The 72,089-nt window shown below is 47.3% G+C and overlaps 1 pseudogene; it reads right to left on the bottom strand.

Annotated features, from left to right (window-relative positions):
• Positions 1-19,266: 19,266 nt before the first annotated feature.
• LOC141026082 (uncharacterized) lies at positions 19,267-68,445 on the bottom strand (annotated as a pseudogene).
• Positions 68,446-72,089: the final 3,644 nt, after the last annotated feature.

The following is a 72,089-nucleotide window of genomic DNA, read 5'->3' as shown; positions in this document are numbered from 1 at the left end:
GTGGAGTAATAGTAGTAGATGCACGCAGGAGTCGGTCTACTTGTCTCGGACGTGATGCCTATATACATGATCATACCTAGATATTCTCATAACTATGCTCAATTTTGTTAATTGCTCAACGGTAATTTGTTCACCCACCGTAATACTTATGCTCTTGAGAGAAGCCACTAGTGAAACCTATGGCCCCCGAGTCTATTTTCAATCATATTTAATCTCCCGACAACAAGCTATTTCTGGCGCCGTTTTTATTTTTGCTTTCTTTACTTTGCATCTTTATCATAAAAATACCAAAAATATTATCTTATCATATCTATCAGATCTCACTCTCGTAAGTGACCGTGAAGGGATTGACAACCCCTTTATTGCGTTGGTTGCGAGGATTTATTTGTTTGTGTAGGTGAGAGGGACTCGTGCGTGGCCTCCTACTGGATTGACACCTTGGTTCTCAAAAACTGAGGGAAATACTTACGCTACTTTGCTGCATCACCCATTCCTCTTCAAGGGAAAACCAACGCAGTGCTCAAGAGGTAGCAGTGTCTCATGTACGCACATTATCTTTAGGCCTGTCTCTCACGCATTGTCTCACACCTCTCTTCCTAATCGATGAGTATGATTCTAGCAGAGCATTCTGTAGGATGCCCCTTAAAGTTAGGTTGGATGAATAGTAATATCAGAGATAAAGGGGTTACCTTAGTCCGAGAATCTAGGGTTACAAATCCTAGCCGGCTTTGTCAGTGGACACAGAGTCCTTCACAATTATGCTATCTTTGTCTTGTACGACTAGTCATCCATGGGTCTCCCTAAGTGCGTCACGGGCCGGCCAATGTGGCGCAGGACGGAACCGAACGAAGGGCCTCACCTCGACCCACCAGACCTCACGCGGTGACACACCCTCTGCCCCCACGTCTCGTTATCTTCTCACACCCACACATACCAACACAGACACCACACACATAAAAAATATTCTCCTGGTGCCTCTATCCACTCCCCCCTTGCATATACACACTCAAGGGAATCTCTCGCCGTGACATCATATTCGTCTCTCTCTCTCTCTAGACCACTCTCATTTCTCGTGCTATCTCTCCCACGCCCCCCTGTCGGCCCCTCTATCCATGCCTCTCTCGAATACGTAATACACACACATACCTCTCTAGGCCCTGCCAAATGAATCAACTACACATTCACACATGTTACATCACGTACCCCATTGATCTAAAAAGCCCTCTCTTCACGTTTATTTCGCATACAACATTCCTTTTGAATAAAGTGTGGCCAAAAAATATTTTAGAATTTCTACATATATACAACATGACAAAGTTATATGGAGGAGTATGAACGCTTGCATTGCATGGTGCCCACAATGATATTTATTCCGCACTGTGACTTTGTATATTTTTATACTATATATAAAGTTAGTCATAATAAAGAGAAACGAAGAGCATCTCTCTCTCCATCGCATACCCCCTCTACGCCCCTTTCACGTACGCACACAAACTATCTCCAGGTCCTCTAAAAGTAAGCCCCCAGCACATTCACGCATGTTTCAACTTTCTCTCGTGATATATACAGTGACGATCATTGTATTTGAAGCGAAAGCACGATACATACATTGGACTTCAGAATCCACTCATTACGGTCACCATTTATGTTTTTTGGTTATTATACAGTCACGGGCTCACGGTACAACTCTGTATTTTCTCAAGACATGACTAGTTGACCAGTTAAACGCTCCACGTGGCACCTCTAGTGTTGCATCACATTATCTCACTACCATCGGGCCCACCTGTCGGCTTGTATCTACTCTACATCTACACTCTTATAAAATACTAGCAAGATGCCCATGCGTTGCACGGAACATCAAGATGCATTTGTATGAGTAGTTTATTTTGTGGGAGAAAAGGATGGACAAGGGAAGGCCTTATTTGCAAGTGTGGAGAGGGGTGTGGGTATTTTTTTGCAAAATTGCCATAGTTTCCTTCCTATCCGTCAGATATAGATCAGACGGCCTATATTGCAGGATGGCAGGCACACGATCATCACCGACTATGCTTTTTATAAGAGTAGGGATAAAATACACTCTTATAAAAAATAGAGTTGGTGATGATGGTGTGCCTGCCATCCTGCAATATAGGCCGCCCGATTTATATCTGACGGATAGGAAAGAAACTATGACAATTTTGCAAAAAGGTACCCACACACCTCTCCACATTTGCAAATAAGGCCTTCCCTCATTCATCCTTTTCTCTCACAAGATAAACTAGTCATACAAATGCATCTTGATGTTACGTGCAACGCACGGGCATCTTGCTAGTAAGAATGAAAACAAACGACAAAAAAATATTGGGCGGTGGTTCGAAGTCATGACCGCGGGCACAGCGGACAAGGTGGCCTTGTATTGGTATGCTGAGCCATCTGTTTTAACACACAGGAGCTGGTGTGGTGATTATACACACACACACGCATGCACATGAACTGCATGCACGCAACACTCACACGAACACATGCACCCATGCACGCACGCAACACTCACACGTACACACGCAGCCACGCACACACGCAACACTCACACGCACACACACATGCATGCACACACCAGTACACCACACGACCAACACACACTCTCACGCTCAAGTGCTCAACCTACACGTGCATGCGCACACATCAGGCCCTGACAGACACATACACAACCAGGTGATTCCCGCGCACGGGGTGGAGTCTTGTCGCGCCTGCGTAAATTTGTGTTTATCTGACCTTTTCCCTATGCGAACTGACAGGTGGGACCCACAAGGAACGTGGTCAATTTAACTAGTCAACATGGTGCCACGCAGACTATTTGGCCGGTCAACAGAGTGCAATCCGATGCTGAACCATGAGCAAGTGACCGTATAATCACCGCAAATCATATATAGTGACCGTAATCAGCTTATTCTGAAGTTCGGTGAACATATTATGCTTTTCTCTCTGTAGGTCCTCCAAAACTACATCTCTACACGTTCTCGCATGTTACATTTAACAACTATGCAATACAACACTACTACTACACTCTAACACAATAAATCATATGTGTTTTTAGTTTTACTAGATATCATATTGTTACTTAATTATTCAGTTTACATACATTAAAATTGCCTTTGAAATGTATGGCCAGTATCATATACCGCGCGGGAAAAATCCCGCCCTTTCCTGTTTAATCGGGTTTGTATCGATGGATCGTGCGAAACAGCAAAACTATAGTACTATATATAGTACAGGTGACAGTTCACTGGGCCGTCGTGTCGTGTACTCCTCCGTGTAAGAGTGGAGCGCTCGCTTTCATAAATCTTCTAGTCCCTTTCGCCGACATGTGGGGCATCAAGCTATCGGGTCCACGTGCCATACCGGAATACAGTGCAGAGCAACCGGGGTGAAGCACCCAGTCATGGCGCCGGCGTAGTAATGAGCAATGAGGCGTCAATTCACAAAGCTGCACATTTCCCGCAGTTAAGTTGGAGGGACGAAGTAATTGTGCTAAAAAAGAAGTTGGAGGGACGTAGCAACCATCATTTCACTCGTTGCTGAATCCGCTTCTCCCTCATCTTCTTCAAGTTAACCACGTGTTGCTTCTGCCGTTGTTCTGCCTCATGTGGGGAGTGGATCAGCTTGGTAAAGCACTGACACGTGGGACCACATGTTAGCAAACCGCCAGGACAACGTCCTCTAAAAATAAGAAACCTCCCCCGCCATCCGCGCGGCAAAATCACCTCGTTTTTACTAATCTTGATTCTATAATTTTTTAGATCAATATAATTGAGATTTGTATAGATAGCACACAGGAGCAAAACCAAGTGGTACGGTTAAGGGCATCCATAATGTGTAGCCAAATGTGAAAATAGCTTTTGGCATCGTGGGAACCATTGTGGACGGTGTTGCCAAAGCCAAAAGGATGGAACCGAAGCTCCCTGATTGATTGATTGAAGGAATAGAAAAATGCAACGTCTCTCCTCTTTCTCCCGTGCTTGGACGCATGTACAGTATAGAGGACAGAGTCTACTCCCCTGTCCCTTTTATCACAAACCACAAAGCAGTGAGGTGTCAAATCACAAAGCACGGACGAAGCAACCATCATTTCTCTCTTCGCTGACTCCGCTTCTCCATCGTCTTCTTCGAGAAACCATCTCACCGCACTAAGCTGGACGGACGACGCTATTGTGTACGAGTAGTACTAGTACATTTACGCGTCCTTTGGTTCAACGGACTTCCTGGATGCAAATAAGGCGGTTGTCTCGGCTTGCAGGCGGCACTTGCGAACGACTTACCGTGGTCTACCTCAATGGTGTTCTCCGTCGAACGCACTTCGCCAAACCACAACGTTCGAGATATCGTCGACGTCACCACAATGGGGAAGGAAGTCAAATATAGTTACTACCTCCATTTTTTTGTGCACAAGGCTAGTATATCAAAATTACAATTTGCAAAAGGCCACTAACACTAATCGAGGCAAAATTGATGGGGGTTGCCTCGTACTAGCAACCAAGGACATTAATATCCCCTGCATGCATGCGGAAGTGAGAAGGTTGGTTTGCATGGCGCTGCATTAATCAAGCGATGAGGAGTGAGATGGTTAGCTCTTTGGGCTTTGGAGAAAAAATACGCATTAATTGACATGTGAAACGAGGATTTGTATCGATTAATCCCGTGAAGGAAAACCCCGCCTTTCTTTTTTAACACTAGTACTCCTAGTACGTAGTACTACGTACTCCTAGTACTCCTGTTTTGGTCTACGTACTTATACAGAGCAGTTACAGAGTTGGGACAATTCTTCAGGGAACTCTGCAGTAGAAATATCAGGATATATGCTTTGGAGCCTCTTAGATACAAGATACCAACTATCCTATGCGACCTTGAGAAGATATATCCTCCAGCCTTCTTTGATGTGATGGTGCATTTGGCTGTTCATCTACCTGATGAGGCACTACTTAGAGGTCCAGTACAGTATGGCTGGATGTACCCTATTGAAAGGCGGCTAGGCACTTTCAAGGGCTATGTTAGGAATAGAGCTAGACCCGAGAGTTCCATTGCAGAGGCCTACATTGCTACAGAAGTGTTGACATTTTGCTCAAAATACATTGAAACAGCTGATCAGCTTAGCAAAGACGTGGATAAAAACAATCCCGGGCTCAATGTTTTCGATTATTCTGTTCGAGTTACAGGGAAGAGTCGACAAGAGGACAAACCTAAAGATTTGGACAAAATGGTTTGGTATGTGTTGAATAACTGACCTGAGATACTACCTTATATCAAGTAAGTGCTAAGTACTACAGCTTATACATCGTAATCTACTAAACTTGCAGCACATTCTTATATATTTAGATGTTTGACGCGATCACTATGTTGTGCAGCATCTACAAAAAGGAGTTACTGCCGCAAAATCCAAGAAACATTGACAAACTGGTTATGGCAGGATTTGCGAAATGGTTCAAGAGCCATGTAAGCTTTTGAATTGCACTGTCAGTTTTTTTAATATATTGAGTACATAAGATGACCAGCTTGTCTATTTTCTAACCATAGGTTAAGAAGATGCGGGAGGATGGGCAGGCAGTTGATGATGCCCTTTACTCACTAGCAATGGGTCCTGATACTCGGGTAAGACATTATGAATCTTGCGTTGTTGGAGATGTGCGCTACAACACCCTTGCATGAGACGAAGGCAGGAAGACACAAAACAGCGCCATCATGAGCACGGATACGTATGACAAAGAGACAACTGAAATGTATGCTAACATAACAGACATTGTTCAGTTGCAGTATATCTCCAGTTTTGAGGATCATCGGTGTGTGGTTCTGTTGTGCTGTCGTTGGTATAACCTGTTTTCCAGGATCGCAAAACCCAGAGCTCGTGACTATTTCAAATCCATCAATGTCAAGGCGGCGTACCAGACCAACGAGCCTTTTATTTTGGCAAATCAAGCAACACATATATTTTTCTTGGAAGACACATTTACACGTAGCGATGACTGGAGAGTAGTGCAAAGGTTTGAGCAGAGGAATTCGTTTAATGAAGTTGCACAACAAGATGATGCTTACACTGCTCTTGATGTACAAGATACAAATGTTCCTAATATCTTTGAGAACCATCACGTCAATGACGCCGGCAAAAAGATTGCCTGTCGTGTTGTGGACATACAAGAGTTGATCAAGAAGAAGCCAACGTTCGAGGATGTTGAGGACGAAGAAGAAGATGACACCGTGGGGAATTACGATTCAGACTGATACACATGGCGAAGATGTTGACGCTGCTGCTGTGGATGATGATTACATTGCTTTTGTCGTATTTACTTGTCAGAAGACGTTTTTTTATCTACTATGTGAAATTGTGTTTGCTATGACAACTGAAACCTGATGAACATGTTGTTTAGTATTTGCCTGTGAGAACATCACTTGTTATGTATGCTGATTTGTGTTTGGTGATTGTGTGACGACTAAAACATGATACATTGTTGTTTAGTTGTACTCATATTTGGCTTTGAAACTTGAATTTGATGACATAGTTTGTTGTTGGACTGCAATTTGCTCGACGTCTTCGAATGAGAACAAAGCTGACCTGACAGGTCCTCTGCTAAGTTATTTATTTATTTATTACCAAAATGGCCTCTGCTATTTATTTATTTATGAGCAAAAGGGGATACCCCCTGATTTTCGTTAATAGAAATCATTAGATGTTGACAACACTGCGCCCAGCCTGCTACACAGGTTTCATTCATTACTAGTTTCAGCAAAGTGCTCATGTCATAGCCACTGAATACATCACGAGTGCTACATACACTGCAAATAAAGAGACAATCATCCTACAGAGCACATCAATTTTGCCCATTATCTTCACAAGCTCTTTCATCTCCTCATTGCCGTCAAGGCCGTTCAGCAGCTGTTGCTTGGCCATGATCAGAGGAACTACATCTATAACCTTCTGCTCCGCATCTTCCTCTTCTGTCGTTCCTTCAGTTACATGTCCAACACCCCAACCTGCTGGTATTGGGATTCCTCGGCTAACCAAATAATCAGCGTAGTTGCACTCCCCCACATCAGCAACTTCCTAGAAATGCAAATCACATGAATCTTCCCTTTTCTGCACGAATCAAATTGGAAGATCATCAACCAAACTATTAAAAATCAGCAACTGAAAGCAGCAGAACAACACTTAAACATATTATTACCCCATGATTCGGGCATTTGTGAAGACTCAGCCAGGGTTGAGGATTGTGGTTGAGACGCGACGGATGACTCTACGTGATTTGCAGCAGTGGCACCACACCAACGGCAGCGGGTTGCGATGAGCAACCGGCTGCGGTGCGCATGCCGGTGGGGGTGTGATGAGACCCACAGGCGATGGTACGGGTGGCAACTTGGCGCATATTTGGTTGTTGCCTGCTGAAGAGCAGGTGGACGAGCAGCCAGCGAACATGGTTTCTGCGGCCAGAGCTTCTGATGCTAGGCAGAGTAAGTAGAGAAGAGGAGAAGCGAATGTTGGATATGTCAGTTTCATTACTTGCAGAGTCGCATAGCACCATATATAGTCATAGTCTAGGTTTGGATTCGAACCAGCTACAGGAGCACGTCTCTCTTTTTACTAAAACTCAGCAACGTCTCTTTACTGGTACACTAGCTTGTTCTGTACGCCTTCTCAAGTCTTTGATTCCTCCACCTGACATCTGGGACCCACTGGAAGGGCCTCTGTATTTCGCGAAAAAAACGACAGCCTCACACCGCAGCCGAACCAATGAACCCTCGTACTCCTCTCCGCGTGGGCATCCACTGCCACGTCTTCCCCGGCTCCGCGTCGTCCCGTTCCTAGGCCTCGCCGTCGTCCACCGCCCTGGTGCTCTCGGCGCGGCCTGGTCAACGTGGTCAACGACCGACATGCATCTGAAGTGGACTGTACGTGGAGAGGCTGACAGCTGGGTCCACGGCCGCACGCAAGGAAATGCCTCCTTATTACACGCAAAATAATGATTCCTCCACCTGACATCTCGGACCCACTGAAAGGGCCTCTGTATTTCACAAAAAAAAACATTACCACCGCTGACAGCTTGGACCCACCAGCTATCTTCGCACACAAGGAAGTGCCTCCTTATTACGCACAGAAAAATGAATACTCCCCCTGCCAGCTGGAACCCAGCATCGTGGGAGGCTGACTTGTGGGCCTACTAAGTTAACGGGGATGGAGGGCTTTGTCAACTTAGTCAATATGCACGATTCTAGCTCTAGTGACCGTACGATGTCCATCCAACGGCCGCAGTGCTTCTTCAACCTCTGGTCTTCTTGCTCCAGCCGCCCAAACCAGTGCCGGTCTCGTGCTCTTGCCTCCCGTGGCCGGCTGCGATGCGGCGGAGGCCTCACCGCCCCCTACTACTCCCACTGCTGACCAGGCCATCCCTCTACTCACCCACACCCCCTGTTATTCTGCGGCGACGGCAGCCTCACACCGCGGCGAACCAGTGAACCCTCATACTCCTCTACGCGTGGGCATCCACTGCCGCGTCTTCCCCGGCTCCACGTCGTCCCCTTCCTAGGCCTCGCCGTCGTCCACCGCCCTGGTGCTCTCGGCGCGGTGTGGTCAACGTGGTCAAGGAACGACTTCCATCGGAAGAGTACTGTACGTGGAGAGGCTGACAGCTGGGTCCACGGCAGCCGCAAGGAAGTGCCTCCTTATTACGCGGAAAATAATTATTCCTCCATGTGACAGCAGGGACCCACCGGACGGGCCACCGTATTTGGCGAAAAAACGTTTCCCCCCTGACTGCTGGGACCCATCGGACGAGCCACCGTATTTTGTGAAAAAAACGTTCCCCCCACTATCAGCTCGGACCCACCGGAAGTGCCTCCTTATTACGCACAAAAAATGAATACTCCCCCTGCTAGTTGGGACCCACCTTGGTGGCTGGCTGACTTGTGGGCCTACTAAGTTGATGGGGACAGAGTGCTTTGTCAACTTAGTCAATATGAACGATTCTAGCTCCAGTGACCGTACGATGTCCATCCAACGGCCGTAGTGCTTCTTCAACCTCTGGTTTTCTTGCTCCAGCCGCCCAAAGCAGCGCCGGTCGTGCCGCATGCTCCTGCCTCCCGTGGCCAGCTGTGCTGACGCGGAGGCCTCACCGCCCCCTACTATTCACACTGCTGGCTAGGCCCTGCGGCGACGGCAGCCTCACACCGCAGCTGAACCATTGAACCCTCGTACTCCTCTCCGCACGGTCTTCCACTGCCGCGTCTTCCCTGGCTCCGTGTCGTCCCCTTCCTAGGCCTCGCCGTCGTCCACCGCCCTGGTGCTCTCATCGCGGCGTGGTCAACATGGTCAAGGAACGACTTCCATCGGAAGAGTACTGTACGTGGAGAGGCTGACAGCTGGGTCCACGGCCGCAGCAAGGAAGTGCCTCCTTATTACGCGCAAAATAATTATTCCTCCACCTGACAGCGGGGACCCACCGGATGGGCAACCATATTTTGCGATAAAAACGTTTCCCCCTGACTGCTGGGACCCACCAGCTACATCTTCGCACGCAAGGAAGTGCGTCCGGGCGAAAAAATGATTCGCCCCCCTGACTGCTGGGACCCACCAGCTACATCTTCGCACACAAGGAAGTGCCTGACAGTTGGGACCCACCTGGTCGAAGCGTACGTAGCGTTGTCATTCTGGTCGCGAACGTGTACGTACATACTGGTCGATGTAGAGGCGCGCACGTGTCATAGCAGAGGCGCGCACGTAGCATGTACACGTACGTACATCGGTCAGGGTGCAAGAAAGTAAATACGACCACGTACGTACATACGGGCGGGGTCTCGAACGCCTACTCGCGCGTACATACGGCCAGGGCTCGTGTACATGGCTGGGTCGGAACTGAGAAACAACGTCGTCGTCGTGTTCATGGGGAGCCAACCGGCTGGGTCGGAACGGAATGCGTCGTCGTGTTCATCGGGAGGGCTTGGACGGAACAGCCGATGGAAACGAGGCATGGCGTACCGCAGAACGGAGGAAATGGCCTTGTGTTCGACCGGCCACGTTCGAAACGGGATCCTGTTCATCGGGAGGGGTCTGGCATACCGCAAAATGGAGGAAACGGACCTCCTACGGTCGAAACGGGGGTCTTGTTGATCGGGAGGGGTGTGGCGTACTGCAAAACGGAGGAAACGGACTTGTGTTGGAGCGCTACGGTCGAAACGGGGGTCCTGTTCATCGGGAGGGGTGTGGCGTACCGCAAAACGGGACTCCACGGGATACTGTTCATCTCCACCGTCGACTCCCTCCAGCCTCCATGGGCTACTGTTCATCCACCGTCGACCTCCTCCAGCTTCCACCTACGACTGTTCATCCACGGGCTCCTGTTCATCCAGCCTCCACCGCGCGCTACTCCACCAGCTACTGTTCAACCAGCCCTCTCCATGGGCTCCTGTTCAACCACCCCTCCACGGGCTACTGTTCATCCAGCCGTCCTCCGCCTACTGTTCATCCTGCCCTCCACGGGGTGGTCCTGTTCATCCAGCCCTCCACGGGGTCCTGTTCATCCAGCCCCAACCGGCTCGATCGATCGGGGTGCTGTTCATCCAGAGGCAACACCACGGGGTCCTGTTCATCCACCCCCACCAGGAACTGTTCATCCAAACCCCCCAGCAACGCTCACTGTTCATCCAGAGGCAACATCGATCGGCTTCAGTTAGCACCAGTAGCGAAGGAATCGCTCGATCGCGTTCAGTTAACAGCCATCGATCGATCGCTCGGGTTCAGTAACGCGTAGCCTGCAGTGCAATCGCTCGGGTTCAGTTAGATCCCAACGCCTCGCTCGGGTTCAGTTAGAGCCCAACGCCTCGCACTCACACGCGTGCGTGTACGAGAGAAACGCGCATCGCTCGGCCTCAACCACCCGCCGTAACCGGGAACACCCCGATATTTTCCTCGCCGTCGCTTCTACCACGGTTTTTTCCATCATGGACATCCCAAAGAATGTCATGGATCTGCGTCTCCGGCCCGCCCAGGACGGAAAGCCCATTTTCTGTCATGATTTTTTGTCATAGAAGTAGGACCCCACCACATCTATGATGATACCGGGTTTTGTCACAATTATCGTCATAGAAGTGTCATAAGTATGACAGAAAAAATTTCGTTCGGCCCAAAATGTCACGGATGTGTCTTTTTTTTGTAGTGCTACCATGACTTAGTGGAAGCACTAGGAGGCTTCCCCATAAGAAAGGCTACCAAGAATAAGCAACTAGGTGTCGGATCCCACACATACCAAGCATTTCAATAACATACACACAATATGCTCGATATGTGTGAATACAACATGGCATCACAACAAAACTCTACGACTCAAAGTATTTATTTAAGAGGCTCCGAAGAACCATACATAAAATGATATTACAAACAGGGGTCACATGACCCATCATACAAAGCATACAAGCAACAGAAGCATAACATGTCTGAGTACAGACAACTACAAATGAAAAAGGCTAGGAAGCCTTACTATCTACAAGACCCTCCAAAGGGTACAAGATTGTAGCTGGGATACAAGCTACTCGTCAAGTCCACATGGAACTACTAGTGAGACCGGAGTCTCCTATGCAAAAACACAATTAAGCGAACATGTGTATAAATGTACTCAGCAAGACTTGCATCAGAAATAGCTACATATGCATCAGTATCAACAAGGGGATGCTGGCGTTTAACTGCAGCAAGTCAGCTTTGACATTGTGGCTATTCTGTACTACGACTACGAGTAATCCTTCGAGGTGAGAAAGCACACACGAGTCCACTAATCACCACAACAATACACCACTATGGATCCACTCCCTTCTCCCTACGAGAAGGCCATCCATAGCACTCACACTTATCTTGTGCATTTTAGAGTATCCACTTCAAGTTATCTATGACCATATAGGTCACCAAGTACTCCATATCCAAGGACGCGACTATTCGAATAGATCATTTATAACCCTGCAGGGGTGTACTTCTTCACACACGCTCTTACCACTTACCACCCTATACACATCATGTATCTAGGCAACCTTCAAGCAGAACCCTGACGAGGGTGTCGGCCACAACCTGACTAACCACACAAGACCCTAGTCCAGGTTTATCGCCTATTTGAGAACTAACCCGCAATGGAAGTCCGGTCGAGGTTTCAATTACGGCCTCAAACGATGTGTATAGGGTACCCAACTCCACCTCAACGGATGGTACTATGCTTGGTACAGCCGGCCATGATGCCTGCCGCATCAAAGCCTACCCCTCCAGTCAGTGCTAAGCACGCCCCCCATCATAACCTATAAACACCAGAAACTAGTTGCAGCTCCTGGACAGAGATCAAGGCGATTAATAGGTCGAGAGGGTCCATGGGTTTCGGGCCCAATGTGTGGTAGTAGTTGTTCTTGGATTGATGGAAATATGCCCTAGAGGCAATAATAAAATGGTTATTATTATATTTTATAAACATGATAAAGGTTTATTATTCATGCTAGAATTGTATTGACAGAAAACTTAAATACATGTATCGATACATAAAGAAATACCATGTCCCTAGTGAGCCTCTACTGGACTAGCTCGTTGATCAAAGATGGTTAAGATTTCCTAACCATAGACACGAGTTGTCATTTGATAACGGGATCACATCATTAGGAGAATGATGTGATGGACAAGACCCATCCGTTAGCTTAGCATATTGATCATTCAGTTTATTGATATTGCTTTCTTCATGTCAAATGCATATTCCTTCGACTATGAGATTATAAAACTCCCGGATACCAGAGGAATACCTTGTGTGCTATCAAACTTCACAACATAACTGGGTGATCATAAATATGCTCTACATGTATCTCCGAAGGTGTTTGTTGAGTTGGCATAGATCGAGATTAGGATTTGTCACTCCGAGTATCAGAGAGGTATCTTTGGGCCCTCTCGGTAATACACATCATAAGCTTGGAAGCCAATAACCAAGGAGTTAGTTATGAGATGATGTATTACAGAACGAGTAAAGAGACTTGCAGGTAACGAGATTGAACTAGGTATGAAGATACCGATGATCGAATCTCGGGCAAGTAACATACCGATGGACAAAGGGAATTACGTATGTCGTCATAAGGTTGGACCGATAAAGATCTTCATAGAATATGTAGGATCCAATATGGGCATCAAGGTTCCGATATTGGTTATTGGCCGGAGAGATGTCTCGGTCATGTCTACATAGTTCTCCAACCCGTAGGGTCCGCACGCTTAACGTTCGTTGACGATATAGTGTTATATGAGTTATATGATTTGGTGACCGAATGTTGTTTGGAGTACCGGATGAGATCAGGACATGACGAGGAGTCTCGAAATGGTCGAGAGGTAAAGATTGATATATATATATATATATGTGTGTGTGTGTGTGTGTGTGTGTGTGTGTGTGTGTGTGTGACGATGGTATTCGGACACCAGAAGAGTTTCGGAGTGCACCGGGTAGTCATTGGGTCACCGGAAGGGGTTCCAGACATCCCCGGTAAGTGTATGGGCCAAAGGGGGGGACAGACCAGCCCCTGGTGCGCCCCCTCCTTGGACAGCCGGCCCTAGGGGAAGGAAAGGGGAGGGGTAGCCCCTCCTTCCTTTCCCTCCTCAAGTGAGAAAGGAAAGGGGGGCGCCACCCTCCCCTGCCTTCCTCCCACACTTATACATGGCAGGGGGGCGCAGCTTGGGGCAGGACCCCAAGTGGGATTCAGCCCCACTTGGGGCGCCTCCATGCTGCCTCCTCCCTCCCCCCACCTATATATATATATGTGGAAGGGGGGCGCCTAGCACAAGAGAACATGATCTTAGCCGTGTGTGGCGCCCCCTCCACCGTTTACACCCTGGTCATATTTTTGTAGTGCTTAGGTGAAGCCCTGCGGAGATAGCTTCACCATCACCGTCACCATGCCGTCGTGCTGCCCGAACTCATCTACTACCTCGCCGTCTTACTGGATCAAGAGGGCGGAGGACGTCACCGAGCTGAACGTGTGCAGAACAAGGAGGTGTCGTACGTTCAGTACTTGATCGGTTGGAGTGCAAAGAAGTTCGACTACATCAACCGCGTTGTTAAACGATTCCGCTTACGGTCTACGAGGGTACATAGACACACTCTCCCCACCTCGTTGCTATGCATCTCGTTGATAGATCTTGCGTGTGCGTAGAATTTTTTGTTTTCCATGCAACGTTTCCCAACAGTGGCATCCGAGCCAGGTCTATGCGTAGATGATATGCACAAGAAGAACACAAAGAGTTGTGGGCAGTGATAGTCATACTGCTTACCACCAACGTATTATTTTGATTCGGTGGTATTGTGGGATGAAGCGGCCCGGACCAACCTTACATGTCCACGCACATGACCAGCTCCACTGACAGACATGCAACTAGTTTTGCATAAAGGTGCCTGGCGGGTGTCTGTTTCTCCTAATTTAGTTGAATCAAATTTGACTATGGCCGGTCCTTGAAGAAGGTCAAAACAACAAACTTGATGAATCACCGTTGTGGTTTTATGCGCAGGTAAGAACGATTCTTGCTAGAAGCCCGTAGCAGCCACGTAAAACTTGCAACAACAAAGTAGAGGACGTCTAACTTGTTTTTGCAGGGCATGTTGTGATGTGATATGGTCAAGATATGATGTGATATATGTTGATGTATGAGATGATCATGTTTTGTAATATCGACAACCAGTAGGAGCCATAGGGTTGTCTCTTTATTGTATGAAGTGCAAGCGCCATGTAATTGCTTTACTTTATCACTATGCGTTAGCGATATTTGTAGAAGCAATAGTTCGCGTGATGACCTCGACGCAACAACGCTACGATGGAGATCAAGGTGTCGAGCCGGTGACGATGGAGATCATGATGATGCTTTGGATATTAAGATCAAAAGCACAAGATGATGATGGCCATATCATGTCACATATTTTGATTGCATGTGATGTTTATCCTTTATGCATCTTATTTTGCTTAGAACGGCGGTAGCATTATAAGATGATCCCTTCACTTAATTTCAAGATAATAGTGTTCTCCCTGAGTATGCAGCATTGCTACAGTTTGTCGTTTCGAGACACCACATGATGATTGGGTGTGATAGACTCTACCTTCACATACAACGGTGTCGCGGGAAACCACGGCCACCTATGGGACAAGGAGGTCCCTTGCTGGTTCAGCAGGGGGGCGACGCGTTGCACAAAGAGCAGACCAGCATGGGGCAGTGCGGCAGAGATCACACACGCAATTTACCCAGGTTCGGGCCGCCGCGAGGCGTAAAACCCTACTCCAACTTTGGTGGATTGATGGTGGAAAAGATGGTGGCGAGCGTAGTACACTTGCCCGGCAGGGGTTGCCTTGGGGCAGCAGCGACTACGCGCGTATGGGTGTGTGAGTTATCCAACCTTCTAACCCTCTCCGGGGTTGCCATGGGCCTCCTTTTATAGATCAAGGGGTAACCGCAGTGGCAAAGTAGTCATTATGCACTGATAAGATAGCAAATTGTGCTATCATATCTAACTCTGTGGGCTGATAGGGCAAATTAAATGCACCGCTTAATGTCACATCACTGGTTGCCCGGCAAGGCTTGCTGGGGCTATCTTGCCAGCTCCGCGCCTGTTCTCTTGACACGTCGTAGGACGGGTGTCATCTGTGGGTTTCTCCTATAGGAAATGGCTGCCATGTGGCGAACGACTGCCACTTAATCACCTTACGGCTTGACACCGCACTAACCGACGATGTGGGTTGTGCTTGAGTGGATAGTGAGGTGGTTCTGCCTCCGTAAACCCCGGCAGGCCCAGTCGGGGTCCTTTGGTTGCTTTCTTCTGGTGGTGGCCTCACCCCTTGCCCGCCTCGCCTGCCCGGCAAGGGAGGCCCTTCTCTTGTCGATATTCTACTTCTTTGGCTGGATCCTTGTCCCTCTGATCTGTATCCTGGTCCTTTGAATCTCTTGGTCCTTGTACTCTGACTTGGGCTGGTGCTTCAATCTTGTTTCCATGCCTGTGCATAGTCTTGGCGACTGACCCAGGGTCTGTTGCATCGACAGAAGCCCCCGGGCCTGCCCCGAACGTGTTGCTGAGTGTCGTCGGGGTATTGCCTAATAAGTGCACAGGCAAGGGTTGCTGAAGAGGATGGTCACTTGAGGTATTTTCTTGAATCTTCATTAGTCTTTATTCCGGGCCGGTTTCCAGTTTTCCGGCGCGTCGTGCGCAACATCGCGGAGGAACTCTTGATCGTGGCCTGCGGATTCTTCTCGCCCCACGATCACGAGGCGGAAACTGCCATCCCATTTGCCTCCTGTTTTGCATGTACCTGCCACGTGTTCCACATGCATTGGGCGTGGTAGGTGGTGGATGCGGAGGGCACGGGGAGGAGTGCCATGGCTGAAAACCGAGCGTCGATGGTTGGAGCAGAGGGTCGGCCTCGACTCTCAGAGCCACAGAGGGCGTATAGTAGCCGTATTGAGGGAGCGGGGCGTCCGTTTCCCGTATGAGAGGCCAGCCCCCTGCCCCGTTCCCCTGTAAAAAGTGGTAGGAGTGGCTTCCCTGCACACACTCCTTCTTCTTCTTCTCCGCAACCCTTCCCTTCTAGTCATGGTGAGAGGGCGAGGGTGCGGTGGTGTCTCAGCGTCGGCGACGTCGGCAAAGGCAAATAATATGAGAAAGAGACCCGGGGGCCGTAGGTTTCACTAGTGGCTTCTCTCGAGAAAAATAGCAAATGGTGGGTGAACAAATTACTGTTGAGCAATTGACAGAATTGAGCATAGTTATGAGAATATCTAGGTATGATCATGTATATAGGCATCACGTCCGAGACAAGTAGACCGACTCCTGCCTGCATCTACTATTATTACTCCACACATCGACCGCTATCCAGCATGCATCTAGTGTATTAAGTTCATGGAAAAACGGAGTAATGCAATGAGAACGATGACATGATGTAGACAAGATCTATCTATGTAGAGATAGACCCCATCGTTCCCTTTCTATCACTGGGATCAAGCACCGTAAGATCGAACCCACTGCAAAGCACCTCTTCCCATTGGAAGATAAATAGATCAAGTTGGCCAAACAAAACCCAAATATCAGAGAAGAAATACGAGGCTATAAGAGATCATGCATAAAAGAGATCAAAGAAACTCAAGTACTTTCATGGATATAAAAAGATAGATCTGATCATAAACTCAAAGTTCATCGATCCCAACAAACACACCGCAAAAAAGTTACATCATATGGACCTCCAAGAGAGCATTGTATTGAGAATTCAGCGTGAGAGAGATAGCCATCTAGCTACTAACTACGGACCCGAAGGTCTACAAAGAACTACTCACGCATCATCGGAGTGGCACCAATAGAGGTAGTGAACCCCATCCGAGATGGTGTCTAGATTGAATCTGGTGGTTCTGGACTCTGCGGCAGCTGGATGAATATTTCGTCGACGTCTCTAGGGTTCTAGAAATATTGGGGTATTTATAGAGCAAAGAGGCGGTCCGGGGGGCACCCGAGCTGGGCACAACCCACCAGGACGCGCCTGGGCCTCCTGGCGCGCCCTGGTGCGTTGTGCCTCCCTCATGGCACCCCCAGGCGCAGCCAAGGCCCGTTGTGTTCCTTCTGGCCCATAAAAATTCTTCGTAAAGTTTCGGGGCATTTGGACTCCGTCTGACATTGATTTTCTGCGATGTAAAAAACATGGAAAAAACAACAACTGGCACTTGGCACTATGTCAATAGGTTAGTACCAAAAAAATGATATAAAATGACTATAAAATGATTATAAAACTTCCTAGATTGATAATATAACAGCATGGAACAATAAAAAATTATAGATACATTGGAGACGTATCACCCTCCTCCTCCGGATGCTGAGGTGGCGGAACCGGCCGCGGGGGGAGGAGGAAGGCGACGAGGTCGCGGTCGCCGCGGCGCTCCGGGAGGAAGAGGGCGGGGCGGCTTCTTGGTGGCGCCTCCGACGGTGGTTCCTCCCCTGATGGAAGGCCACGTCGGTGACCAACCCTGGGAGTTCATCATCAGGCTGTACAAGCCCTTGTGTGGTCATCTTTGCCTCCCAACTCCCTTTGCGTGGGAGATGGAACTCGAGCAACCACGTCCTCTACGGATGCACTTGAGGGGCTGTGGGAATGGAGGTATGAGGGTCGATGTCGACTTCCCTGCTCCTCATGTGATGTAGCTTCGCTGTGGCTGGAAGACCTTTGCCCGTGACCATGGGTTCTCGGAGGGGCATGTTCTCTAGTTCAAATTATTGGAGAACGACCTGCTCTCCGTCAAGATCTTCGGGCGCTCAGGAGGTCGCTTAGGGTGCTGCGCGGAGAGCTCGACCAACGACGAAACCTCCTCCTCAAGCGAAAGCGATGAGGAGGACAGTGACGGTGATGACAACGACAGCAGGTGGGGGAGCGACGACTCTGACACCGACTGATCGTTGCCCGCACCATTTTCATCAGGCGGCAGCACCATCATCTACATCTGCGTCTCCTACCCGGCAATGTGATTTGCCGGGGAGTTGGATGCAGAGGTGCGGATGGTGCTGCTGGGCTCCTCCAGCATTCTTCCAGCTGGACCTCGGCAGGCTTCCTCTCGGGCTGCAGCTCCGTTAGCCTGCCGAGTCCTATTGGCCCTGGTGACGGTGGTTGACGGGGCCGCCTTCCGCTGTGCTCTCCATCGAGGCGTTACCTCGCGCTCCCGTTCCCGCAGGGCTACCTCTCCTAGAGCCCGATGGGAGAAGGCTGGGGTCCCGCCCAGGCGCTTCTTTTGCCCCCCTCGCCTTTGACGACTGTGCCTAGGAGGAAAGGGACAAGAAAGGGCATTACTGAGCACTTATCTTTTTTCAATCTTAAACCTGTAGGCAATTGCCAAATTTTAATTCAAATAATGTAATCTCTCGAGTCCATGTTTGTGTTCTGCAATGCTTGTACTTGTATTAGCATATGAATGAAAAAGATGAACCTTGCCGGGAACTCGTGCATGTGTATGTTCATGCAGAGGTGAGATGCCTCTTTAGTGTAAGTAAACGAGTATTCCCCGACAGGCTATCCTGCCGGCCCCCCTTTTTGTCTGCCGGAGAGCTGCGTCTGCCGAGGAACAGACAGAGGGGCCAGCCCCCCTCCAACATCTTTTTTTATCAAAGGCCAGTGTGACCAATCTGACCGAAGCAACGTTCGAGTCATGGATGGGAGCACCTAAGTCTCATAAGAGAGGCAAGGTTTTCTCATGCAAAGTTATAGCTTTATAGAACACTAATGGACAGGAGGTAAAACTTATCTGTTTGGCTTGCCGGGGATCGCTGTGTCGGGCAATCTTCTCAACTCCTTGACGAAGCCAAGTTCACGGTAGGAACCTGCAACATCATGCAGATGAGAATGAATGCATGATGCGATCCTATCTATATGCATATGCAAATGCTCATGAAATGCTTATGCAGTGATCTTTGGAATGCTCATGCATGCATGCAATCTTAGTTGGGCCCCCTACAGCCCTTCTTTATTTTCTCTTGCTCGGGGTCATCGCCCCGGCTTTATACAAGGGGTTACATGCAACTGAGGCAAGGCCTGTACAAAAGGGTGGCTGCCGGGCAGGGCCCGACAGCCACGCCTTACGGGTAGAACTTGCGGAGATGCTCAATATTCCATGAGTTTTGCAACTGAGTGCCATCTCCGGTCTCCAGACGGACTGTGCCAGGTCCGGTGACTCGTACTACCCGGTAAGGGCCTTCCCACTTCGGTGACAACTTGTGTGTACCCTTGGCGGACTGAACGCGCCTAAGGACAAGGTCACCTTCCTCAAAACACCGGGCATGAACCCTGCGGCTATGATAGCGATGCAGGGCTTGCAGATAGCGTGCAGCACGCGTAGCAGCCTGGAGACGGTTCTCCTCGAGTAGCACAACGTCGTCACGCCGGTGCTGATCTTGCGCTACTTCATCGTAGGCAAGCACTCGAGGCGACCCGTAAATGAGTTCCGTGGGGATAACTGCTTCTGCCCCGTAGACTAGGGAGAAGGGAGTCCGCCCGGTAGCTCGGTTTGGTGTCATTCCGAGGGACTAGAGAACTACCAGCAGCTCCTCGATCCACCGCCTGCCGTGGTTCTGCAACGTATCGAAAGTTCTTGTCTTGAGTCCACGTAGCACTTCAGCGTTCGCCCTCTCAGCTTGTCCATTGCTCCGGGGGTGTGCCATAGAGGCGAATGTGATCTTGCATCCAAGGGCATGAACATATTGCATGAAGGCGTGGCTCGTGAACTGGGTGCCATTGTCGGTGATGGTCCTTGCCGGAACTCCAAAACGACACACCAATTCTTTCAAGTACTTGATAGCTGACTGAGGAGTCACCTTTCTCACGGCAGTCGCTTCTGGCCACTTTGTAAACTTGTCGATGGCAACGAACAAGAATTCAAAGCCCCCGATTGCTCGGGGAAAGGGGCCGAGGATATCGAGCCCCCAGACCGAAAATGGCATGATAGAGGGATTGTTTGAAGAGCTTGGGCAGGCAGGTGTGTTTTCTTGGAATGGAACTGGCAGGCTTCAGATGTCGTGACGAGCTCGACCGCATCTTGGAGGGATGTGGACCAATAGAATCCTTGCTGGAATGCTTTCCCAACTAATGCCCTTGATCCAATGTGGGAGCCGCACATTCCTTTGTGAATCTCAGCCAGCAGTTCCTTTCCTTCTTCCCAGTAGACACACTTCAATTTCACACCGTTGGGCCTCTTTCTGTACAGAGTGTCATCGACAAACTGGTACATACTGGCCCTCCGCGCTACTTTCTCAGCTTCATCTTGGTCGCCGGGAAGCTCTCCGGTTTGGAGCAAGCGGACAATGTCCCTTGCCCAAGTTGGAGCATGGGGCTCGGCAATGAGGACTAGCGGCACCTCCTCGGCTGCGGGAGCACTGGCCTTGTTCGCGGGGTTCATGGACCCGGCTAGAGGGGGTGGTCCGGCAGGCTGTGAGGAGTTGTTTCCGGCAGGGTCTCTGCCGGTAGCGGACGACTCTACCGGGAGAGGCTTACCGTAGTCCAACTTTCTCCTCTTCCGGGCCATTGTTGCTGGGGATACGGAGGGCTGAGTGAGATGGAGAACAAAAGTCCCTGGTTCCATAGGAAGCTTCTGCGCAACACACTTTGACACATGATCAGCCATGCTATTTTCCGCATGGGGTACGTGCTCTGTTTGCAATCCGTCAAAGTGCTCCTCTAATCTCCTCACTTCCTCGACGTATGCCTCCATAAATGGACTTTGATAATCCTTGTTGACTTGTCTCACCACAAGCTGTGAATCTCCTCGAATAATCAGCTTCTTAATTCCCAATTCTGCTACAATCTTGAGCCCGGCAAGAAGCCCTTCATACTCAGCTGTAGTGTTGGTTGCTTCTTCCTAGGCAAAATGCATTTGCACGATGTACTTCAAGTGTTCCCCGGAGGGAGCGACAAGAAGCACGCCAGCTCTTGCACCTTGTAGGGAAAAAGCACCATCGAAATACATAATCCATCCTTGGGGCGATTCCTTGTCGGGCTCAGGATTGGAGTCCATTCTGCGATAAACTCTGCCAACGCCTTGCTCTGAATGGTGGATGTACTCCAAAAGTGGATAACTCCAAAGCCCATTCCACTATTCTGCCGGCAGCCTCAGGGTTTCGGAGTATCCTTTGCAATGGAAAACAAGTAACAACCGTGATCTCATGGTTTGGAAGTAGTGGCGAAGTTTCCTTGAGGCCATGATGAGACCAAAGATCAACTTCTGCACGCCAGAGTACCTCGATCTAGCCCCTTGTAACAAGGAGCCGACGAAGTACACCGGACGTTGCACGACTTTCTTCCTTGCGGCGTCCTTGGGGTTGCTCTCGTTGCCGTGCTCATTGCTGTCCTGATCCTTCTCTGCCCATTTTCTGACTCATCCACTTCTTTCTGTGCTACCAAGGCCACACTGACCACTTGGTTGGTTGCCGCCAAGTATAGCAACAACGGCTCCTAGGGTCTTGGAGCAACCAACGTAGGCACAGAGGACAAGTAGGCCTTCAATTCTTGCAAAGCTGCATATGCTTCTGGCGTCCACTTCATAGGACATGCCTTCTTCAAAATTTTGAAGAACGGCAGGGCGCGCTCGGCAGACTTGGAGATGAATCTGCTTAGCGCGGGAACACATCTCGTCAGGCGCCTCACATCCTTAACTGTCCTTGGCGCTTGGATCTGCTCGATGGCTTTGATCGTGTCAGGGTTGGTTTCGATCCCGCGATGGGATACAAAGAACCCAAGCAGCTTGCCGGAGGGAACACCAAATATGCACTTCTCCGGGTTGAGCTTCAAGTTGATGCGCAGATTACCAAATGTCTCTTCCAAATCCTAAATAAGGGTGGCCTTATCCTTGGTCTTGACCACAATATCATCCATATAGGCTTCTATGTTTCTGTGCAGCCGTGGCTCAAAACCAATCTGGATTGCCCTTGCAAAAGTGGACCTGGCACTCTTTAATCCGAAAGGCATGCGGACAAAGCAGTAAGTAACCACACGGAGTAATGAATGATGTCTTCTCTTCATCTTCCTTAGACATGAAGATTTGGTGATACCTAGAGTATGAGTCCAGAAATGAGAGCAAATCACAACTTGAAGTGGAATCCACAATCTGGTCGATGCGCAGAAAGGGAAATGGGTCTTTCGGGCAAGCCTTATTGAGATCTGTGAAATCTATGCAAAGCCTCCACTTCCCGTTAGCCTTCCGGACTACCACTGGATTTGCCAACCACGTGGGGTGCAATACTCCTCTGACCAAACCAGCTGCCCTAAGTTTCTTGATTTCTTCTGCAATGAACTGCTGCCTCTCCAAGGCCTGCTTCCGTACTTTCTGCTTGACATGTCGGGCATGTGGGCAGACAGCAAGGTGGTGCTCGATTACCTCCCTGGGAACGCCAGGGATATCAGATGGTTGCCAGGCAAACACATCGATATTCCCCCACAGGAAGGCAATAAGCGCGCTTTCCTATTTGTCATCAAGGGTGGCGCTGATAGTAAAGGTACCATCAATGCCAACCAGCCCTACCGGGACCTTCTTCACTTGGGGTGTAGCAACCTTGGATCTCTTGCTGTTGGAACACTCCTACATGTCGTCAACGGGTGCCGTGCACTCGGTGGGGGCACGCTTCCCGGACTCTTTGCCAGAGTCCCTACAGTCTCTCTTCTTTCCTTTATTTCCTTTGGCGGGAGCTATCACTGCCGTGGCCTCTGCCGCGACTGCATCCCAGTACATCTTGTCCACACAAATGATTGCATCCTTATCATCTGATGAGATAGTGATGACTCCCAATGGCCCATGTGTTTTCAATGTGTGGTAGGCATAGTGTGATGCCGCCATCAACTTAGCCAGAGCTGGGCGTCCTAGAATCCCATTGTACGACAGGGGGAGATCAACCACATCAAACACAATCCTCTCAGTCCAGTAGTTCAGCTCTCCCCCAAACATTACCGGCAGCGTGATCTTTCCCCTAGGACAGCTCCTGCCGGCATTAACTCCTTGAAACATGCCAGTAACCTCTAGCTCTTCTTCTCCTATTTGAAGTTTGCTGATGACTACCGGGGAAATTAGATTCAACCCGGCCCCGCCATCCAGTAGCATCTTTGTGACCTTGAGGTTGCGGATTGTCAGAGAGACCAACAACGGCAAACATCCTACCGCGGTGGTGCGGCCAGGATGGTCCTCTTCGTCGAAGATGATGGGCCTGCGGGACCATTTGAGCGGCTTCCGGGCCTCAGGCACTGGTTCTACGACATTGACTTCTCGTGCCCACCGCTTGAGCTGGCAGTGAGAAGTGTGCAGAGACGTGCCACCGTCGACGCACAGGGCGTCTGTGGCCTTCTGAAACTCCTGCTCACCGGTTTCCTCTTCATCCCCTCCATCACTCTCATCTTCACAGGCTTCCTTCTCTCGACCTGTGGCAGGCTTTCCATGGTTCCGAAGGGGCTTGCCGAGGCGGTTTGCTTCACCACCTCAGCCCTTACCGCCAGCAATATTCTGACCTTTTCCCTTATTACGCTTCCCATACTTTGCTTTCTGTCTCTTGACAAGCTGCTCAACCTGATAACACTGTTGAAGATCGTGGCCCTTGGTCTGATGAATCTTCCAATACGGCCCATTACCTTTCCTGGCTTTTTCAGCAGCAGCGGCCTCCCGACAGTCAGTGCACGCGACAGCTTCCTTGCCGGGGGTCTCAGGTTTGGCCTTCTTTCTGGTACTAGGCGTACCAGATCCTTCAACAGTCAACACTGCCTTATGTCTCCACTTCTTACTGCGCTTCTTGCTCTTCTTCTGACTAGTTGATTCCTCCTCATCTTCAGAATCAACATTTGTGCAATCTTCCTCTCCGGGCAACCTCCTCCATCCGAGCACACTTATCCACTAACATATAAAGCTCATTCACAGTCTTGGGCAACCGCATGTTCATCTTGGAACAGATGCGACGGTTGCGCGCATTGGACTGGAAGGCAGCTATCGCGGCAGCTGGATGGATATTTGGGATATTTCTATGAACTCTGCTGAATCTCTGTAAATACTTATGGAGGGGTTCTCCTTCCTTCTTCCAGAGAAGCTACAAATCGCTGGGCCTGCCGGGTTCCTGATGGCCGCCAGTGAAGGCGCCAATGAACTCGTGGCAGAGGTCGGCCCACGATGAGATGGAGTTCTCTGGTAGGTGCATCAGCCAAGACCTCACATTGGACTTGACTGCCAAAGGGAAGTAGTTGGCAAACACCTTCTCATCTCTTCCCCCAGCAGTCTGAACAGCGATGGTGTAGATGCTCAGGAACTCTGCCGGGTTCAGCCTCTCGTCGTACTTCTCGGGTATCTCTGGCTTGAACTTGCAAACGGACGGCCAACGGACTTGCCCCAGTTCTCGTGTAAAGGCAGGGCAGCCAACCTCAAAAAGTAGGCACCCGCCAACACCGAGCGCCTGCTCGTCGATGTTAAGGCCGTCGTACCCGTCGATCCGGCGAAGGTCGTTGCGGCGTTGCTCGACGACGCGCGCGTCTCCTCTCCGCCTATCCTCTAGGGCTCGACATTGGCCTAGACGTGCTCGAGGGTCAGAAGAAGCCATCGAGACGTTGTCAGGGTCTTGATTCGGTTGTGCTCGCGCTGGCTGCCGTGGCAGGGACTGCACCGTGGGGATGGCCCCTTCCGTGCGATCAACAGCACGAGCTGTTGCTATCACTTGGGGTGGCCTCGGCGGGTCGGCTCGCCGTGAGCCCCCAGCTTCGGCGAAACCGAGCAGGCTTTGGATGGTGGCACGCCATTCGTCCATCTGCTCGGCCGCTGGCGGAAACCTCAACAGCAATTGAGCCCGCGCCATGGCCTCCGAAGCCGTACTTGGCAGGGATGATGATGATGTCGATCGTACCGTCGCTCGGCTCCTGATAGTGCCAGCGGCGGTAGTACTGCTCCCCCGCTGCTGCTGCGGGGCGACCACCTGGGCGTGGTGTGGCGAAGGCGCTTGAGGGCCAGCGGCTCCGTCGGGCGCAGCGGCTTGGTCGGCCTGTCCTGGGGGAGGCGCACGCGCGACGACCGCACCCGTCGCGGGAGCGGTCGGAGGGCGGCAGTCGCCCCGGTCCGAACGTTGTTGCTGTGACTGTGCCCATCGGTGGGGGAGAAGGGCACAGATGGAGTGGCTCCCTCACCCGCACCTTGGAGAGCGTGGCCGTCGGGGTGTTGTCGATGTTGCTCTCCTCTGGTGTCTCCTGCTCCTGCACCGGCCGCGGGAGAAGTGGTTATGGCGCCCCCTGCCCCGACCACTTCCCCAGCAGCGTCTGCGTCCTCGTGCGCCTCCGCACCCCCCGCAGTGTTGGAGGCCGCGGGCGGCGGAGCCTTCGAGGTGGATGGGTGATTCGAAGGACCGGGCTTCTTCTTGGGCACCATGGTTAATGGCGTCGTCGAAGATGAAGGTGGTGATGAAGCTGATGTGCTGTGTACGCTTTCAGGTTCGCGCAAGCGAGCCCCCTACCTGGCGCGCCAAAGATGTCGCGGGAAACCATGGCCACCTATGGGACCAGGAGGTCCCTTGCTAGTTCGGCAGGGGGGCGACGCGTTGCACTAAGAGCAGACCAGCGTGGGGCAGCGCGGCCGAGATCACACATGCAATTTACCCAGGTTCGGGCCGCGGCGAGGCGTAAAACCCTACTCCTGCTTTGGTGGATTGATGGTGGAAAAGATGGTGGCGAGCGCAGTACACTTGCCCGACAGGGGTTGCCTTGGGGCAGTAGCGACTACGCGCGTATGGGGGTGTGAGCTATCCAACCTTCTAACCCTTTCTAGGGTTGCCATGGGCCTCCTTTTATAGATCAAGAGGTAACCACAGTGGCAAAGTAGTCATTATGCACTGATAAGATAGCAAACAGTGCTATCATACCTAACTCTGCGGGTTGAGAGGGCGCATTAAATGCACCACTTATTGTCACATCACTGGTTACCCGGCAAGGCTTACCAGGGCTATCTTGCCATCTCCGCGCCTGTTCTCTTGACACGTCGCAGGACGGGTGTCATCTGTGGGTTTCTCCTGTAGGAAATGGCTGCCATGTGGCGAACGGCTGCCACTTAATCACCTTACGGCTTGACATCGCACTGATCGATGATGTGGGTTGTGCTTGAGTGGATGGTGAGGTGGTTCTGCCTCCATGAGCCCCGGCAGGCCCTACCGGGGTGCTTTGGTTGCTTTCTTCTGGTGGTGGCATCGCCCCTTGCCGGGCTCGCCTGCCCGGCAAGGGAGGCCCTTCTCTTGTCGATATTCTGCTTCTATGGCTTGATCTTGGTCCCTGTGATTTGTATGCTGGTTCTTTGAATCTCTTGATCCTTGTACTCTGACTTGGGCTGGTGCTTCAATCTTATATCTCCTTCTTCCCTAATCCAAGATTGGAGAAATAAGATCTAAGAGGGACCTATGGAGAATGTTGTCAGAAATCCATAATTGAGTCCGACCACAACGACCGAATTAATTATCCCCGTGCCCGTGCTCAGTCTGGGCGACAGACCCAGGGTCTGTTGCACCGACAAACGGGTGTAAGACAGTTTTGCACATGCAGAATACTTGGGTTAAACTTGAGAAGCCTAGCATGTACAGACCTGGTCTCGGAACACTAGATACCAAAAGGTCAAACGTGAGTCATATAGTAGATATGATCAACATAGAGATGTTCACCATTGATGACTACCCCATCTCACGTGATGGTCGTACATGGGTTAGTTGATTTGGATCATGTATCACTTAGATAACTTGAGGGATGTTTATTTAAGTGGGAGTTCATTAGTAATTTGATTAATTGAACTTAATTTATCATGAACTTAGTCTTAATAGTTTTGCATATCTATGTTGTAGATCAATAGCTCGCGATATAGCTCCCCAATAAATTTTGATATGTTCCTAGATAAAACTAAATTTAAAGATGATAGTAGCAATTATGCAGACTGGGTCCGTGATCTGAGAATTATCGTCATTGCTGCACAAAAGAATTATGCCCTTGATGCACCGCTAGGTGACAGACCTATTGCAGGAGCAAATGCAGACGTTGTGAACGTTTTGGCGAGCTCGATATGATGACTACTTAATAGTTTAGTGTGCCATGTTTTATGGCTTAGAACTGGGACTTCGAAAACGTTTTGAATGTCACGGAACATATGAGATGTTCCAAGAGCTGAAATTGGTATTTCAGACTCATACCCGTTGAAACGATCGAGATGGACCTAGAGGGGGGTGAATAGGTACAATTACAAATTTTAATTGTTACTTAGCAATTTTAGGCAGTAATGCGGAATCTGAAAGTGAGCCTAACAATTGCAAATATGATGGTAAGAGCTAAGCAAGGTAAACAAGTAACACAAGTAAGTGAGTAAGCAAGCACAAATATGATATAAGCAAAGACTAAGAGACAAGTAACCACAAGTAGGAAGTTAGGGTTAGGGATAACCGCAACTCCGAGAACCGAGGATGTATGCCAACGTTCACTTCCTTGGAGGGAAGCTACGTCACCGTTAGAGAGGTGGATGTTACCACTAAGGGACACCAACGGCACGAAGGCTCACCCTATTCTCCCTTTGAGACAACACCACGAAGGCGTTTTCTCAACCACTAGTGGTAGAGCTTGGGTGGTCTCCAAACCCTCACAAACTTTCCGGGGGTAATCACAATGGTCGGTTCCTCTCCGAATGACTCCTACCGCCAAGGAGTCTCCAACCTCCAAGAGTAATAAGAACGATGGTGAAAAGCTCAAGACTTCATCAAAACACAAATTCCTTTGGTGCAAAGGTGGGGAAGGAGTGGATCTATCACTTGAGTGGACAACTTCTCTCAAATGCTCTCAAATCCCTTAGGGATCTAAGATTTGGTGTAGGAGTGTGTGTGAGAGAGAGTGAAACATGTTCTTGAGAGTGTTCAAAGTGAATGGTCAACCCTCTCCCGGGGAGGAAGAGGGTTATATATAGTGATGGTGCAAATATGGCCATTGTAGTGCAAATGACAGGGCAGGCCAGACATCCGGGTCAGGGGCCGGACATCCGGCCTGGCGTAGCACTTGTGAAATTAACCGGAAAGCAGAGGATAAAATAGAGGGGCCGGATATTCGGGGGAAGCCCGGACATCTGGCGTGGCTGGAAGTCCCAGACACCCGGCAAAGTGGGCGGACATCCGACGAATTCCCAGAACTTAGATGCTCTCTGATAGTTGTGGTCGGACATCCGGGATAGAGCCCGGATATCCGGCGTGGCTAGAAGACCCGGACGTCCGACAAAGTGGCCGGACATCCGGCGAATTCATAGAAGCTTACTGGTGTGTGGAGAGCAGGAGTCGGATATCCGGCGTGCTGGCCGGATATCCGGCGAGCAGCCTGGACATCCGGGATGCAGCCCAGACATCCGGCTTGGGAGCAGAGGCAGAGACTCTTCTCCAGAGTTATGATATGAGGCCAAATGTGGGGAAGCTAGGATATTCTTGAACTGAGCAAGTCTTTCACTGGTCCTACCGATCCCCTCTTAATAGTGTGGGATCCCTATACTCAAGAACAAAAAGAGATAAATTCATTTTTATCCAGTATGCCTTCCTTGAGTAGAAACAACTCCGTATGTCCATGATCCACACACATTTATGATCCGGGGACTAACACCTGAGATTCACTTGACGAACATAGTTAGTCCCCTATGTGTATATTGTCATCAACATCAAAACTTGATGTAAGGGCATGATTGCACTTTCAATCTCCCCCTTTTTGTTTGTTGATGACAATCATACATGTAGTATCATAGATAAAATAAATATATTTAGCAGTGTAATTCATGAGAGCATAATACACTATGTGTTCCTATTTGCTATAGCTCCCCCTCATTGTGTGCATAAGATAATTATGTTAGAATGCAAATGTGCATATTTTCATGGTAGCATATGTAGCCCAAAAAGCTAGAAATGTAGGACAAGCCCACATGAAACACAACATCAACCCATAGCATCAACACCCATAGCCACAAAGATAATAAGATAGTCTCATACGATTAAGTACCATATGTAGCATACATAGAGAGTTTGAATAATAGAGAACACAAATAGCAACATATAGCATCTAAGGTACTACTTCTCCCCCCTTTGATAGCAACATGCAAAAAGGGGCGAAGATAAGGAGAAGAGCGACAAGTAAATCACTCCTGGCGGATGGCAACATCATCAGCTACCCCCTCAAAGAACTCGGCATACTCGTCATGAGATGGAAAACCGAAGGTAGAAGTGGATGGCGCAGCAAGAATGGGAGCATCGTCGGTCACTGGACTCCCACGGTCGTGAAGGCGCTGCTTGAGCTGGTTCTTGGAGGTAATGAGGCGCTTCTGAACATCATGGTTTTGCTGACAGTTAAAAGTGATAGCCTTCATAATAGCAGACTGAGACTTGCCCAAGAAGGAGGCAAGATGTCCCCGAGGCGCGGTCGAGGAGGAAGGCACGGAGGAACTCGTGGGCTAAGTCCCACTAGCAGACCTCCTGGGCTGACTAGGTGCAGCAGACGGTGCAGGAGCTTCCATGCGCATATGAGTCGGAGGTTTCCAAACGGAGTGCACAACAGCCTTAGCAACCTCAAAGGGAGCAATGTTATCAATCAATGCCTGAATGAATGGAGCATGAGGGAATTGGCGCGTCTGAAGAAAGTTGGAGACGCGAATCTCATGCCAAATGTAATGGGATGTGTCAAGAGGCTCTGTAGGCTTGTCATGCATACGAACCATCAATCAATGTAGTAGTTGCGAGCCTTTGAGCGATCTCCCTTCTTAGGATAGAGAGGGCGAAGCACACACTGATAGAGAATATAGTAAGGAGACCTGAAGATGGATACCTCACTGGGTGGATACCCACGTTCCTCCGGAGTGAGCTGAGTGGTAGGCTTAACAAGAGGCATGCAATCACCAAACCCTTTGGGCTTATGAAGTGGATCCAGACTATGGATTTGATGTCCAACACCAGAGAAGCCCAAAATCGGAACAAAGCGCTCATAGGTGATGCTCAGCATAGTATCGTCGGTCATCCGGGTGAGAGTGTTGTTTGGGCCAAAGAAGCAGGTGGCATAGAACTGAAGGATGGCAGCTTCATTCGAATCACACCTAAAGGTAATTGCTGGACCGAGAGTCATATCATCAATGATCTTGACCGTCTTTTCATGAAACATGGCAGGATGATCACGCATGAATTGAAGATCCAAGTATTTGTGAGGAGCAAGTCCACGGCCGCAGACGAAGCTAGAGTAGAGATCCTGCTGCATGCGAGTACGGAAACGAGGATCCTCAGCATCAGCCACCATCTCATACTGGTTGGTATCCCGTCGAAACTCAACATATGGACCAGCCCCCGCGGTCTTGAAATCATGAGTGGGGCGAGCCCCGCTGAAAGGGATCTCCATGGAGATGTGATGACCATGGACAACGGGCATCACAGAGCCCCGGACCGGAGGCACGGGCGCCCTCCAGGTGCCCGGTTTCGACTACCCAACAGAGCTCCTGGGGGCAATGTCCTCCTCTTCCTCCCTAACATAGTCTACTGAAGGAAATATGCCCTAGAGGCAATAATAAAGTATTATTTATTTCCTTGTATCATGATAAATGTTTATTATTCATGCTAGAATTGTATTAACCGGAAACATAATACATGTGTGAATATATATAGACAAACGGAGTGTCACTAGTATGCCTCTACTTGACTAGCTCGTTAATCAAAGATGGTTATGTTTCCTAGCCATAGACATAAGTTGTCATTTGATTAACGAGATCACCTCATTAGGAGAATGACGTGATTGACTTCACCCATTCCGTTAGCTTAGCACTCGATCGTTTAGTATGTTGCTATTGCTTTCTTCATGACTTATACATGTTCCTATGACTATGAGATTATGCAACTCCCGTTTACCGGAGGAACACTTTGTGTGCTACCAAATGTCACAACGTAAATGGGTGATTATAAAGGTGCTCTACAGGTGTCTCCAAAGGTACTTGTTGGGTTGGCGTATTTCGAGATTAGGATTTGTCACTCCAATTGTCGGAGAGATATCTCTGGGCCCACTCGGTAATGCACATCACTATAAAGCCTTGCAAGCATTGTGACTAATGAGTTAGTTGCGGGATGATGTGTTACAGAACGAGTAAAGGGACTTGCCGGTAATGAGATTGAACTAGGTATCGAGATACTGACGATCAAATCTCGGGCAAGTAACATACCGGCGACAAAGGGAACAACGTATGTTGTTATTCGGTCTGACCGATAAAGATCTTCGTAGAATATGTGGGAGCCAATATGGGCATCCAGGTCCCGCTATTGGTTATTGACCGTAGACATGTCTCGGTCATGTCTACATAGTTCTCGAACCCGTAGGGTCCGCACGCTTAACGTTACGATGACAGTTTTATTGAGTTTTGATGTACCGAAGGAGTTCGGAGTCCCAGATGAGATCGGGGATATGACGAGGAGTCTCGAAATGGTCGAGATGTAAAAATCGATATATTGGACGACTATATTCGGACTTCGGAAAGGTTCCGAGTGATTCGGGTATTTTTCGGAGTACCGGAGAGTTACGGGAATTCGTATTGGGCCTTAATGGGCCATACGGGAAAGGAGAGAAAGGCCTCAAAAGGTGGCCGTACCCCTCCCCATGGTCTGGTCCGAATTGGACTAGGGAAGGGGGGCGCACCCTTCCTTCTTTCTCCTTCCCCCTTCCCTTCTCCTACTCCCACAAGAAAAGGAGGAGTCCTACTCACTCCCCCCTATGGCGCGCCTCTCCTCTTGGCCGGCTGCCTCCCCCTTGCTCCTTTATATACGGGGGCAGGGGGGCACCCTAGAGACACAACAATTGATCCTTGAGATCTTTTAGCCGTGTGCGGTGCCCCCCTCCACCATATTACACCTCGATAATACCGTTGCGGAGCTTAGGCGAAGCCCTGGTCGGTGGAACATCATCATCGTCACCACGCCATCGTGCTGACGAAACTCTCCCTCAACACTCGGCTGGATCGGAGTTCGAGGGACATCATCGAGCTGAACGTGTGTAGAACTCGGAGGTGCCGTACGTTCGGTACTTGATCGGTCGGATCGTGAAGACGTACGACTACATCAACCGCGTTGTGATAACGCTTCCGCTGGGTCTACGAGGGTACGTGGACAACACTCTCCCCTCTCGTTGCTATGCATCACCATGATCTTGCGTGTGCGTAGGAAATTTTTTGAAATTACTACGTTCCCGTTCAGTGGCATCCGAGCCTGGTTTTATGCGTTGATGCTATGCAGGAGTAGAACACAAGTGAGTTGTGGGCGATATAAGTCATACTGCTTACGAGCATGTCATACTTTGGTTCAGCGGTATTGTGAGATGAAGCGGCCCGGACCGACATTACGCGTACGCTTACGCGAGACTGGTTTCACCGTTGCGAGCACTCGTTGCTTAAAGGTGACTGGCGGGTGTCTGTCTCTCTCACTTTAGTGGAACCGAGTGTGGCTACGCCCGGTCCTTGCGAAGGTTAAAACAGCACCAACTTGACAAACTATCGTTGTGGTTTTGATGCGTAGGTAAGAACGGTTCTTGCTAAGCCCGTAGCAGCCACGTAAAACTTGCAACAACAAAGTAGAGGACGTCTAACTTGTTTTTGCAGGGCATGTTGTGATGTGATATGGTCAAGACATGATGTGATATAATTTGTTGTATGAGATGATCATGTTTTGTAACCGAGTTATCGGCAACTGGCAGGAGCCATATGGTTGTCGTTTTATTGTATGCAATGCAATCGCCATGTAATGCTTTACTTTATCACTAAGCGGTAGCGATAGTCGTAGAAGCATAAGATTGACGAGACGACAACGATGCTACGATGGAGATCAAGGTGTCGCGCCGGTGACGATGGTGATCATGACGGTGCTTCGGAGATGGAGATCACAAGCACGGTGCTTCGGAGATGGAGATCACAAGCACAAGATGATGATGGCCATATCATATCACTTATATTGATTGCATGTGATGTTAATCCTTTATGCATCTTATCTTGCTTTGTTTGACGGTAGCATTATAAGATGATCCTTCACTAAATTATCAAAGTATAAGTGTTCTCCCTGAGTATGCACCTTGCGAAAGTTCTTCGTGCTGAGACACCACGTGATGATCGGGTGTGATAGGCTCTACGTTCAAATACAACGGGTGCAAAACAGTTGCACACGCAGAATACTCAGGTTAAACTTGACGAGCCTAGCATATAACAGATATGGCCTCGGAACACAGAGACCGAAAGGTCGAGCGTGAATCATATAGTAGATATGATCAACATAGTGATGTTCACCATTGAAACTACTCCATCTCACGTGATGGTCGGACATGGTTTAGTTGATATGGATCACGTGATCACTTAGAGGATTAGAGGGATGTCTATCTAAGTGGGATTTCTTAAGTAATATGATTAATTGAACTTGAATTTATCATGAACTTAGTACCTGATAGTATTTTGCTTGTCTATGTTAATTGTAGATAGATGGCCCGTGCTGTTGTTCCGTTGAATTTTAATGCGTTTCTTGAGAAAGCAAAGTTGAAAGATGATGGTAGCAATTACATGGACTGGGTCCGTAACTTGAGGATTATCCTCATTGCTGCACAGAAGAATTACGTCCTGGAAGCACCGCTGGGTGCCAGGCCTGCTGCAGGAGCAACACCAGATGTTATGAACGTCTGGCAGAGCAAAGCTGATGACTACTCGATAGTTCAGTGTGCCCTTCTTTACGGCTTAGAACCGGGTCTTCAACGACGTTTTGAACGTCGTGGAGCATATGAGATGTTCCAGGAGTTGAAGTTAATATTTCAAGCAAATGCCCGAATTGAGAGATATGAAGTCTCCAATAAGTTCTTCAGCTGCAAGATGGAAGAGAATAGTTCTGTCAGTGAGCATATACTCAAAATGTCTGGGTATAACAATCACTTGATTCAACTGGGAGTTAATCTTCCGGATGATAGCGTTATTGACAGAATTATTCAATCACTGCCACCAAGCTACAAGAGCTTCGTGATGAACTATAATATGCAAGGGATGAGTAAGACAATTCCCGAGCTCTTCGCAATGCTAAAGGCTGCGGAGGTAGAAATCAAAAAGGAGCATCAAGTGTTGATGGTCAATAAGACCACCAGTTTCAAGAAAAAGGGTAAAGGGAAGAAGAAAGGGAACTTCAAGAAGAACAGCAAACAAGTTGCTGCTCAGGAGAAGAAACCCAAGTCTGGACCTAAGCCTGAAACTGAGTGCTTCTACTGCAAGCAAACTGGTCACTGGAAGTGGAACTGCCCAAAGTATTTGGCGGATAAGAAGGATGGCAAGGTGAACAAAGGTATATGTGATATACATGTTATTGATGTGTACCTTACTAATGCTCGCAGTAGCACCTGGGTATTTGATACTGGTTCTGTTGCTAATATTTGCAACTCGAAACAGGGGCTACGGATTAAGCGAAGATTGGCTAAGGACGAGGTGACGATGCGCGTGGGAAATGGTTCCAAAGTCGATGTGATCGCGGTCGGCACGCTACCTCTACATCTACCTTCGGGATTAGTTTTAGACCTAAATAATTGTTATTTGGTGCCAGCGTTGAGCATGAACATTATATCTGGATCTTCTTTGATGCGAGACGGTTATTCATTTAAATCAGAGAATAATGGTTGTTCTATTTATATGAGTAATATCTTTTATGGTCATGCACCCTTGAAGAGTGGTCTATTTTTGTTGAATTTCGATAGTAGTGATACACATATTCATAATATTGAAACCAAAAGATGCAGAGTTGATAATGATAGTGCAACTTATTTGTGGCACTGCCGTTTAGGTCATATCGGTGTAAAGCGCATGAAGAAACTCCATACTGATGGACTTTTGGAACCACTTGATTATGAATCACTTGGTACTTGCGAACCGTGCCTCATGGGCAAGATGACTAAAACACCGTTCTCCGGAACTATGGAGAGAGCAACAGATTTGTTGGAAATCATACATACAGATGTATGTGGTCCGATGAATGTTGAGGCTCGTGGCGGATATCGTTATTTTCTCACCTTCACAGATGATTTAAGCAGATATGGGTATATCTACTTAATGAAACATAAGTCTGAAACATTTGAAAAGTTCAAAGAATTTCAGAGTGAAGTTGAAAATCATCGTAACAAGAAAATAAAGTTTCTACGATCATATCGTGGAGGAGAATATTTGAGTTACGAGTTTGGTCTACATTTGAAACAATGCGGAATAGTTTCGCAACTCACGCCACCCGGAACACCACAGCGTAATGGTGTGTCCGAACGTCGTAATCGCACTTTACTAGATATGGTGCGATCTATGATGTCTCTTACTGATTTACCGCTATCGTTTTGGGGTTATGCTTTAGAGACGGCTGCATTCACGTTAAATAAGGCACCATCAAAATCCGTTGAGACGACGCCTTATGAACTGTGGTTTGGCAAGAAACCAAAGTTGTCGTTTCTTAAAGTTTGGGGCTGCGATGCTTTTGTGAAGAAACTTCAACCTGATAAGCTCGAACCCAAATCGGAGAAATGTGTCTTCATAGGATACCCAAAGGAGACTGTTGGGTATACCTTCTATCATAGATCCGAAGGCAAAAACTTTTGTCGCTAAATTCAGAAATTTTCTAGACAAGGAGTTTCTCTCGAAAGAAGTGAGTGGGAGGAAAGTAGAACTTGATGAGGTAACTATACCTGCTCCCTTATTGGAAAGTAGTTCATCACAGAAACCAGTTTCTGAGACACCTACACCAATTAGTGAGGAAGTTAATGATGATGCTCATGAAACTTCAGATCAAGTTATTACTGAACCTCGTAGATCAACCAGAGTAAGATCCGCACCAGAGTGGTACGGTAATCCTGTTCTGGAAGTTATGTTACTAGACCATGACGAACCTACGAACTATGAAGAAGCGATGGTGAGCCCAGATTCCGCAAAATGGCTTGAGGCCATGAAATCTGAGATGGGATCCATGTATGAGAACAAAGTATGGACTTTGGTTGACTTGCCCAATGATCGGCAAGCCATTGAAAATAAATGTATCTTCAAGAAGAAGACTGACGCTGATGGTAATGTTACTGTCTATAAAGCTCGACTTGTTGCGAAAGGTTTTCGACAAGTTCAAGGGATTGACTACGATGAGACCTTCTCACCCGTAGCGATGCTTAAGTCTGTCCGAATCATGTTAGCAATTGCCGCATTTTATGATTATGAAATTTGGCAAATGGATGTCAAAACTGCATTCCTGAATGGATTTCTGGAAGAAGAGTTGTATATGATGCAACCAGAAGGTTTTGTCGATCCAAAGGGAGCTAACAAAGTGTGCAAGCTCCAGCGATCCATTTATGGACTGGTGCAAGCCTCTCGGAGTTGGAATAAACGCTTTGATAGTGTGATCAAAGCATTTGGTTTTATACAGACTTTTGGAGAAGCCTGTATTTACAAGAAAGTGAGTGGGAGCTCTGTAGCATTTCTGATATTATATGTGGATGACATATTACTGATTGGAAATGATATAGAATTTCTGGATAGCATAAAGGGATACTTGAATAAGAGTTTTTCAATGAAAGACCTCGGTGAAGCTGCGTATATATTGGGCATCAAGATCTATAGAGATAGATCAAGACGCTTAATTGGACTTTCACAAAGCACATACCTTGACAAAGTTCAAAATGGATCAAGCAAAGAAAGGATTCTTGCCTGTGTTGCAAGGTGTGAAGTTGAGTAAGACTCAATGCCCGACCACTGCAGAAGATAGAGAGAAGATGAAAGATGTCCCCTATGCTTCAGCCATAGGCTCTATCATGTATGCAATGTTGTGTACCAGACCTGATGTATGCCTTGCTATAAGTCTAGCAGGAAGGTACCAAAGTAATCCAGGAGTGGATCACTGGACAGCGGTCAAGAACATCCTGAAATACCTGAAAAGGACTAAGGATATGTTTCTCGTATATGGAGGTGACAAAGAGCTCATCGTAAATGGTTACGTTGATGCAAGCTTTGACACTGATCCGGACGATTCTAATTCGCAAACCGGATACGTATTTACATTGAACGGTGGAGCTGTCAGTTGGTGCAGTTCTAAACAAAGCGTCGTGGCGGGATCTACATGTGAAGCGGAGTACATAGCTGCTTCGGAAGCAGCAAATAAAGGAGTCTGGATGAAGGAGTTCATATCCGATCTAGGTGTCATACCTAGTGCATCGGGTCCAATGAAAATCTTTTGTGACAATACTGGTGCAATTGCCTTGGCAAAGGAATCCAGATTTCACAAGAGAACCAAGCAACATCAAAAGACGCTTCAATTCCATCCGGGATTTAGTCCAGGTGGGAGACATAGAAATTTGCAAGATACATACGGATCTGAATGTTGCAGACCCGTTGACTAAGCCTCTTCCACGAGCAAAACATAATCAGCACCAAGGCTCCATGGGTGTAAGAATCATTACTGTGTAATCTAGATTATTGACTCTAGTGCAAGTGGGAGACTGAAGGAAATATGCCCTAGAGGCAATAATAAAGTATTATTTATTTCCTTGTATCATGATAAATGTTTATTATTCATGCTAGAATTGTATTAACCGGAAACATAATACATGTGTGAATATATATAGACAAACAGAGTGTCACTAGTATGCCTCTACTTGACTAGCTCGTTAATCAAAGATGGTTATGTTTCCTAGCCATAGACATAAGTTGTCATTTGATTAACGAGATCACCTCATTAGGAGAATGACGTGATTGACTTGACCCATTCCGTTAGCTTAGCACTCGATCATTTAGTATGTTGCTATTGCTTTCTTCATGACTTATACATGTTCCTATGACTATGAGATTATGCAACTCCCGTTTACCGGAGGAACACTTTGTGTGCTACCAAACATCACAACGTAAATGGGTGATTATAAAGGTGCTCTACAGGTGTCTCCAAAGGTACTTGTTGGGTTGGCGTATTTCGAGATTAGGATTTGTCACTCCAATTGTCGGAGAGGTATCTCTGGGCCCACTCGGTAATGCACATCACTATAAAGCCTTGCAAGCATTGTGACTAATGAGTTAGTTGCGGGATGATGTGTTACGGAACGAGTAAAGAGACTTGCCGGTAACGAGATTGAACTAGGTATCGAGATACCGACGATCAAATCTCGGGCAAGTAACATACCGGTGACAAAGGGAACAACGTATGTTGTTATGCGGTCTGACCGATAAAGATCTTCGTAGAATATGTGGGAGCCAATATGGGCATCCAGGTCCTGCTATTGGTTATTGACCGGAGACGTGTCTCGGTCATGTCTACATAGTTCTCGAACCCGTAGGGTCCGCACGCTTAACGTTACGATGACAGTTTTATTGAGTTTTGATGTACCGAAGGAGTTCGGAGTCCCGGATGAGATCGGGGATATGACAAGGAGTCTCGAAATGGTCGAGACGTAAAAATCGATATATTGGACGATTATATTCGGACTTCGGAAAGGTTCCGAGTGATTCGGGTATTTTTCGAAGTACCGGAGAGTTACGGGAATTCGTATTGGGCCTTAATGGGCCATACGGGAAAGGAGAGAAAGGCCTCAAAAGGTGGCCGCACCCCTCCCCATGGTCTGGTCCGAATTAGACTAGGGAAGGGGGGCGCACCCTTCCTTCTTTCTCCTTCCCCCTTCCCTTCTCCTACTCCCACAAGGAAAGGAGGAGTCCTACTCCCGGTGGGAGTAGGACTCCCCCCTATAGCGCGCCTCTCCTCTTGGCCGGCTGCCTCCCCTTTGCTCCTTTATATACGGGGGCAGGTGGGCACCCCAGAGACACAACAATTGATCCTTGAGATCTTTTAGCCGTGTGCGGTGCCCCCCTCCACCATATTACACCTCGATAATACCGTTGCGGAGCTTAGGCGAAGCCCTGCGTCGGTGGAACATCATCATCGTCACCACGCCATCGTGCTGACGAAACTCTCCCTCAACACTCGGCTGGATCGGAGTTCGAGGGACATCATCGAGCTGAACGTGTGTAGAACTCGGAGGTGCCGTACGTTCGGTACTTGATCGGTCGGATCGTGAAGACGTACGACTACATCAACCGCGTTGTGATAACGCTTCCGCTGTCGGTCTACGAGGGTACGTGGACAACACTCTCCCCTCTCGTTGCTATGCATCACCATGATCTTGCGTGTGCGTAGAATTTTTTTTGAAATTACTACGTTCCCCTTCATCTACATCATCCAAATCAGAGGCCGACGGAGTGGGAGAGGGAGCCCGACGCCTCTTCTTAGGACCGATGGTGGTCTTCTTGGGTCCGGTGGTGGACTGCTTCTTCTTAGGTCGAACATGTTGCTCCGAGTCGGTGGAAGTTTGCCGGCGATCGACTGAAACCGATACACGATAGGGAAACTGATGAGAAGTAGCCCAAAAGGATATGAACAATGGTAAAACAATTAACAGAGTGGAGATGTAAATATTGTGAACATGACCATAAGAGTGGTAGATCAAAATATCGACATGCCCATGGTTAATCCGTTTATCCAAGTGCATAGAGAGTAATTTGGACTAGACAATGAACATCAAAGCGAGTGAGGGATATATATGTAACCAACCGATTTATCGGAACCCTAGAATTAGTTGAGCCAAAAGAAGAGAAGGTAAGAACAGAAATGGCCATACCCCGGGATGAAGGATGAGGACCGCATTGCTTGGTACGCGCCATGAGGAACTCCGGCGGCCGACCCTCGAGTCAACACCCAAACCGACCCTTCCCGAGTGATTCACATGCAACCCAGGAAATGGATTGGGTGGGAGAGTAGATCGAGAAGAGGCGAGGGCGTGAGAAGAGATTGGGTCCGGAGGAGGGAGGAGATGGTCGGGGTGGGCGGAGCACAGCCCGGCGGCGGCGATGTGAGATAAGTGGGGGGAGAGAAGGGAATAAAAGGAGAACTGCCCCCAAATCTCGAGCCCCCCCCCCATTTTATGTGTTTGTGCACATATGAGTCGGACATCCGGGGGCCAAGCCCGGATATTCAGCGACAGAAGGTCACAGAACAGAATAACAGGGACCGGATGTCCGGCGACGGGCCGGATGTCCGGCCACTGGAGGCGCCCGAAGTAGTTTTGAGCAGCTGAAAACCGCCAGGGCCCGGATGTCCGGCCACTGGACAAAGATACCAACTGGGAGTAAGGTATTGTATGGGCCATATAAGGATATTTTGATATAGACTCCGCCAAGGAGATTTAGAGATTTTAGAGATGAGGTACTAAGAAATTTAGGGTTATAGTACGATACGTAAGTTACCCAACAACAATAAGCGTAGAAAGATTCATATAAGCAATGCACGAGCGGTGACCGAAGTCACCATGTTTGAGCATATGAGACATATTACCGCAGAGATTTGAACTTCGGGTACATAGTCACGACTCCATCATTTAAAGCACCATAGTTTGAAAAAACATGATAACTTTGAGAGTGTTTGTTCTATTTATGCATTATATAGGGTGAGAGTACTCATGAGTTGAATGTCTCCCGCTAAATATATGCCTACATCAAGACAATACATTAAGTAAATGCATGCATGTGTTCTAGATTTCACATAATGTTGTCAAGCTCCAAGATACCAAGTTCACGCCTAAGTTGACAAAACCTTGCTTCGTCCAATGGTTTGGGGAAAATGTCTGCAAGTTGCATATGTGTACCAACATGAGCAATATCAATGTCACCCTTTTCCACATGATCTCTCAAGAAATGATACCTAATATCAATGTGCTTGGTGCGAAGATGATCTTTGGGATTCTCAGCAATACTGATGGCACTTTCATTATCACATAGAAGAGGCACATATCTATAGGTGATACCGTAATCCTTCAAAGTTTGCCTTATCCATGGTAATTGAGTTGCACAACTGGCGGTTGCAATGTATTCGGCTTCGGCGGTGGACAGGGCGACACAATTTTTCTTTTTCGAGGAAACTTACCAAGGAGCATTGAAGAAATTGACATGCACCGAAGATGGAGTTCTGTCTCACTTTGTCTCCAGCCCAATCCGCATCCGTGTACCCAATGAGATCAAACTTAGCATCCTTGGGGTACCATAGACCCAACTTTGGGGTGTGAACAAGGTATCTAAGAATATGCTTAACCACCTTATGATGACTTTCCCTAGGGGAAGCTTCGAATCTAGCACACATGCATACACTGAACATGATGTCTGGTCTAGATGCACAAAGATAAAGCAATGAACCAATCATAGAGCGGTAAATAGATGGGTCGAACGGGATACCATTTGTGTCTTCGGTGAGTACAATTTTTGTTGGCATGGGTGTCTTACATGGGCTAGCATTTGTCATGTCAAACTTCTCTAGAATATCCTTGAGGTATTTTTTTGAGATAAGAAAATTTCTTCTTGAAATTGTTGTATTTGAAATCCGAGAAAGAACTTCAAGTCCACATTGAGTGACGTTTCAAAGTTCTTGGTCATGGAAGCCGCAAACTATTGGGGAATGTAGTAATTTCAAAAAAATCCTACGCACACGCAAGATCATGGTGATGCATAGCAACGAGAGGGGACAGTGTTGTCCACTTACCCTTGTAGACCGAAATCGGAAGCATTATTACAACGTGGTTGATGTAGTCGTACGTCTTCACGATCGACCGATCCTAGTACCGAAAGTATGGCACCTCCGCGATCTGCACACGTTCGGCTCGGTGACGTCCCACGAACACACGATACAACAGAGTGTCGAGGGAGAGCTTCGTCAGCACGACGGCGCGATGACGGTGATGATGAAGCTATCGGTGCAGGGCTTCGCCTAACCACTACGACGATATGACCGAGGTGGATTATGGTGGAGGGGGCAGCACACACGACTAAGAGATCAATGATCAACTTGTGTGTCCAATGGTGCCCCCTTGCCCCCGTATATAAAGGAGCAAGGGGGGAGGCTGGCCGGCCCTTGGGCGCGCCAAGGAGGGGGAGTCCTCCTCCTAGTGAGTAGGACTCCCCCTTTCCTAGTCCAACTAGGAGGAGGAAGGGGGAAGGAAGGAGAGGGAGAGGAGAAGGAAAGGGGGGCGCACCCCCTCCGTAGTCCAATTCGGACTCCCTATAGGGAGGGGCGCGGCTGCCCCTTGTGGGCTGCCTCCCCTCTTCCCTATGGCCCATGTAGGCCCAATAGTTCCCCCGGGGGTTCCGATAACCCCCCGACACTCCGATACTTGTCCGGTGACCCTTGGAACTCATGTGGTGTCCGAATATAGTCATCCAATATATCAATCTTTATGTCTTGACCATTTCGAGACTCCTCGTTATGTGCGTGATCACATCCGGGACTCCGAACTATCTTCGGTACATCAAAACACATAAACTCATAATACCGATAGTCACCAAACGTTAAGCGTGCGGACCCTACGGGTTCGAGAACTATGTAGACATGATCGAGACACGTCTCCGGTCAATAACCAATAGCGGAACCTGGATGCTCATATTGGCTCCCACATATTCTACGAAGATCTTTATCGGTCAAACTGCATAACAGCATACGTTGTTCCCTTTGTCATCGGTATGTTACTTGCCCGAGATTCGATCGTCGGTATCTCAATACCTAGTTCAATCTCGTTACTAGCAAGTCTCTTTACTCATTCCGTAACACATCATCCCGCAACTAACTCATTAGTCACATTGCTTGCAAGGCTTATAGTGATGTGCATTACCAAGAGGGCCCAGAGATACCTCTCCGACAATCGGAGTGACAAATCCTAATCTCGATCTATGCCAACTCAACAAGTACCATCGGAGACACCTATAGAGCACCTTTATAATCACCCAGTTACGTTGTGACGTTTGGTAGCACACAAAGTGTTCCTCCGGTATTCGGGAGTTGCATAATCTCATAGTCATAGGAACATGTATAAGTCATGAAGAAAGCAATAGCAATATACTAAACGATCAAGTGCTAAGCTAACGGAATGGGTCAAGTCAATCACATCATTCTCTAATGATGTGATCCCGTTAATCAAATGACAACTCATGTCTATGGCTAGGAAACTTAACCATCTTTGATTCAACGAGCTAGTCAAGTAGAGGCATACTAGTGACACTCTGTTTGTCTATGTATTCACAGATGTACTAAGTTTCCGGTTAATACAATTCTAGCATGAATAATAAACATTTATCAGGATATAAGGAAATATAAATAACAACTTTTATTATTGCCTCTAGGGCATATTTCCTTCAGTCTCCCACTTGCACTAGAGTCAATAATCTAGTTCACATCGCCATGTGATTTAACACCAATAGTTCACTTCACCATGTGATTAGTTCACATCGCCATGTGACTAATACCCAAAGGGTTTTACTAGAGTCAATAATCTAGTTCGCATCGCTATGTGATTAACACCCAAAGAGTACTAAGGTGTGATCATGTTTTGCTTGTGAGAGAAGCTTAGCCAATGGGTCTGTCACATTCAGAGCCGTATGTATTTTGCAAATTTCTATGTCTACAATGCTCTGCATGGAGCTACTCTAGCTAATTGCTCCCACTTTCAATATGTATCTAGATTGAGACTTAGAGTCATCCGGATTAGTGTCGAAGCTTGCATCGGCGCAACTCTTTATGACGAACTCTTTATCACCTCCATAACCGAGAAATATCTCCTTATTTCACTAAGGATAATTTTGACCGCTGTCCAGTGATCCACTCTTGGATCACTATTGTACCCTCTTGCCAAACTCATGGTGAGGTTCACAATAGGTCTGGTACACAGCATGGCATACTTTATAGAACCTATGACTGAAGCATAGGGAATAAATATTCATTCTCTTTCTATTTTCTGAAGTGGCCGGGCATTGAGTCTGACTCAATTTCACACCTTGCAACACAGGCAAGAACTCCTTCTTCGACTATTCCATTTTGAACCACTTCAAAATCTTGTCAAGGTATGTACTCATTGAGAAAACTTATCAAGCGTCTTGTTCTATCTCTATAGATCTTGATGCTCAATATGTAAGCAGCTTCACCGAGGTCTTTCTTTGAAAAACTCCTTTCAAACACTCCTTTATGCTTTCCAGAAAAATTCTACATTATTTTCGATCAACAATATGTCATTCACATCTACTTATCAAAAATGTTGTAGCGCTCCCACTCACTTTCTTGTAAATACAGGCTTCTCAAAAAGTCTGTATAAAACCATATGCTTTGATCACACTATCAAAGCGTATATTCCAACTCCGAGATGCTTGCACCAGTCCATAGATGGATCGCTGGAGCTTGGACACTTTGTTAGCACCTTTAGGATTGACAAAACCTTCTTGGTGTATCATATACAACTCTTCTTTAAGAAATCCATTAAGGAATGCAGTTTTGACATCCATTTGCCAGATTTCATGAAATGTGGCAATTGCTAACATGATTCGGACAGACTTAAGCATCGCTATGAGTGAGAAAATCTCATCGGAGTCAACACCTTGAACTTGTCGAAAACTTTTTGCGACAATTCGAGCTTTGTAGATAGTAACACTACTATCAGCGTCTGTCTTCCTCTTGAAGATCCATTTATTCTCAATGGCTTGCCGATCAACAGGGGAGTCCACCAATGTCCGCACTTTGTTCTCATACATGGATTCTATCTCAGATTTTATGGCCTCAAGACATTTTGCAGAATCTGGGCTCATCATCGCTTCCTCATAGTTCGTAGGTTTGTCATGGTCAAGTAACATGACCTCCAGAACAGGATTACTGTACCACCCTGGTGCGGATCTTACTCTGGTTGACCTACGAGGTTCGGTAGTAACTTGATCTGAAGTTTGATGATCATCATCATTAGCTTCCTCACTAATTGGTGTAGGAATCACTGGAACTGATTTCTGTGATGAACTACTTTCCAATAAGGGAGCAGGTACAGTTACCTCATCAAGTTCTACTTTCCTCCCACTCACTTCTTTCGAGAGAAACTCCTTCTCTAGAAAGGATCCACTTTTAGCAATAAAGATCTTGCCTTCAGATCTATGATAGAAGGTGTACCAAACGGTTTCCTTTTGGGTATCCTATGAATACGCACTTCTCCGATGTGGATTTTGAGCTTATCACGTTGAAACTTTTTCACATAAGCATCGCAACCCCAAATTTTAAGAAACGACAGCTTGCTAAACCACATTTCATACGATGTCGTCTCAACGGATTTTCAGATGGTGCCCTATTTAACGTGAATGCAGCTGTCTCTAATGCATAACCCCAAAACGATAGTGGTAATTCGGTAAGAGACATCATAGATTGCACCATATCTAATAAAGTACGGCTATGACGTTCGGACACACCATTACGCTGTGGTGTTCCAGGTGGCGTGAGTTGCGAAACTATTCCACATTGTTTCAAATGAAGACCAAACTCGTAACTCAAATATTCGTTTCCGTGATCAGATTGTAGAAACTTTATTTTCTTGTTACGATGATTTTCCACTTCACTATGAAATTCTTTGAACTTTTCAAATGTTTCAGACTTATGTTTCATCAAGTAGATGTACCCATATCTGCTCAAATCATCTGTGAAGGTCAAAAAATAACGATACCCACCGCGAGTCTCAACACTCATCGGATCGCATACATCAGTATGTATTATTTCCATTAAGTCAGTTGCTCGCTCCATTGTTCCAGAGAATGGAGTCTTAGTCATCTTTCCCATGAGGCATGGTTCACAAGCATCAAGTGATTCATAATCAAGTGATTCCAAAAGTCCATCAGCATGGAGTTTCTTCATGCGCTTTACACCAATATGCCCTAAACGGCAGTGCCACAAATATGTTGCACTATCATTATCAACTTTGCATCTTTTGGCATCAATATTATGAATATGTGTATCATTACGATCGAGATTCAACAAACCATTCACCTTGGTGTATGACCTCAGAAGGTTTTATTCATGTAAACAGAATAACAATTATTCATTGACTTAAATGAATAACCGTATTGCAATAAACATGATCCAATCATATTATGCTCAATGCAAACACCAAATAACATTAGGTTCAACACTAATCCCGAAGGTAAAGGGAGTGTGCGATGGTGATCTTATCAACCTTGGAATCACTTCCAATTCACATCATCACCTTGCCCTTAACTAGTATCTATTTATTTTGCAACTCCCGTTTCGAGTTACTACTCTTAGCAACTGAACCAGTATCAAATACTGAGGGGTTGCTATAAACACTAGTAAAGTACACATCAATAACATGTATATCAAATATACTTTTGTTCACTTTGCCATCCTTCTTATCCGCCAAGGATCTAGGACAGTTCCACTTCCAGTGACCATTTCCTTTGCAGTAGAAGCACTCAGTTCCAGGCTTGGGTCTAGCTTTGGGCTTCTTCATGGGAGCAGCAACTTGCTTGCTATTATTGTTTGAAGTTCCTCTTTCTTTCCCTTTGCCCTTTTCTTTGAAACTAGTGATCTTGTTAACCATCAACACTTGATGCTATTTCTTGATTTCTATCTTCGCCGATTTCAGCATCGCGAAGAGCTTGGGAATTACTTTCGTCATCCCTTGCATATTATAGTTCATCACTAAGTTCTAGTAACTTCTTGATAGTGACTAGAGAACTTTGTAAATTACTATCTTATCTGGAAGATTAACTCCCACTTGATTCAAGCAATTGTAGTACTCAGATAATCTGAGCACATGCTCACTGGTTGAGCTATTCTCCTCCATCTTGTAGGCAAAGTACTGTCAGAGGTCTCATACCTCTCGACACGGTCATGAGTATGAAATACCAATTTCAACTCTTAGAACATCTTATATGCTCCGTGACGTTTAAAACATTTTTGAAGTCCCGGTTCTAAGCCGTAAAGCATGGCGCACTAAACTATTAAGTAGTCATCATACCAAGCTTTGTCAAACGTTCATAATGTGTGCATCTGCTCCTGCAATAGGTCCGTCACCTAGCGGTGCATCAAGGACATAATTCTTCTATGCAGCAATGAGGATAATCCTCAGATCACGGACCTAGTCTGCATCATTGCTACTATCATCTTTCAACATAGTTTTTCTCTAGGAACATATCAAAAATAAATGGGGAGCTACATCGCGAGCTATTGATCTACAACATAGTTATGTAAATACTACCAGGACTAAGTTCATGATAAATTAAAGTTCAATTAATCATATTACTTAAGAACTCCCACTTAGATAGACATCTCTCTAATCATCTAAGTGATCACGTGATCCATATCAACTAAACCATGTCCGATCATCACGTGAGATGGAGTAGTTTTCAATGGTGAAAATCACTATGTTGATCATATCTACTATATGATTCACGCTCGACCTTTCGGTCTCAGTGTTCCGAGGCCATATCTGCATATGCTAGGCTCGTCAAGTTTAACCCGAGTATTCTATGTGTGTAAAACTGGCTTGCACCCGTTGTATGTGAACGTGGAGCTTATCACACCCAATCATCACGTGGTGTCTCGGCACGACGAACTGTAGCAACGGTGCATACTCAGGGAGAACACTTATACCTTGAAATTTAGTGAGAGATCATCTTATAGTGCTACCGCCGTACTAATCAAAATAAGATGCATAAAGGATAAACATCACATGCAATCAATCTAAGTGATATGATATGGCCATCATCATCTTGTGCCTTTGATCCCCATCTCCAAAGCACTGTCATGATCACCATCGTCACCGGCTGGACACCTTGATCTCCATCGAAGCATCGTTGTCGTCTCGCCAACTATTGCTTCTATGACTATCGCTACCGCTTAGTGATAAAGTAAAGCAATCACATGGCGATTGCATTTCATACAATAAAGCGACAACCATATGGCTCCTGCCAGTTGCCGATAACTGTGTTACAAAACATGATCATCTCATACAACAATTTATATAATCACGTCTTGACCATATCACATCACAACATGCCCTGGAAAAACAAGTTAGATGTCCTCTACTTTGTTGTTGCAAGTTTTACGTGGCTTCTACGGGCTTAGCAAGAACCGTTCTTATCTACGCATCAAAACCACAACGATTTTTTGTCAAGTTTGCTGTTTAACCTTCAACAAGGACCGGGCGTAGTCACACTCGATTCAACTAAAGTTGGAGAAACAGACACCCACTAGCCACCTGTGTGCAAAGCACGTCGGTAGAACCAGTCTCGCGTAAGCGTACGCGTAATGTCGGTCCGGGCCGCTTCATCCGACAATACCGCCGAATCAAAGTATGACATGCTGGTAAGCAGTATGACTATTATCGCCCACAACTCACTTGTGTTCTACTCGTGCATATAACATCTACGCATAAACCTGGCTCGGATGCCACTGTTGGGGAACATAGTAATTTCAAAACAAATCCTACGCACACGCAAGATCATGGTGATGCATAGCAACGAGAGGGGAGAGTGTTGTCCACGTACCCTCGTAGACCGAAAGTGGAAGCGTTATGTTGATGTAGTCGTACGTCTTCACGATCGACCGATCCTAGTACCGAAAGTACAGCACCTCCGCGATCTGCACACGTTTGGCTCGGTGACGTCCCACGAGCTCACGATCCAGCAGAGTGTCAAGGGAGAGCTTCGTCAGCATGACAGTGTGATGACGGTGATGATGAAGCTACGGGCGCAGGGCTTCGCCTAAGCACTACGATGATATGACCGAGGTGGATTATGGTGGAGGGGGGCACCGCACACGGCTAAGAGATCAATGATCAACTTGTGTGTCCTAGGGTGCCACCTTGCCCCCGTATATAAAGGACCAAGGGGGGAGGCCGGCCGGCCCTTGGGCGCGCCAAGGAGGGGGAGTCCTCCTACTCCTAGTAGGAGTAGGACTCCCCCTTTCCAAGTCCAACTAGGAGGAGGAAGGGGGAAGGAAGGAGAGGGAGAGGAGAAGGAAGGGGGGCGCCCCCCTCCCTAGTCCAATTCGGACTCCCTATAGGGAGGGGGCACGGCTGTCCCTTGTGGGCTGCCTCCCCTCTTCCCTATGGCCCATGTAGGCCCAATAGTTCCCCCGGGGGTACCGATAACCCCCCGGCACTCCGATACTTATCCGGTGACCCTTGGAACTCATCCGGTGTCCGAATATAGTCATCCAATATATCAATCTTTATGTCTCGACCATTTCGAGACTCCTCGTCATGTCTGTGATCACATCCGGGACTCCAAACTATCTTCGGTACATCAAAACACATAAACTCATAATACCGATCGTCACCGAACATTAAGCGTGCGTTAAGCATGCAGACCCTACGGGTTCGAGAACTATGTAGACATGACAAAGACACATCTTCGGTCAATAACCAATAGAGGAACCTGGATGCTCATATTGGCTCCCACATATTCTACGAAGATCTTTATCGGTCAAACCGCATAACAGCATACGTTGTTCCCTTTGTCATCGGTATGTTACTTGCCCGAGATTCGATCGTCGGTATCTCAATACCTAGTTCAATCTCGTTACCGGAAAGTCTCTTTACTCGTTCTGTAACGCATCATCCCGCAACTAACTCATTAGTCACATTGCTTGCAAGGCTTATAGTGATGTGCATTGTCGAGAGGGCCCAGAGATACCTCTCCGACAATCGGAGTGACAAATCCTAATCGGAATGATATAAGGAAATATGAATAACACTCTGTTTGTCTATGTATTCACACATGTACTAATGATGTGATGATCTTGCTTTTGAACTACGGGCATCGGTTGAGCAATAGGAGCTTGTGGTGGTATGAGTGTTGAAGTGGTTTGATGATGTGTGAAACTTCCATCTTCTTCATCATCATCATGAGATTCTTGTTCCATTGGAAGAAGAGAACCAACACACATGGCCAAAATATCTTGATAAGAATCTTCTTCACCTACATCACTTAGATCAACTTGCTCCCCATGGGAGCCATTAAATTCATCAAACACCACGTCACAAGTTTCTACAACACATCCATTGGATTTGTTGTAGACTCTATAGGCATGAGAGTTTGATCCATCGCCAACAAATATGCCCTCAATTGTTTTGGATTGAAATTTTTCTAACCATTCTCTTTTGTTGAGGATGAGACATTTGCACCCAAATACACGAAAGTACTTGACATTTGGCTTGTTCCCGGTTAGGAGCTCATATGGAGTCTTTTCCAATATTGTGTGGAGGAAGAGCCGGTTTGATGCATGGCATGGAGTGTTGACAGCCTCGGCCCAAAAACTATGTGGCGACTTGTATTCATCCAATATGGACCTTGCCATCTCTACAAGTGTATGGTTCTTCCTCTCGGCTACACCATTTTGTTGAGGAGTGTATGGTGCGGAATATTGATGATCAATTCCTTCATCACAAAGAAATTCTTCCAAGGTGTAGTTCTTGAACACGGAGCCATTATCACTTCTTATTGCCAAGATTTCTTTGTCAAACTTGCGTTGTGCTTGCTTGGCAAAATCAATGATAGTGATTTTCTTCTTGTGCTTGGACTTGAGGAAAAACACCCATGTATATCTTGAGTAATCATCAACAATGACAAGTCCATACTTTTTCCGACCAAGACTATCCCATGAAGTAGGCCCAAAAAGATCCACATGAAGGAGCTCCAAAGGCCTTGAAGTGGATACAATATTTTTGGGTGGGTGCTTTGATTGATGTTGCTTCCCGGCTATGCATGAACTACACACACGATCTTTCTCAAATGAGACATTGGTTAGTCCAAGCATGTGATTACCCTTTAAGATATCTTGAAGATTTCTCATGCCGACATGGGCTAGCCGGCGATGCCATAGCCACCCCTTGTCGGCCTTGGCCATTAGACAATTTGCATGGAATGTGCTCTCTTTCGAGAAATCAACCGTGTAAAGGTTGCCGTCCAACTCTCCAACAAAGGCCACTTCGAGAGTATCTCTCTTAAAGACTTTCACATATGTTAGTCCAAATAGTGTATCATAAACAACAGAAGCCAATTGACGAACAGAAAGCAAATGGTATTTAAGGGATTTCACAAGCATGACATTTGCAAGAGACATGTCATTTGTGATAGCCACCTTGCCCAACCCGAGCACCTGTCATTTTGATTCTCCACCAAACACAATGCTCATAAATGGTTGAATAGCTTCCATGAAATCGTAAAGCAATTTGCTATCTCAGGTCATATGGTTGGTACATCCACTATTGATCACCCATTTGACTCCACCAGAGAAAGCAACCTACCCACAATTATGACTTGGTTAGAGGCACCCATTTTGCAATGGGACCTCTCAAGTTAGTCACAAGGGTCTTAGGGACCCAAATAGCATAAAACCGGAATGCATTACGAGGACCAACAAATTTTGCATAAACTTCTCCATCCTTAGTTTTATGAAGTACATAGGATGGAGGCATGAACTCTTTTGTCTTGTTGAGAGTGGGCATGCCCCTTGTGTCCATCCCACTCACAAACTTACCTTTCTCCTTGTGCCCTCCTCGAACAAATGTTTCCTTGAGAGGGGTGATGCACTTTTGAGAAGACGTCTTCTTCTTGCTTGTGCTTGGGTCAAACCCGAGCCCTTCCCTGGCAAACACTTCATTGTGTTGACTCAACACCTCATTAAGGTTCTTTTGTCCTTGAGCACATGTCATGAGTCCTCTCTCGAGTTGTGCCTTTGAAAGCGATTCTCCTCAAGAATAGATGTTAGGTCACCACTAGAGTTAGTAGTACAAGCATCAACATTGATAATAGGAGAAGAATAAGCCTTGGCTAGGGTTTCAAGATAAGTAAGCTTGAGTGTCTTGAAACCCTTTGTAAGAAGGGTGAGCTCTTCTCCCTTAGTCTTGAGGGACACATATAGAAGCTCACAATCCTTAGAGAGAGAAGCATGAGATTTCACAAGCTTACTTTTCTCATTCATCAAATCCTTACAAGAGTCCTTAGCCTTTTTCAAGGAGGCAAGTTCTTTAGCATGAACATCAATGTTTGCACCAATTTTCAAGCATAGTTCGTCATTTCGTGCTTCCTCATATTGGAATTTCTGCTCAAGGATTTCATATTTTTCCTTTTCCTCGGTGACGAGGGTTTCGAGTTCCTTAATGGTGATAGTGTGCTTACTCACCATCTCCATAAGCATAAGAAACATAGTGAGCTTCTTTCCTTTGAGGGAGCACATGAAATTTAGTTTAGCAAGCATAGGATCATCTATATCATCATCATCATAATTATCCTCTGCATCAAGATACTCTTCACAAGGAGTAGAAGGAGTGAAAATAGGAGGTTTGACCATGGGGTTACCTTGACCTTGTCAGGAGAGTTTTGGTCCTCTCCATCTTCTACCACGGCCTTTGCCATTAGGCACTTGTGAGCATTCCATTGTAGTCTTTCATATAGTTGTAGGTGACAAGATCACCACTATTGTTGACTAGCCTCAAGGTGTTTTAAGAATCTTGAGCTACTCTGGCAGCACCACTAACATCATCCGGATCGGATTCTTCATGAGAAACCATTGCTTTCCCATCTTTCTTCTTGAGCTTGGAGTTCAAAGGATTTGGCAACTTCTTCTTGGGAAAAGTCTTGGTAAACCTTGGTTTATCCTCTCTCTTCTCATAAGGGCAATCGTTGGAGAAGTGGTTGGTTTCTTCAAAGTTTCTTCTTCTGGAATCTTCCCTTGAATTTTCTCGTGCTAAACTTCTTGACAAAGAGGGTAATGTCTTCATATGAAGGGCTCTCATCGGAGTCAATCTCATCACCATCTTATTCATCATCATCTTCTTCTTCTTCATTTTGCTCTTCTTCACATACATGCTTGGCCTTCAATGCAAGATTGATCTTTGATGTTGAGGTACCATGCATGGCAAGATGTTTTGTAGCATTTGCCTTCGACTCTTCAAATAGTTGGAAAGTGGATATGATGTCATACAGAGTCATTTCCTTGAATCCATGTTGTTGTATTATGTCCCACACCATTTGGTGATGATATGGAGCAAGAGCATGAAGTAACTTGTCCACGAGAAATCGCTCAGTCAAGTTGAATCCATCTTGTGTCTTGTTACAATCGCAAGACTCGATGTCAGCAGTGAGAGTCATGAGACGCTCAAGGAGCTGCTTGGGGATTCACCTTTCTCCATACAATTTTTTTGCAATTGACCAGTGGCAATTTCATATTAAGCAAGCCGGAGAGTGGAGGTACCGGCCTTGGTCCTCATAATGCTATCCCATAATTCCCTGGCACTTGTGATGTGTATGTATGGTCTCCCTTGCTTGTCAGTCATACCTCTCCTTATGCACATGGTTGCTGTTTCATTGAGATTCTTGTAATATATTTCTCTTGGTGTAATATTCTTCGGGTCAACAACTTTGTAGCCATACTCCAAGATATCCAACATCTCATCATTCCCATATTGAAGATGATCCTGCATAGCAACTCTCCACAAAGCAAAATCGGTATTGTCATCAAGTAAAGGAGGTTTGCCTTGAGGGTTATACTTTGGTTTCTCTATTTGAGGTCTTGCATAAAGCCAAGGAACACTGGAGTGATCATTACTAGGAGGTTGTTGGCCAAGTGAAGGAGTAGGCACAGTTGGCCTCGAGGCCCCAGCACCCAAAATTGGTGCAAGCATCGTGGTTAATGTGGCTAATCTCATTTGGACAAAGGCCTCAAGAGAAGCATCATGGTCCTCCTTTTGCTTAGCAAGGGCCCGTTCCAGATCCTCAGAAGTAAACGACTTAGCTTTCATGGAAGCCGCGCCCTTATCCTTCGGATCCACAACTAGGGGAGTCCCATCGGGGTTCATCTCGCTCTAGGGCGGTAAGGCGCAAGAATAGAGCATGAGGCCCTAATACCAATTGAAAGGATCGAGATGGACCTAGAGGGGGTGAATAAGTACAATTACAAATTTTAATTGTTACTTAGCAATTTTAGGCAATAATGCGGAATATGAAAGTGAGCCTAACAATTGCAAGTATGATAGTAAGAGCTAAGCAAGGTAAACAAGTAACACAAGTAAGTGAGTAAGCAAGCACAAATTAAGTAAATACTAAGAGACAAGTAACCACAAGTAGTTAGTTAGGGTTAGGGATAACTGCAACTCTGAGAGATGAGGATGTATGCCGATGTTCACTTCCTTGGAGGGAAGCTACATCACCATTAGAGAGGTGGATGTTACCACGAAGGCACACCAACGCCATGAAGGATCACCCTATTCTCCCTTTGAGACAACACCACGAAGGCGTTTCTCAACCACTAGTGGTAGACCTTGGGGTAGTCTCCAAACCCTCACAAACTTTCCAGGGGTAATCACAATGGTCGATTCGTCTCCGAATGACTCCTACCGCCTAGGAGTCTCCAACCTCCAAGAGTAACAAGAACGATGGGGAAAAGCTCAAGACTTTCTCGAAACACGAATTCCTTTGGTGCAAAGGTGGGGAAGGAGTGGATCTATCACTTGAGTGGACAACTTCTCTAAAATGCTCTCAAATCCATTAGGGATCTAAGATTTGGTGTAGAGTGTGTGAGAGAGAGTGAAACGTGTTCTTGAGAGTGTTCAAAGTGAATGGTCAACCCTCTCCCGGGGAGAAAGAGGGCTATATATAGTGATGGTGCAAATATGGCCGTTGTAGTGTAAGTGACAGGGCAGGCCAGACATCCGGGTTAGGGGCCGGACATCCGGCCTGGCGTGAAATTTGTGAAATGAACCAGAAAGCAGAGGATAAAACAGAGGGGCCGGACATCCGGGGCGAAGCCCGAACATCCGGCGTGGCTGGAAGTCCCGGACATCCGGCAAAGTGGCCGGGCATCCGGCGAATTCCTAGAACGTAGATGCTCTCTGGATAGCAGTGGCCGGACATCCGAGATAGAGCCCGGATATCCAGCGTTGTTGGAAGACCCGGACATCCGGCAAAGTGGCCGGACATCCGGCGAATTCATAGAAGCTTACTGGTGTCTGGGCAGCAGGAGTCGGATATCCGGCGAGTAGCCCGGACATCCGGGATGCAGCCCGGACATCCGGCTTGGGAGCAGAGGCAGAGACTCTCCTGCAGATTTATGATATGAGGCCAAATGTGGAGAAGCTAGGAATATTCTTGAACTGAGCAAGTCTTTCACTGGTCCTACCAATCCCCTCTTAATAGTGCGGGATCCCTATACTCAAGAATAAAAAGAGATAAATTCATTTTGATCTAGTATGCCTTCCTTGAATAGAAACAACTCCGTATGTCCTTGAATAGAAATAACACCTCAGGTTCACTTGACGAACATAGTTAGTCCCCTACATGTATATTGTCATCAACATCAAAACTTGATGTAAGGGCATGATTGCACTTTCACCCGTGTCGAGAGGTATGAGACCTCTGACAAGTACTTTGCCTACAAGAAGGAGGAGAATAGCTCAGCCAGTGAGCATGTGCTCAGAATGTCTGGGTACTACAATCGCTTGAATCAAGTGGGAGTTAATCTTCTAGATAAGATAGTGATTGACAGAGTCCTCTAGTCACTATCACCAAGCTACTAGAACTTCATGATGAACTATAATATGCAAGGGATGATGAAAATGATTCCCGAGCTCTTCGCGATGCTGAAATCGGCGAAGGTAGAAATCAAGTAAGAGCATCAAGTGTTGATGTAGGATCGAAAGTATGTCTAGAGGGGGGTGATTAGACTACTTGACCAAATAAAAATCTAGCCTTTTCCGAATTTTAAGTCTTGGCAGATTTTAGCAACTTGGCACCAGTCAAGCAACCAACCTACACATGCAAGTCTAAGAGTATAGCAGCGGAATGTAAAACATTGCACATGAAGGTAAAGGGAGGAATTTGGAGGGAGCAAACGCAATGTAGACACGAAGATTTTTGGCGTGGTTCCAATAGGTGGTGCTATCGTACATCCACGTTGATGGAGACTTCAACCCACGAAGGGTAACGGTTGCGCGAGTCCACGGAGGGCTCCACCCACGAAGGGTGCACGAAGAAGCAACCTTGTCTATCCCACCATGGCCATCGCCCATGAAGGACTTGCCTCACTAGGGTAGATTTTCACGAAGTAGGCGATCTCCTTGCCCGTACAAACTCCTTGGTTCAACTCCACAATCTTGACGGAGGCTCCCAAGTGACACCTAACCAATCTAGGAGACACCACTCTCCAAAGGGTAATAGATGGTGTGTTGATGATGGACTCCTTGCTCTTGTGCTTCAAATGATAGTCTCCCCAACACTCAACTCTCTCTCACAGATTTGGACTTGGTGGAAAGATGATTTGAGTGGAAAGCAACTTGGAGAAGGCTAGAGATCAAGATTCATATGGTTGGAATTGAATATCTTGACCTCAACACATGAGTAGGCGGTTCTCTCTCTCAGAAAATGTATGATGGAAGTGTAGGCATGTTCTGATGGCTCTCTCCACGAATGAAGAGTGGGTGGAGGGGTATATATAGCCTCCACACAAAATCTAACCGTTACACACAAATCACCAAAACTCGGTGGGACCGAATAACAAAACTCGGTCAGACCGATCTAGTTCAAAATGTGAACGTTAGGCTTTTCGGTGGGACCGACATGTCAGCTCGGTGGGACCGATTTCATTAGGTTAGGGCATAACGTAATCTCGGTGAGACCGATTACACAAACTCGGTGGGACCGATTTTGGTAATAAGCTAACAGAGAGTTGGTCAGGCAAACTCGGTGGGACCGATTCGCTCATCTCGGTGAGACCGAAATGTTACGAAAGGGAAACAGAGAGTTTGCATTGCGAACTCGGTGGGACCGATCGGTTATCTCGGTTGGACCGAAATGTTACGAAGGGAAATAGAGAGTTTTCAATCCCATCTCGGTGAGACCGAGATCCCTATCGGTAAGACCGAAATGACTAGGGTTTTGTGGCAGTGGCTATGACAACTGAACTCGGTAGCGCCGGATAGAAGGCTTCGGTGGGGCCGATGAGGGAGTCCTGGATTAGGGGGTACTCGGACAGCCAGACTATATACTTTGGTCGGACTGTTGGACTATGAAGATACAAGATTGAAGACTTTGTCCCGTGTCCGGGTGGAACTCTCCTTTGCGTGGAAGGCAAGCTTGGCAATTCAGATATGTAGATCTCCTCCCTTGTAACCGACTCTGTGTAACCCTAGCCCCCTCCGGTGTCTATATAAACCGGAGGGTTTAGTCCGTAGGAAAACAACAATCATAATCATAGGCTAGCTTCTAGGGTTTAGCCTCTACGATCTCGTGGTAGATCAACTCTTGTAATACTCATATTATCAAGATCAATCAAGCAGGAAGTAGGGTATTACCTCCATCGAGAGGGCCCAAACCTGGGTAAACATTGTGTCCCCCACCTCTTGTTACCATCCGCCTTAGACGCACAGTTCGGGACCCCCTACCCGAGATCCGCTGGTTTTGACACCGACATTGGTGCTTTCATTGAGAGTTCCACTGTGCCATCACGATAAAGGCTTGATGGCCCCTTCGATCATCGGCAACGATGCGATCCAGGGTGAGGTATTTCTCCCCGGACAGATCTTTGTATTCGGCGGTTTCGTACTGCGGGCCAACTCGCTTGGCCATCTAGAGCAGATTGAGAGCTACGCCCCTGGCCATCAGGTCAGGTTTGGAAACTTAAACTATATCGCCAACATCCGCAGAGACTTGATCTTTGACAGATTCGAGCCCATGTCAGGTGCGCCGCACAGTCACGACGAGCATGACTTAGCTCAGCCGTCGGACGGTGTTCGGAAGATCACACCTGTGGCTACTCCGCCCTTAATCCGGAGCAGATTGCGCCGTCTGAGGACGGGTGGATGGACCCCGCCACGCAGGCCGCACACTCAGCGGCGTTAGAGCCGAATACTGACTTCACCTCTTATGAGACCTGTGTTGCCGAACCCTTGGATTCATCCCCGGCCACGGGCTCCGAACCGCTTGCGTCCGTGCCTATCGAATCTGATTGGGCACCGATCATGGAGTTTACCTCCGCGGATATTTTTCAGCACTCGCCCTTGGGCGATGTGCTAAATTCATTAAGGTCTCTCTCCTTGTCAGGAGACCCTTGGCCAAACTATGTCCGGCTCGAGTGGGAAGCGGACGACGAAGAAATTCGTTCCCCACCCACCACCCACTTAATATCCACTGTCGACGATTTAACCGACATGCTTGATTTTGACTCCGAAGACATCGACGGTATGGACGACGATGCAGGAGAGGAGCAGGAACCACCGCCCACAGGGCGCTGGACAGTCACTTCATCACACGATATATACATGGTGGATACACCTAAAGAAAACAATGACGAGGAACGGAAGAATGCAGCGAAGGATAATCCCCTCGAGAAGCAACAAAAGCGACGACGTAGGCGCCGCTCCAAAACCCGCCTCGGCAAAAACAGCGATAACAGCGCAAGAAAGAATAATACCCCGGTCGGCTCCAAAGAAAACGACGACCACACGGACCCAGCGACAGAGCAGGATGAGCCAGTGGACGGCGAACATAGTACAGAGCCGCTGTCCGATCACGGCGACGCCGAAGGTAAATCTCATCAACCCGTCTCCGGAGAGGAGAACAGTCCGGACGATGATGCACACATCATCCCGGAAATGCATTTGGAGCAAGAGAACCTCCATAGAAGGCTTATTGCCACCGTGAGGAGTCTGAAGAAGCAGAAGCAAAGGCTTAAGGCCACGCAAAATACACTCAACAGTAGATGGAACAAAGTGCTAGACACTGAAGAAAAGTAGGGTGGCAGTCGCCACACAAAGAGCTATCCAAAGCGCAAGCTGCTGCCGGAATTCGATGACGAGGCTTTAGAGCCCATACAGCCAAAAAATAAAACGGCCGATCAGCCGGATCGACCACCCCGTGGCCGCGATAGGGCGGCTAACGATGGCGCACATAAGTCAGTACACGATTTACGTAAGGACTTGCACCAAAAAGCCGGTCTGACCAGGTCCATCTACGGATCCAGGAAGCACGCTCCGGCACGGAATCAAAACCGAGCACTACAACCGTCAGAATGCCATGACACATCCAAATACAGGGGTGCCGCGCACCCCCTATGCTTCACCGATGAGGTGCTGGATCACGAATTTCCAGAGGGATTCAAACCCGTGAACATAGAGGCATACGAGAGGTCTTTATCCTTCACATCCACATGGCTCGCGGAGATGATCTCCACGCCATCAAATACTTGCCCCTCAAGTTGAAAGGACCAACTCGGCACTGGCTGAAAAGCCTCCCTGAAAACTTAATTGGAAGTTGGGAAGAGCTTGAGGATGCTTTTAGGGCTAATTTTCAAGGGACTTATGTACGACCTCCGGATGCAGACGATTTAAGTCATATAATTCAACAGCCCGGAGAGTCAGCCCGAAAGCTTTGGAACAGACTCCTCACTAAGAAGAATCAAATCGTCGACTGCCCGGATGCCGAAGCCTTAGCGGCTTTCAAACATAGTGTCTGGGACGAATGGCTCGCCAGACACCTCGGCCAGGAAAAACCGAGGACAATGGCAGCCCTAACAAGCCTTATGACCCGCTTTTGCGCGGCCGGCAAGCTAAACACCGAACGCAAGGGGGGAGACACCAAGTGAAGACGAGGATGAGCCTCGCCAGCCAAACATTGGGGGACAGCAAAAATTCCCACTAGAGGTCAAAACAGTGAACATGATTCACATAACGAAGAGGAGGAGCAAACGCGCACTCCAAGACATATGCGCCGTGTAGCCCGTCACCCCCAAGTTCAACCCTTGGTCGGCCTGCCCTATCACTTTTGATCGCAGGGATCACCCGAATGGCATCCGGCATGGAGGATCGGCTGCCTTGGTGCTAGACCCAAGAATTGACGGATACCATCTCACCCGAGTCCTTATGGACGGCGCCAGTAGTCTTAATCTGATATATCAGGACACAGTCCGCAAAATGGGGATAGAGCCGACAAGAATTAGCCAAAGCAATACTACCTTTAAAGGAGTAATCCCAGGCCCAGAGGCCCGCTGCACGGGCTCTCTAGTTCTAGAGGTTGTATTCGGTTCTCCCGACAACTTCCGAAGCAAAGAATTAACCTTCGACATTGCTCCATTCTGAAGAGGCTATCACGCACTACTCGGAAGAACGGCCTTCGCTCGTTTTAATGCAGTACCGCATTACGCTTGTCTCAAGCTTAAAATGCCCGGTCCACATGGCATCATCATAGTTAGCGGAAACGCAGAGCGTTCCTTACGTGTGGAAGAATGTGCGGCGGCTCTAGTATCCGAACACTGAACGACCTCTCCAACCAGAATAAATGATCGGTCGTCAAGACCGCGGACATGGCTAGACAAGTCTGTCGCACAACTACCTATAACAGCTTAGATAAACCTGAGATTGGGTCGACGGATATATCCCCATAGGTGGTACTAGGGGCTTCCCGCATGTAAAAAGGACTACAGTTCGGCTTGACCCTATTTAGATTGCATTTTAATGGTTTATTAAGATAACCAATTTTTCGCACGAAGACTTTCACCTGGGTTCTTCTCTTTTATAGATGATCATCGTGCTACACCCTTCCAGGATACGGCACAATGGAGACACAGGCGCAGACGTGTAGCAGGGCCCCGCTCAAAGGTTTCTTTTTAGATTAAGACCCTGTGTAAACCTTTTTTACTGTCTCTTGTTGCTTTACACCCTCCGGATACTCAACACAACCGAAAGGGATGCTGGCGTTATTGACATTCCGTCACGTCAGACTAATGCACATACCTGGAAATTCAGGGCTCATTATCGAGGGCGTTACTCAGCCTAGTATATGTTGTAAAGTCCGAATACCTTAGGGAGTGTTCGGCGTCGCGAGTTTGGCCTTATATGCATCAGCTCCGAATCATGTCCTTGGTCAATAGTTGGGTTTGCCCGGCTCCCGTGTTTTGCTACCTTACGTTCCGCTCTATCGGCTAAGGTGGCACCGGGAGAACTACTGCGATTGTGCCCTGGTTCATCCGGATGAGCACCTTAGTAGAGAAAGCCAAAAACTGACTGTCATGATAAAGCGTGAGACTGGTCAACCACTCGATGACTCCGCGGAATCTTCTCGATTCCTCCGCATTAAGGAAGGACCGGTTTCCCGGTCATGTATGTACGCACACCATATTCGGATGAGCGCGGAAGTACCAGGGGCTATATAGTAGCCCCACCGTCAAACTCCTATGGCTAAGTGAAAGTGTTAAAGCTATATAGTCTGATTGCCTTGTTCGCCGCGCTATCACCTCCTTAATGGACCAAGACGTTGGATCAAGTGTGAATACGCGCTTTTCCAAACACCCCCGCATTATATGCGTGGGGGCTGAAGCCGACGACTGCAAACTTTCAGGTTATATACATACATAAACGGCCGCACATGAGGCATCATATTACTTTCAGGCAAAAGTATAAACATAGCCTTTATAATCCAAATAGCATTGTTTCTACAAATGGGATACATGTCACTCGAACATGATACTCTTCGAGCACTGAGCCTCTATTAAACGAGCACCTTCTAGGACTTCTTCAAAATAGTGCTCGGTAGAGACCTGGCCTACGGCCGGATCCTGGGTTGCAATAGCGGTGGCCTCCATCTCTGCCCAGTATGTCTTAACACGGGCAAGAGCCATCCGCGCACCCTCTATGCACGCCGACCTCTTTACAGCGTCGATATGCGGCACAGCACCAAGGAATCGTTGCACTAAACCAAAATAACTATTCGGCCTTGGTCCCTCCGGACAAAGATGATCCACGACAGACCTCATGGCAAGTCCGGACAACCTATGGAGCTCAGCCCACTCGGCCATTTGTTCATTTAGCAGCAGCGGACGCGTGGGAGCACTGAACTGTGACCAGAACAACCTTTCCACTTCATGATCTTTCTGATCTTTAAAAAACTCAGTCGCATCAGCAACCCTCGTTGCCAAGTCCAAGTACGCGTCTGCAGCACTCCATAATTGATCCAGAGGGGCATACTTCGGATCTCCGAACTTCGTCCGCAACAAAAAGGGATTCCCAGCCGTGATATCTCCGGCTTGACGAAGCTCCTCTTTCGCTGCTCTGATTTTAGAGCGGGTTTCCTTGGCTGCTACCATGGCTTTCTTCAGGTCCACCGCTTTCGCTTGGCTTTCCTTTTCAAGAAGCTCGTACCGGTCGGCGGCATCCATCTTGGCTATTTTATCTTCGCTCTGGCGATAAGCAGCCTGTTTGGCTCTTAACTCTTCGGCCGCCTTTAGGGCAGCCGCATCACTTCTCCTGGCTTGTTCCTTGGCTCGGGCAAGCTCCGCCCGAAGGGTCTCCACGGCGGCAGCTCCATCTGCAGTCACAGCATATTATAGATACTAGCATCATGCTCCTCTTAATATCTGTTGACCACCGAAAATACATACCCTGTGCCTCGTCAAGCCGCTTGTTAACAAGCACGATGTCGGCATCTGCCGCATCAAGCTGCCGCCTCAGTTCGGCAAACTCACCAGTCCGGCCAGCCGTCGGACCCTCAGCCGCCTGCACATGTAAGCAGCATGATCATTACCTGGGACTATGATCCTCTGTTTGCCGCCTCTGGACAGCAACCAGAGTCTCAGGGGCTACTATCTGTATAGGACACACCTAGCGTGTGCGGTACCGTCAAAAAAATATTACTTTGCGTACCTCAAAGCCTCGTAGTAGGCTCATAAAAGCTTCATGCAACCCACTTTTGGCGGATGAAATCCTCTCAACCACCGTACTCATTAAAGTATGATGCGCCTCTGAGATAGCCGCTTGCTCCAGAAGACCCATCAGTTCATCCGGTCATGCACCGGACAGTCCCGGACTCTTTCTGTTGCTCTCCTTAGGACCCGAATACTCCGGACTTTGGGTGGCCGAAGGGTTACCTTCTGGCCTTGGCGGATCAGGAGAAATCCTCCATGAAGACACCTCAGGGTCGTCTGCCTCATGAGGCGAGGAGACAGGGGGAGGCATTTCGCTCTCCATCATCTCCGAAAGAAGATCCCCCGAAGACGAACTCTGTCGAGAAGGGCTACGATCCGAACTGCAAGACATACGTCTCGGTTATTGTCCTCGGAGATGAAGCAGGATATATTTACCAAAAGTACTCTCGTTCACTTACAGCTCGGTGGAGGGCTGACCCCCTTGCGGGCACGGTGCGGTAAGGACGCCCTCCGAGGCAGGGCCCCCTGACGAAGGTTTCTTCCCTCGTTTCCAAGTCTTCAGAGGCGGTCCTTTTCCTTCCTTGGGGAGAGGGAATTTTAGATTCTTCTCCCCGATTATCCTCCTTTGCGGAGACACTAATTCCCCCGGTTTGGATGAGTAATGCGTGAGGCCCGCTTTCGGCTTCTTTATTCCTCCCTTTATCTTCCTCTGATGGCACTTGATAAGGTGCGTGCTCAAGCATCCTGGCTAGTACAGGATCCGGTGAGCCTTCGGGAAGGGGGGCCGAACACCTGATCATCTTCGCCTTTTTTATCCAGTCCTGGTCAAAGAGCGATTTTTTCAGAATGATGTTGTGGCAAATAACAAGACAGCATGTTCGGCCGCGGAATTACTTACGTGGGTATCTGGATGATTGCAGTTTAGACCTGCATCCTCGATGGTGTGCGGACACTTTATTCGTGATCCGAAGAACAATCCATACATCTCTTCGAGCGTCATGCCGAAGAATTGCTGAATAGCTCGCGGTCCTTCCGGGTTGAGCTCCCACATACGGAGAGGTCGGCGTTGGCATGGCAGGACCCGACGAACTAGCACGACTTGCATTACCTTGACAAGGCTGACATCTCTCTTGAGGAGATCTCGGATGCGACTCTGCAATGTCGGCACGTCATTAACTGACCCCCAGTCCAGCCCCTTGTTGACCCATGACGCCAGTTGCGGCGGGGGGGGCGAACAGAAGGCGGGGGCAGCTACCCACTTAGCACTTCGGGGAGCTGTGATGTAAAACCACTCCCGCTGCCATAAGCCGGACATCTCCGGGAAGGAACCCTTTGGCCATGGAGCATCTGCGCCTTTGCTTATTATGGCACCTCCGCATTCTACGTGTCGCCCATCGATCATCTTCGGCTTCACATTGAAGGTCTTGAGCCATAAGCCGAAGTGTGGGGTGATGCGGAGGAAGGCCTCACACACGACGATAAACGATGAGATGTGAAGGATGGAATCTGGAGCTAGATCATGGAAATCGAGCCCGTAATAGAACATAAGCCCTCTAACAAAGGGATCAAGACTAAAGCCTAGCCCTCGGAGGAAGTGGGAAACAAATACGATACTCTCGTTGGGTTCGGGAGTGGGGATGACCTGCCCTTGAGCAGGCAGCCTGTGCAAGATTTCGGCGGTCAGATACCTAGCTTCTCTTAGCTTCTTGATGTCCTCCTCTGTGACAGAGGAGGCCATCCACCGGCCTTGAAGGTTGGATCCGGACATGATTGAAGGTCCGAAGCGCTTAGCCTGAGCCTTGGATGTTGGAATTCGAGGTGGGAGAAGGGAAGGATCGAGCACGAGAAGAAAAGGACCGGCCTTGGCCCCTTTATAAAGAGGGTGAATATCAAGCATCCTCCGCGTGGCCGTTTAGAACTTGCCTAAAATCGAGGAGTCATACCAGCAGGCACGGTTGGGTTACCCACATCCGTATTGATGAGAATCCCGTGATGAGGGGACACGATCTCTGCTTTGACAAGACGTGCCAAGAAAATGGCCTCGCAATATGTGCAGTAGCTGGTTGAGAAAAAGGTTGGAATAATGACCGGGCCGTGGTGTGATGTCACGCTATGAAATTTGTCAGAAGATTAGATTTGTGGAATATTATACTCTCTACGGTGGTGTGTGGAATTTGTTTTGCAGAGCCAGACATGATCCTTGTGTTCAAAATCTTCTATGGAGTATTCGGAGGAGGAACCCGCCTTGCAATGCCGAAGACAATCTGCGCGCTGGACTCATCGTCATTGAAGCCTGGTTCAAGGGATACTGAGGGAGTCCTGGATTAGGGGGTACTCGGACAGCCGGACTATATACTTTGGCTGGACTGTTGGACTATGAAGATACAAGATTGAAGACTTCGTCCCGTGTCCGGGTGGGACTCTCCTTTGCGTGGAAGGCAAGCTTGGCAATTTGGATATGTAGATCTCCTCCCTTGTAACCGACTCTGTGTAACCCTAGCCCCCTCCGGTGTCTATATAAACTGGAGGGTTTAATCCGTAGGACAACAACAATCATAATCATAGGCTAGCTTCTAGGGTTTAGCCTCTACGATCTCGTGGTAGATCAACTCTTGTAATACTCATATTATCAAGATCAATCAAGCAGGAAGTAGGGTATTACCTCCATTGAGAGGGCCCGAACCTGGGTAAACATTGTGTCCCCCGCCTCCTGTTACCATCCGCCTTAGACACACAGTTCGGGACCCCCTACCCGAGATCCGCCAGTTTTGACACCGACAACCGAGTTTGACTTTTGGTTTGAGACATATGTGGATATGAGAAAGTGGTTGAGGGTTTTTGGAGCATATCACTAAGCATTTTGAGCAAGTAAACCATTAAGCAACACCTCGTCCCCTTTTAATAGTATTGGCTTTTCCTATGGACTCAATGTGATCTTGGATCACTAAAAGTAAAATGTAGAGTCTTGAGCTTGAGCCAATATATGTCCTTAGCATTTTGAGGGGTACACATTCCTAATCCATGCCATGCCAATCATTGAGCTTTCCTGAAATATTTATATTGAAATAACATTAGCTCAATGAGCTATACGTTGTTAGGAATTACCAAAACCACCCAGTGATAGTTGCACTTTCAATCTCCCCCTCTTTGGTAATTGATGACAGCATATAGATCAAAGCTTCGACAAATGATAATAAGATTGAAATACATCGTCGCTTTGAGAAGTATGTGATCAGCAAGAGCTCCCCCTAAATTTTTGCATTACTTAAAATTTGCTCTTGAATGCAAATGAACAATCGATTAGGATCATGGGTCACTCTTCCATGTCACATACATCTTGGTGGAGCGCTCAAAATGATGAAAATGAAAAGCATGCACTCATCACCAAGAAAAGTGAATGATCATATAAAAGATATAAGAGATAATATCATCCAAGCAAGCATTAAAGTAGCACATGATCAAACACATGATCAAACAAGTATCTCACACAGACATAGAGTATCAACGAAGCACACAACAAGTTCAACCAAAAGCAAGAGAGACAAAGAAGCAAAACACTCTCTTTCAAAGCCTATGATCTATACACTTCTCCCCCGTTGGCAACAAGTTACCAAAAAGTTCGAAAATGCATAATGCTATGCGTCTCTCGGGCTTGGTCTTCGAGAGGTGGTGTAGAGAGAACTCCAAGGACGAAGGCATCTGCTGATGTAGTTGGAGCTAGTGGAGTGGCTGTTGGAGGTGGCACTGAAGCTGTAGCTGCTGGTGCTGACGCTGTAGCTCTAGTATCTGGTATTGGCACTGCAGCAGACCTCTGACCTTTAGGCACTCGCTGAAAAGCATCAGTAGTTGCCTTTCCTTTCCTCTCTTCGGCTTCCTCCTGGAGCTGCTCAACTGCTGTTTGTATCTCAGTAACCTTCAGATCAAGATCATAAAATTTTGTTTCTATGATCCTCTCCAAGCTCTCCTGATTTTGAGTCAGGGTGGCCAAGCCCTTCTCAATCCTCAAAGTAGATTGGATCAGATATGCCAGCTGATCTTGCTTGCTCTTCAGGAAAACTTGAGATGCTTCCTCAACACTTGGCATCTTGGCAGCTTTTTCTGTCTTAGCTTTAGCTCTCTTCTCTTGTGCTTGAGCTGATGAAGGTTCATTCTCATTCATGACAACTTCATTATCTTCAAACTCTCGGAGCAAGGGTAAATGCTCTTTGTCCAACAAGTATGTTCCTGTGCCCATCTTAGAATTGATGAGCTCCTAAATATGTGGAGCATACCCACAACTTCTCTTTTGGTTAGCAGCTGTCCTCTTGATTGTCTCTACAATCAGGCTCATGACTTTAAACTTTTGAGGAACATCAAAGATTTGCAACAGGTTGATGGAATGTCCTCTAATCATCTTGTGATCTCCTGACTTGGGTAGCAAGGTGTGCCTTAGGATGGTGTTGATGCTAGGCAAACCAGACAACAAGTAATGTACATACCCAAGCTTGTGTGTCTCCAAAGCTTTATCAGGGATCTCTTTGTACATGTTTTCCATAGTGTTGTGGTCTTTCTTCTTCTTGGCATACACATCCAAGTCATCCTCATGTTCTTCTGGAGCATTGATCAATCCAGCCCATTCTTCAACAGTAGATTGGTACCTTGTACCTTCAGACATCCATACTATCTTCCCATCTGGATAGAAGTAGGCAGTGGAATAAAACTACATGATTAGCTCATCATTCCATTTTGTGAGCTTCTGCCCAACAAACTTATCTACTCCACATGCTTTGAAGCTGTCATATACTCCTGGGAAGTGAACTTCATTCTCCTTGATGTATTCCCAATCAACCCATCTCATGTCACAGACAATTGGCTTCTTGTCAAGCAAAATAGTCTCATAGAAGTCTTGTTGTTCTTTTGTATGAAACCTGTAGTCAACTGCAGTCCTCCTCCTCACAGCATAGGGATCAGACTATCTCCACAATCTCAGTCCAGCATCTTTTCTAATGTGCATGTCCTCAGCCACTGGATGAGCATCACTGTGGTCTGGAATCTTGGGTTTCAGTTTCCTTAGCACTAGGGCTTCATCATCGTCTTCTTCAGCCTGAGGCACTGGGGCCTTGTTCTTCTCTTCTGCAGGAATATTTCTAGTGTTTCTCTTAGGCTTAGTAGGCTTCCGAGCTTGAGCTGTTGCTTTGGGAGCAGTCTTGGGCTTTGATGGAGCAGCCCCTGACTTGATAGCATCTCCCATAAGCTTCTGAGCTTTGGGTGCTGGTGCAGCATCCTCTTCTTCTTCCTCTTAATCTCTTACCATAGTTGACTTTCCAAGAACTTTTGCAGTAGTGGTTCTTGCCCTCTTCTTTTTCTTGTCATCTCCTGCTGCTTCACCATCATCTGATTCTGTGGTGAATTTCATAGTTTCTCCTGTTGGAACTTTCCTTGGTTGACATTGGGATTCTCTTGGCAGGTGCCTTCTTGTTCAACCCTGGCTTTGTTGCAGCAGCTGTGCCATACTCCTTCTTCAAGACTTTCTTCCTTGAGGTGGCCTCATCCTCAACAGCCACATAGTCCTCATCCTCAGAGTCTGAGGTTCTCTTCTTCCTTGCTCTAGTGGCTGCCTTGGGCAAGTTACTAGGTGTGCTCCTGCTGCCCTCATCATAGCTGCTTGAGGGATCTGAACCCTCACTCAATTGCACTTGTTCTTCAGATCTGTTCTGACTGTCACTCTGGTCAGACATCTTGGCAATCTCACTGACAGCAGACCCTGTGAATAGATGTAGATGAGGTAGAGTGGACGAGCATCACAAAGTGTAGAGTTTTTCCAAAACAGATGACTTAAAAACTTAGTTTTAGTTCTCCACAGAAAGCATTTCGGAGCTACCGATTTGTTAAACTCGGTGATACCGAAGCAATTTTGGAACCTAAACTAGTGAACTCGGTCAGACCGAGTCACAGTTCGGTGGCACTGAGATTGCTAGGGTTTCACAAAGAGTCGAACTCGGTCGAACCGATTTGCGATTTTTGGTCAGACCGAACACGCATGTGCAATGGCCTAAGCCAAATAGGTGAGACCGATTTCTCCAACTCGGTCGGTCCGAGATGAGTTCGGCGGAGATCTAACCCTAACTTTTTAATCAAATCTAACCTAACGGATGTTTGTTGTGGATAGATTGTTTGCATACGTGGTAAAGATCATGGCAAAGCAATGTGCTATGAATCGGAGTTAAGGAATTAGCACATAGAGTCGAACCCATACCCTAGTTCGGCGGAGGTTCGCTACAGCAGCAACGGCGGAGCAGAAATCCATTGACAGCAATGGAAACTAGCGGCGGGAGGTCGCTGGCGGCGAGGAGACGATCCGGAGACCCAAGGAGGCAGAGCAGGATACACGCGCGGGCTGAGGAGTTTGAAGAAATTTCCAAAATCTCACCCGTGGGTTTATATATCCCGACCCTGTCAGTGTGACCGAGTGGAACAACTCGGTGGCACCGGGATGCAGAATCGGAAGCGGTTACTGCAACTTGGTGTGACCAATAAGTTCAAATCGGTTGCACCGAGATGGAAAACCTAGATCAACTTAGTGAACTCGGTGTGACCGAAGTGGATGATTCGGTCATACCGAAATGCACAAAGAGGTTTTGGAAGTTTAAGTCTATGACGAATCGGGGACTCCGAGTTCTCCTCACACAGAGTGGTTCGAATCTGACTTGATCAAACTTTGTGATGTAGCATGAATAGACTTTGAGATGAGAAGAGCATAGATAGCTAGAGGGTGTTCTTAGGCATTCTTGTCCATCCATTTGTCAAAAGAGAAAAAGCCAAACAATCAAAACAACAAATGGATGTCCTCGAATGAGTAAAATATGCAACCAACATGCTCACACAATAAAATGGCAAATGAAATATGTGACAAGGCATGCACAAACACTCTAGCATCTATCAAGCAATTGGCGATGACTAGGTCATCTATATATGAGTATATTGACTTAGGAGTCAAATGAGAACATTTGATCATAGGTCATACTCATCGTTTAAGCACATGTGGGGTTACCACTTTTACATAAAGCATTGTTGTGTTCACATCATTAGAGTTGCTTTAGCTCAATTGATTAGAGTAAAGCTCCCACTAGATGTGCTATCCCCCCTAAGAGGGATGAACTAACCTTGGGTTTTGTCGATGATGACTTCATGTAGGTGTTGAAGATGTGGACGCTCAATGTTGATGTAGATCATTTGGAGCAATCCATTGGAGTGAGATGCACTTTCAATACCTACATGGGTTAGTCCCACAAGGAACAAACAATGATATCCATAGACATAGAGTGATGTACACATAGATGATGTCCATGAAAGCATTAGGTTACCTTGTCCCTTGTCTTACCAACAAGAGGGTTTGTGACTCCTTGAACTAGTGCAAGATGTGGAAGTTGTTTGCACATGTCCTCGCCAAAGGATATGAGTGAAGTATGTTGGCGGAGTCACCCTCAAGAACTCTCTGGTTCTTCTTCTTCGGGATCCACATCATCGTTATGGGAATCCTTGGAGTTGTAGTCGTACTTGATGTAGTTGAACTTGATGTAGTCTTGGGAACCCACTTGACCAAGGCCTTGGGAGCTTCTTCAAATGCAGCAATCTCCTCTTGAATCTTGTCCTTGCCTTTTTGCTTGTGGTCTTGTGGTGGAAAATCATCTTGAGCTTGTGTTCCTTGGAAAGAGGTAGGATCATACTTCTCTTGTTGAGGAAAAAACTTCGTCTTGGGGTATTGATCTTCTTCCCACTCAACTCCATTGGCATTGAACTTTTGTTCAAAACCAACACCTTGATTCTTCCGGTGACTTCCTTGCTTGCGTACAATTTCCTCAAATTGCTTCCTTCCGGCAAGGCTCTTGTAAACACCTTTCTCTATAATTCCCTTCAATAAGCTATTTTCTTGCTCAAGTGTAACTTGGCTAAGAGAATCATTAGTGGAATCAAGAGAACTACTAGAAGCAACAACATTGGACTTAGCATGATTATTGTTACTACTAGATGAAGAATCTTTCTTACTCTTGTTGCTAGATTTAACTTGTGGCATGTAAGTAGACAAGAGCAAACGCATGGCAATGTAAGAAGAACTTTTCTTGCGAAGATCATCATTGATTCTTTTAAGAACTCATGCTCTTGCTCAAGGTTGAGCTTTTCAAAGTGTAGCTTCTCATGAGTCTTTAAAAGTTCTCGATGATCTTCCAAGGTAGTTTAATGAGCTAACTTAAGAGTGTTTAGCTCTTTAGTTAGACGCTCAATCTCCTTCTTATCATCGTCATTCATTTTATCTTGATTAGCATGATTAAAAGCAAGTTCATCATAGTTTTCATAACTAGAGTTGTCAATAAGTAAATCATCATCTCATAGCAAATCATCTTCATCACTACTGAAATCAACATACTCGGGGTGTGATACCTTTGGGCCTTTATCCATGAAGCATCTTCCAATTCCTTCATTTGGTGTGTCAAATATGTCGTAGGAGTTGGTTGACACAAGTGCTAGACCGGCAACACCTTCATCTTGAGTATATTCGGAGTCAGAGTGATAACTTCTTTTGGAGTGATGGTCGAAGTCGGAGTCGGATACCCATTCACCAACGTGAGCTTGATGTCTTTGTTTGGTGTAGCTCTTTGATGATTTGTCCTTCCTTTCCAAATCCTTGCTTCTCCGAAAGGTTCTTCGTTCATAACGATCATCTCTACTCCTCTCTCTTGGTGGTGATTCTTCTCTTCTACTTCTTCTTTTAGGAGTATCTTCTCTTCTTTTTGTAGCGACCAGACCTCAAATAGTCTGTGCTGCTGTGCACCAGTGTCATCCCTGGATCAGTAATGCTGACACGCACAGTACAAATGGAGGATTTATAACAGAGTAGCAATCACACACTTATTACATCGAATATCTCCAAAGAGATTAAGTATGATAAATATGGCTTAAGGCCATCTAAAAACGATAACAGCGGAAGACTTGGAAGATAAGTGAGTCCATCAACTCCAGCGTCATCACTGAGTATAAGACCACGACCTAAGGCACCTTACT

This window comes from Aegilops tauschii, chromosome 6 (genome assembly GCF_002575655.3).
Source record: "Aegilops tauschii subsp. strangulata cultivar AL8/78 chromosome 6, Aet v6.0, whole genome shotgun sequence".
NCBI lineage: Eukaryota > Viridiplantae > Streptophyta > Magnoliopsida > Poales > Poaceae > Aegilops > Aegilops tauschii.
Note: the sequence above shows the minus strand (reverse complement) of the source record. Positions and strands in the feature narration are given on the sequence as shown.